General features: G+C 49.7%; 2 protein-coding genes across 2 annotated transcripts in view; both read left to right on the forward strand.

Moving 5' to 3' along the window:
- Positions 1 to 13,197: 13,197 nt before the first annotated feature.
- On the forward strand, positions 13,198 to 45,920 carry SARS1 (seryl-tRNA synthetase 1). Its single transcript, XM_068134481.2, has 11 exons — positions 13,198 to 13,410; positions 16,402 to 16,472; positions 18,513 to 18,593; positions 18,782 to 18,940; positions 24,598 to 24,741; positions 26,223 to 26,378; positions 26,530 to 26,751; positions 41,096 to 41,225; positions 41,983 to 42,140; positions 42,723 to 42,852; positions 44,837 to 45,920. Exons 1-11 carry the CDS (start codon positions 13,275 to 13,277, stop codon positions 44,974 to 44,976), a joined length of 1,527 nt encoding a protein of 508 aa, XP_067990582.2. The 5' UTR covers positions 13,198 to 13,274; the 3' UTR covers positions 44,977 to 45,920.
- A 25,118-nt stretch (positions 45,921 to 71,038) lies between these two features.
- OTUD5 (OTU deubiquitinase 5) overlaps positions 71,039 to 72,089 on the forward strand; it is an 84,651-nt gene continuing 83,600 nt past the window's right edge. Inside the window, exon 1 of the mRNA XM_068134493.2 lies at positions 71,039 to 71,590. Within this exon, the coding sequence (XP_067990594.2) occupies positions 71,198 to 71,590 (393 nt within the window). The 5' untranslated portion in view covers positions 71,039 to 71,197. The remainder of the gene's footprint in view (positions 71,591 to 72,089) is intronic.

A 72,089-nucleotide genomic window follows, 5' to 3' on the forward strand; every position in this document is an offset into this window, starting at 1 on the left:
TGAAATGTTTCACCCCGGTCTCCAGCACGTGGAAAGGCCCGTCGTACGGTGGCCGCAGTGGTGTCCGGTGGGCGTCGTGCCGGACGAAGACATACTCCGCGGTGCGAAGCTCTGGGGCGACGTGCGTAGGCGGGTGCCTGTGGTGCGCCGTCGGCACCGGGGCGAACCTCCGGGCTGTCTCCTGCAGCGCGGAGCGCTCCTGCGCCGTGGACCATGGTGCCGTGGGGTCGGGGAGGAACTCGCCCGGCACCCGCAGCGGTTGTCCGAAGACCAACTCCGCCGCGGATGCGCGCAGGTCGTCCTTGGGCGCCGTCCGGAGGCCCAGCAGGACCCAGGGGAGCCTGTCGACCCAGCCGCCGTCACGGAGGGTGGCCCGGAGCACGGCCTTCAACGAGCGGTAGAACCGCTCGCACAGGCCATTGGCCTGGGGGTGGTAGGCCGTGGTTCAGTGCAGCTGGACCCCGAGCCCCCGCGCGACCGCCCCCCAGAGCTCCGAGGTGAACTGGGGGCCGCGGTCGGACGAGATGTCCGAGGGGGCGCTGAACCGGGCGACCCAGGTGGCGATGAACGCTTGCGCGACGTCCGCCGCCGTCGTCGCCGCCAAAGGCACGGCCTCCGGCCACCGGGTGGTGTGGTCCACCATTGTCAGGACATGGGTGAAACCCCGCGAGGGGGGCAGAGGTCCCACCAGGTCCACGTGCACGTGGTCGAACCTACGTTCCGGCACCGTGAATGGGGTCAATGGGGCCTGGGTGTGCCGGTGCACCTTCGTGCGCTGGCACGCGAGGCACGTCCTGGTCCAGCCGCGGACGGCCTTCCGGAGGCCATGCCAGACAAACTTGTCGGCGACCAACCTCTGGGAGGCCTTCGTGCCCGGGTGGGACAGGCCGTGGATGGCGTCAAAAACCTAACGCTGCCAGCCCGCGGGCACGATGGGGCGAGGCCGCCCGAGGGAGACGTCGCACAAGAGGGCCATGCCCGCGCCGTCGAACGGCACCTCGGTGACGCGGAGGCCCGTGACGGCGGTCCGCAAGGCCTGGACGCCGGGGTCGGCGGCCTGGTCCGCCGCCATCCGGGCATAGTCGATGCCAAGGTGGACTGCGTGGGCGACGGACCAGGAAAGGCAATCCGCCACCGGGTTGTCCTTCCCCGCGACGTGCCGGATGTCCGTTGTATATTCAGACACGGCCGAGAGGTGACGCTGCTGCCGGGCCGACCATGGCTCGGCACCCTTGCCCATCGCGAAGACCAGTGGCTTGTGGTCGACGAAGGCCGTGAACGCACGGCCCTCGAGCAGATGGCGGAAGTGCCTGACCGCCAGGTGAAGCCCGAGCAACTCGCGGTCGAAGGTACTATTGCGGCGTTCGGGCGGGCGAAGCTGCCGGCTGAAGAACGCCAGCGGTTGCCAAGCACCACGCACCCATTGCTCGTGCACCGCGCCCACCGCGTAGTCCGAGGCGTCGGTGGTGAGGGCGATCGGTGCATCGGGCGCCGGGTGCGCAAGCATGGTGGCTTTAGCCAAGGCGAGCTTCGTGCCCACGAACGCTGCGTCCATCTGCTCGGTCCAGGTAACGTCACCTTTTCCCGGCTTGCCCCAGAGGGCCTCGTGCAAGGGGCGCAGGAGCTGGGCGCTGCAGGGCAGGAACCGATGGTAAAAGTTTACCATGCCCAGGAACTCCTGGAGCCCCTTGATCGTGCGGGGGCGCGGAAACCCCTTCACCGCCTCCACCTTGGCAGGTAGGGGGACGGCCCCGTGCCTGGTGACGCGGTGCCCCAAAAAGTCTATGTCGGCGACGCCGAACCGGCACTTGGCGGGGTTCACAATGAGGCCATGCTGGCCCAGACGTTCGAAGAGCGTGCGGAGATGGTGTAGGTGCTCTTCACGGGACGCGCTGGCGACGAGGATGTCGTCCAGGTAGACGTAGACGAAATCCAATTCGCGCAAGACGCTGTCCAGTAGTCGCTGGAACGTCTGAGCCCGCATTCTTCAAACCGAAGGGCATCCGAAGAAATTCGAAAAGTCCGAATGGCGTGATGACCGCCGTCTTCGGGATGTCCTCCGGCCTGACGGGGACCTGATGGTAGCCGCGTATGAGGTCCACCTTCGAAAAGAAGGACATGCCCGCCAACCGGGCGGAGAAGTCCTGAATGTGGGGGACGGGGTAGCGGTCGGGGGTGGTGGCGTCGTTGAGGCGCCAGTAGTCCCCGCACGGTTGCCATCCCCCGCCGGGCTTTGGCATGATGTGAAGCGGCGACGCCCAAGCACTCTCGGAGCGCCGCACGATGCCGAGCCGCTCCAGCGTAGCGAACTCCGCTTTAGCGACCGCGAGCTTCGTCGGCTCGAGGCGGCGTGCCCGGGCGTAGACCGGTAGCCCAGCGGTGGGGATGTGGTGTTCCACCCCATGCTTGACGGCCCCCGCTGAGAAGGTGGGCCGCGTGAGGGCCGGGAAACCAGCGAGGAGGCGGGTGAATTCGTTCGCTGCCGGAAGCGTACAGATGAACCTGGCCGGAACCGAACCGCTCAGCAAGCCGCTCGGCGAGCCGCTCGATGAGCCGCTCCGGGAGCTGCTCAACGAGGCGGGCAGCGCGCACGCGAGCGAGCTGACCGTCTCAGCCTGGACAAGCCTTCTGTGCTTTACGTCCACCAGCAGACCATTGGCACAGAGGAAGTCCGCGCCGAGCAGTGCCATAGGCACGTCGGCAGTGACGAACGACCACCGGAAAACCTGCCCTCCGAACCGCAGAGAAAGGCAGCATTTTCCGTACGTGCAAATGGACGTACCGTTGGCAGCAAGCAGCGCGGGGCCCAGGCCCGCGGACTGCTTGTCGGACGTACCAGTGGGAACGACACTCACCTGCGCTCCCGTGTCGCACAGGTAACGGCGCCCGGATAAGGTGTCCGTGATGAACAGTAGGCTGTTTGAACGGCCGGCGCTCAGTGCCACTAACGAGGGCCGGCCCGGGCGTTTCCCGACCTGCCGAATGAGCACGGCGGGCGACATTTCCGAGCCTTGTGGCCGAACTGGGCGTGGAAAAAACACCAGGTTTGCGTTGAAGGCGGCGGAGGCCGCGGTTTTCTCCGCGGCGGCGGTGGTGGGCGGGGCGTGGCGGCGGCCGCGAGGTGTGCATCAGCATCAGCCACGAGGTGTGGTGCATCAGCATCAGGGTCAGCCTCGGGCTGCGCGACGGCCGCGCCGAAACTCGCCTGCGTGTCCAAAGCCGCGAAGAACCTGTCGGCCTCGGCAGCGAGAGCTCGGGGTTCCGTCGTCGCAGAACCGGCCAACGCGAGGCGGACTCGTGCCGGCAGCTGGCGTTGAAATAACGCCCGGAATAGAGCGTTCGGGGTTTCGTCGCCCATCAACGGCAGCATATGGTCCATGCGGACCGACGGTCGCATGTCACCGAGCTCGGGGAGGTCCAGGAGGCGGTCGGCCCGGGCGTCCACCGTGAGGCCGAACGTGGCGAGGAGGAGACGCTTGATCGCCTCGTACCTGCCGTCGGCCGGTGGGTTCCTCAGGACCGACACGACGCGGGCGGCCGTGCCGGGCCCGAGGGAGGCGACCACATGGCAGTACATGGTCTCGTCCACCGTGATGCCTCGAAGTCGGAACTGGGCTTCTGCCTGCAGGAACCATACTTCAGCTTGCGCCTCCCAGAACTCGGGGAGTTTGATCGTAACCGCGTTGTTTGCCATTGCGATGGCGTATTCGGTCGGTCAGCGACGGCTGATCCAACGTCGGAGGGTCACCAATGAAGCGCGGTGCTACGCACGCTACTTGTATAACAAGGAAGAAGCGGACAACGCGGTAGGTTCAAGAGTCTTTATTATAAGAGCTCAACTGTAGCACTGGCGCGCTCCGGGCTGCGCGCCCGGTGTATATCCCGCGGCCACGCCTACCCCTCGGGCGTGGCCGCCGCCCACTTGGTGCGCTGAATGATGCCCTCACGCCAGTGAGCTTTCGTGTCCGCCACAACGTAATTAATAGACTCGTAATCACAACTTCACGGCTTCCTTGATAGACGGACGGCTTCCCGGACCGTGTTTTAAAGGTTATATATATCAGTGCTAATAGGGGGTTACGGCGTAGCGGAACTTTGTATGCACCCTATCAAGGGAGACCGCACCTCACTTTATATTAGGATCGTTTCTCTGTATGCAACTTGGGGACTGACAATACGTTTTTTAGCTTCTACTGGACGAAATTGGCTGCAAATTTCAGAAGTAAAGGCTTTGTACATCAAGGTAATGTGTTCCAAATTTCAGCAACGTTCGTTTCCGCATTCTTTAGTTTTATTTAGAAAACCCTCAAATTCACATTGGTGTCTGTCTGTCAGTCCGTCCGCCCAAAATGTGCCAATTTTATTCCTGCAGGTGCATGAAGAAGTAAATGTATTTTAACCAATATATGTAGGGTGTGCTCCTTCATATGAACTTTTCTAGAGCATTACTTGGTTCCTCCTAAGAACACAAGGGTAGTCCAGCATGCACATGAGATTTTTTAGGCCTCCACCCCCGAAGGTGGCCGGAGGCATTATGTTTTCGGGTTGTCTGTCTGTCCGTCTGTACGGGCTAAACCTCGTTTTTCTCAGCAACCACATGTCCAATTGAGACGAAATTTGAGGGTAGGATCGACACCCATGTAGAATGTTTTTATGACAATTGTGATGTCATAGGTCACGTTGAGTGACAGCCATTTTGGATCAAACTCAAACAGTTAAAAAACGATTTCTCAAAAACTGCTGATTGGGAAAAAATTGAAACTTGGCACATTGTCAAGTACTCCCAATGGGGAACAAAAGCATGATAATGATGGCATCATCAGTGATGTGGTATACCAGCCATAAATGTTTTCACCGAATGCCTTATCCCAAAAATCTGAAATTGCATGCACATGATCAATGACCCATTTGTATTGAAATATTAAATTTATGATATCATAGGTCACATGGTTTGGCAGCCATATTGGATTTAACCTAAAACCTTTTAAAAAAACATCTTCTCCCAAACCACCAAAGCGATCGATTTAAAATTTTAAGTGTCATCGACTAGACATGGCGATTAAAAGTTGATCACGAAAATGTCATCGGTCACATCGTGTGGCAGCGATATTGAATTGAAAGAAAATATAAAATAATTATATTTCAGAAGCCGCTTACTCTATTGATGCAAAACTTTACAAACGTCATCTAACACCATTGCTGCATATAGTTTGAAAATTATGACACAGTAGGTCACATGGTTTGGAAGCAATCTTGGATAGAAAAACTAACCTTATCCGATCAGCACGAAACTTCACAAACATGATCCCCAACCCATATGTATGTAGAGTTTAGATTTTTGTTGTCATATGTCACATGGTTTGGCGCCATATATAGCTTGAAAGACGATATTTTAAAAAGTCCCTTCTTCAAAACAGCTTCACTGATCGATATGAAACCTGTCCTGTCTGATAAAAATGTGAAACTTGAAAACAGCTGAAGGGATTTAAATCAACTTGTTTATTTATAGGACAGTGAACGAGGGCATCTACTTGTCACAGGCAGGGACTAACGTGGAGGCATATTGGTGACAGTCACATTGCTCTAGTTTTGAATGTCCCTTATTTTCTATTGTTTGGCATTTTCTACAAGCTATGGAATATCCTTCTTTTCTATACTTTGCCACTTTTACATATTATACAAAGGGGCCTTTTCTATGCCCCTGGCATTCTTCCCAAGAATACATTATATATATAGTTAGGCAGTTAAGAGGAAGCATCGTTCATTTTTTCAGGAAAGCACAAAATTTGGCACAGATGTAGTATGGACCAATACAATTGTTTTCCTGAGGGGTGCCCAAAAATGCGGTATCCCGCAAAGCCGTACGATTTGTAAAAATCCCATCTACAAACCGCAGACCGCAGAACCGTGCGGCGGCAGCATCATATGTGACTAAGGCATAAGTAATACCGGAAGGGTGCCCTAGGCCCTACAGGTAGCACACTGTAACATACTGTGATGTCATATCCTTTCCCGGGCTCCGCCACCTATTGGGCGCCCCGAGGGCTTTTTCCTATGTCGTCACTTCCGGGAATAAACCGCTATTGGGATGCTTGCTTTGTGTCTCTGAATCCCTCGATTTGCGATGCCATCAATCTCGTAAGGACTTTACATTGGCGACGAGGAGCTGGACTATGTGTTCGAGCTCACATGTGGTGTTTTATTTTCACGATGGCAGTCACCGGGATCAGGATTTTGAGTGAATTAAATCTGAGTTGAGATGACTGGGTTGATTTTTGCAAGAGACTGGACGAGTATTTCGTTGCCAACGGAATTGATGGCGCTGATGATGCACCTCAACGTTGTGCTATATTGCTGACTGTGTGCGATCCCAGAGCTACAGGTTGATGAAGGATCTCCTATCACCTGAAAAACCCCGCGACAAGTCATACGCTGCACTGGTTAAGTTGGTGCAGAGACATTACAAACCCAAGCCGGGGAAAATCGTGTCAAGGTACAAGTTTTATACACACCAAAGAAGTGAGGGCCAATCAGCGAGTGGGTTTGTAGCTGATCTCAGACGTCTGGCTGAACACTGTGAGTTTGTAGCTGATCTCAGACATCTGGCTGAACACTGTGAGTTTGGCGCAACACTGGACGAGATGCTGAGAGACTTTTTTTGATTGGAATTAACAGCCATTCCATCTTGCGTAAACTGCTCTCAGAGACAGATCCAGACCTCAAGAAGGTTTCTGACATTGCCACTGCGAGTATGCAAGCTGATGAGAATCTACGGGTCATCACAAGGTTAACACCGGATGTGTACAGAGTCGCAACTTACAAAGAGAAGTGTCGGATTTCTCCACCTCCACCTGTCCACGACGAGATGTACCGTCCCAAGAAGACTGGTGGCATGACCTGCTGGCGTTGCGGTGGTGGACATGGTGCGTTCCAATGTACAATTGACGTGCCACGACAGTGGGTGGAGGGGGAATCTGAAAGCCTGATATCCCAGACCCACCTCTTCCACTCACCATGTCGATGTCGACAATAACAACGCAGAGCCAACTGATCGCATGCTTCATGTAACCAACAGCACATCAGGCGCTACCACAGCCAAAGGTGAGAATGATTCAGTTTTCTCTGTGGACACCAGGAATACTGAACCTCCATTTGTTGTGACGGCGACAACAGATCATTCCCCTGTAGAAATGAGGATCGATACTGGCGCTTCGATATCTATCATGTGTGAAGGCATGTTCACCTCAATGTATCCACAGGGTGGGGTTCCAGAGATCACACCTGTGTTGACTAAACTGAAGACGTATACCAGCGAAATTGTGCCTGTGATCGGCTCAGCCGTTATGTCCGTCGAGTACGATGGTGTGTCCCACGCTTTACCATTGCTTGTCACAAAGGGCAAGGGTCCGGCTTTGTTTGGCAGAGACTGCTTAAAGGTCATCAGTCTCAACTAGCATAATGTGAACCGTGTGTCCACCAGTGCTGGATGCGCATCGATTGTCGACAAGTATCCTGATCTATTTCGTGATGGTGTGGGCACGTTTAAAGGCACCAAGGTTAAGATTCATGTGGATGCCGAGGCTAGGCCTATTTTCCATAGAGCAAGACCTGTACCGTACATGATGCGAGCAAAAATTGAGCAGGAGCTCAGTCGTCTTCTGGATGAAGGAATCATCGCCCCAGTTGAATACTCCGACTGGGCTGCTCCAATTGTACCCGTGCTGAAAGCTGATGGGAGCTTACGTATCTGTGGGGACGACAATACTACCATAAATCATCATTCAAAACTGGATGGATTTCCTCTGCCCAAGGCCGAGGACCTGTTCACGGCTCTCATGGGAGGTGAGACATTTACAAGGTTAGACCTGATTAATGCTTATGCACAAATGGAACTTTCAGAGGAATCTAAAACTTTCACCTATATCAATACACACCGTACACTGTTCGTGTACAATCGATGCCCTTTTGGCATTTGGTCCGCTGCACCCATTTTCCAGCGAAAAATGGAGAACTTATTAAGAACCGTACCCAGCACGGTTGTGTTTCAGGATGATGTATTGGTGACCGGTCGGTCAGCCCAGGAACACCTACAGAACCTGAATGAAGTGCTAAGCGGTCTCTCCGATGCAGGCCTTCGTCTCTGTCGTGAGAAATGTGCCTTCATGGCCCCTGAGGTTGAGTATACTTGGGTCATCGCATCACGCAGAAAGGCATTTTGCCCTCACCAGGTAAAGTGAAGCTATCAAGAACGCTCCCGCTCCCACCAATGTGTCTGAGCTTTGGGCTTTTCTCGGAATTTTAACCTACTTTGGTAATTTCCTACAAAACCTGAGTACTGTCTTGGAATCGTTGCACATTTTGTTGCACAAAGGCGTTCATTGGAAATGGGGTTCTTCTCAAGAGAAGACTTTCAGGGATGCAAAAACCCTGTTATGCACGTCACCATTGCTTGTACATTAGGACCCTATGAAAGAGCTCACGTTGAGCTGTGACAGTTCATATTACAGATTTGATTGTGCACTCTTTCAAACCAACGATGCTCGTCTTTTGCAACCTGTTGCATATGCATCGAGGAAACCGTCAAGTACGGAATGTCGGTACGGGCAGGTTGACCGCGAGGCACTTTCTTGCATTTTTGGAGTAGGTAAAATGCACCAGTACCTTTATGGCCGACATTTCACATTTGAAACTTACCACAAACCCCTCCTCGGTCTGTTGGGGGGGGGTGGGAGGGGATAAGGCAGTATCACCGACTTCATCCGGTCAGATGCAACGTTGGGCTTTAACCATTGCTGGTTATGACTACAAGCTTGTGTACAGGCCATGACGTGAAATGTATTGTATGGACGCATTGAGTCGTCTACCGCTTCCGAAAACCATTGAGGAACCACCACTACCTGGTAATGTTTGTTGTTCATCTCCTGTCTCAGGTTGTTCATGAGAAAACACCTGCCACTGCAAAGCGAATTGCAAGAGGCACGAGAGATGATCCTACATTTTCGCATGTCAGATGCTGTGTCCTGACGGGTGATTGGTCATCTTGTGCAAGTGAAGCTAAACCGTATCTAAACAAGAAGGACGAGTTGTCAGTTAACGTGGATTGCCTTCTTTGGGGGAGTCGTATCATCATCCCACCTAAACTACGTGAGACAATATTGTCAGAACTACATGATGCTCACCCTGGGATGGTCACTATGAAAACTATAGCCAGAGCTCACATCTGGTGGCCAAAGTTAGATGATGACATGGAAACCTGCGTATGTTATTGTCACACGTCAGGTTAATGCTAAGTCACCGCCGGAAGCACCACTTGAAATGTGGTCATGGCCAGTTAAACCTTGGTCAAGGTTACACATTGATCATGCTGGACCTTTCTTAGGTAAGTTGTTCCTTGTCGTCGTTGATGCCCACTCAAAGTGGATTGAGGCTGTTGTTGTACCCTCTACACTACAGGCTCGGGTATTACAATAATTGAAGCCCTATGCAGTATGTTCGCCATTCATGGTATTCCTGATTGCATTGTATCGGACAACAGCTCATCTTATACCAGTGCAGAGTTCCTGATCTTTTGGAAGCAAAATTGCATCAAGCATTATACCTCTGCTCCATACAAGCCTGCCAGCAACGGCCAGGCTGAGAGGGCCATTGAGACCATGAAGAGTGGACTAAAGCGCATTACGGAAGGGACCATACAAACGTGCTTGGTAATGTTGAGTATTGAGTTATCGCACACGACCGCATCATGCTACTGGTCGTTCTCCTGCATCAATGTTAATGGGCCCCGAGTTAAAGACAAGGTTGTCACTTGTGCACCCACATACAGTGCCCAATGTCAAATTGAAGAAATTCCAGCAGAAGCATTATCACGACCGTACGTCTGTGAATCGCGAAATTAATGTAAATGATCCTGTGTTTGTTCTCAATGCCGGCCTTGGTGAGAAGTGGTTGTCTGGGGTAATTATCGAGAGTGTTGGTAGTCAGATTTTCCTAGTAAAATTGTCTGATGGTAGACTTCAGTGGAAGCACCTTGACCAACTCAGGTTGCGTCATACCAAACCAGCAGAACCACCTGTATTTGTACAGCTGCCTGTTCAACCATCTGAGAGAGTGCCTTTATCGCCCCTCATAACCGCACCTGCACCTGTAGAACCTTTACCAGAAACGTCCCCGACCAATGGCTTTCCAGTAAAGGATGTTTCACCCACTGTGAGCGGTGTCATTACCGAACCACAGGTTGTTGTTAGGCGTTCGAGCCGCAAATGTCGTGCGCCGACGCGCCTAGATCTTTAAGAAGGGAATTGTAACATACTGTGATGTCTTCCTCTTCTTTTGGGTTTATGGCGTTTTCAGAGCCGTGAGGCTCTATACACGCCACGCGTCTGAACATCACTGTGTTGCAAAAAAAAAAAAAATTTTTGAAAGGGCTGCCTATGGGACATCCATATAACTATATAGGTCTCCCACACGCTTTCAAAAAGTTTAGGACCGCCTTGCACAAACGAGGATGCTTCTGGTTTAAATGACCAAAAATGACGGGCAGGTCGGACCCACCGACCCCCTCCTCTCTAACGATTTTAAATAGGAGCAACCAAGGTCCGTCGTATAGGCGGCATACCATAAATAAGTGGGATAAATCTTTGGCTTCCCTACAGGCATCGCAGGTCCTGGAGGGTGACACCCTATCACGTGGAGATACGCATTAAGGCGACAGTGCCCAGGTCTAAGCCTGGAGAGAGCCACCTGATCTCTGCGGGACAACTGGGGTAGCCGAAAAGGGTGGGGGGGGGGGGGGGAGGGTCACGTCTGGATTCACCCTGAAACAAAACCTACCCTTCGTGGTGGTATCCCAGTGGGAATGCCATTTTTTGACGATCATGTCCCTGACCACATTCACAATTTCAGACAGACCCAAAGGGATTTGGGTGACACATTCGGATGTGATCGCACACTTGGCTGCAAGATCACATTACTCCTTTCCTCCGATGCTCACATGAGCGGGGATCCAGCACAGATTGACCACAGAACCTTTCCAACGAGCAATGTTGATCAGCTGCAGTACTTCGAGCACCAGGTCAAATCTGCATCCCTCCTGTAGAGACTCTAGTTGTCTAGTACCTTAAGTGCAGAGAGGGAATCAGAAAAGATCACGGCACTGAGAGGGTTGAACTCGATTATCCATTCCAGTGCCAATACGATAGCAAAGAGTTCCGCTGCGAAGACGGAGAGATGATCAGATAACCTCTTAGCCTTTGTCACCTTAACATCAGGGATACATATTGCTGCCGCAGTTCTCCCAAGGAAAGGAACATTGGAACCATCCGTGTAACCGTGGAGAGATTGACTCCAAACCGAATGGATGAACTCGATCGCCTGGATGCAGGAAGCAGAGGGGTTATCCTTGTCAACTCTCCCCCATAGATCCAGGTGGATTTGATGCATAGTAAGAGTCCAGGAGGGCCATATTGGAACTTTATTGACGGACTCATTGGGCAAGGAGTCCAGACCCATTTCACCTGCTGCCCACCTACAGGCCATCCTGAAGGGAGCGGAATTTAGATTTTTGCCCCATGCCTCATACTCCCAACAGTCTGCAAAAAACGCTCGGACTGGGTGATTGGTCCCAGAGGATATAGATTTGGCCCAGAATTTTAGCCGGGATACCTCCCAGCGGAGGGATAGAGGCATCTCCCCGGCCTCCACCAAAAGGGCAGAGATAGGTGAACTCACTAAAGCGCCCAGACAGACACGCGGGGCTTTAGCCTGAATGGCTTAAAGTTTGCTGCGGTTGGTCTTTGACACGTCTGAAAAAACCTGGCTGCCATAGTCCAGATGAGGGCGGATAAGGGCTTTGTACAGGAGAAAAAGACTTTCCTGGCGGGCTCCCCAGGAAGTGCCAGTGAGGCATCGAATTCGATTTATGCCCTTGGCGCATTTAACTGCGACCTTCGACCTTCTTAACGTGGGAGCTCTGCGTAAGCCCCTTGTCGAAAACAACCCCCAGGAACGACACTTCAGAAGATGCTCTGAGGATGGTTCCACCAACTGATATCGATGTGTCCTTGACCATCCTCTTGCTGGAAAATATTACGAACTTGGATTTGGCCACAGAGTACTGGAACCCCATACTGTGATGTCATATCCTTTCCCGGGAAACGCCACCTGTTGGGCGTCCCGAGGGCTTTTTCCGCTGTCGTCACTTCCGGGAATAAACCGCTGTTTGGACGCTTGCTTTGTGTCTCTGAATCCCTCGATTTGCGATGCCATCAATCTCGTAAGGACTTCACACACACTCACCTCCAAGCTGTGTTGTCTGGCCCAGAATAACTAACTGTCGATGGATGAATCCCATCCCGACCTAGCTATAAACCGTCATCCTGGTGTCTCGCAGACAGGGCAAGGCCGGCGATGTGTGTGCCATCCCTCGGATGGATGTGAAACAGGTGGCCCGTCTGCGGCATTGCCATTAGTTGGTGGACGTTAAAGATCCCATTGTGTCCTTCGCGACGAGTAGGCGAGCAATCGCCGGCGCCATGAACAAATTCCGCCCTAACCTGCATAGAGCGTTTGTTGCAGCGGCACAGCGACGCCCTCAACCAATGATGCTACTCGCAGTTACGTGTTGCATACGAAGGAAGAAGAGTACATACTGTAATCAGTAATCACACAAATGTTACTGTTCAGCACAAGGAAACATGGCGGCCGGCTGGCTTCACAAACTACCTTTACTCAGTGCAAGTGCAACGCTCACGTTAATCGTGCTAAACAAATTGAAATAAGTCTGATGCAGACTGATTTTAAAAACTGCGCACAGATTTGTGAATTAAATGTTTTGAATACCAACTGTTGAATCCAGATTTTTAAAATGTTTAGTAATGTGCACATACACCGCACTGGTCTTCATTCCATGCAAGTGCTTCTTCATCAGGATAAAGTCTTCAAATAATAATTTTACTAATTAAGAATATCTTTTTCACTTAACTTTAAAAAGCGCTTGCACTTTCGTTTCCGCATATTTCTCTACTTTCCTCTCTTTCTTGCACCTCTTCTCGGTAATTGTCACACGTCACTCATGCGTTGGCATCGCTGCACTTCCGCTCTGTAACTCCACCCACCTCCCTCACGTCACTCACTCGTTGGCATTACTTCCACTTCCGCTCTGTAACTCCACCCACCTCCCTGACGTCGCTCCCTCATTGGCATCGCTGCGCTTCCGCTATGTAACTCCGCCCACCTCTTCTCAGTCGCGCATTGGCCTCCAGGTTGCATCAGACAGCATGGTGTTAGACCTGGACCTTTTTCGTGCGGACAAGGGCGGTGACCCCGAAGCGCTGCGATTGAACCAGCAGCGCAGGTTCAAAGACCCGGCGTTGGTGGACCGTCTGCTGGAGGCGGATACAGCCTGGAGGAAATGTAAGAGGGCTCCTGGTCTGGTTTGGTTAGAATGAATAACTAACTAGTCTTGCTCGTGGCGATCTAAGTAAGTAATACTAATACCTCAATGGACGTCATGCTCATTGCAGCCATACTTGTGATTACGGTGTGAATGATCAGACAAGCCAAGGTACTCTAAACCTGTGATGGAGTAGTGGTTAAAGACCTAGTGTATCTCATTTCGTACCTGGGAGACCCCTCCCCTTGTAGGTAGTTGGGTGTTGTGGCTGAGGAAGGGCAGGTGCTTCATTCTGAGCTTTATTAATCATTAATGTGTGTGCCGCATCTTGGAGCACGCCGTCCGGGTGGTCATCGAAAGTCTGCATCTCGTTCGTGGACTTTAACGATTGCATGTTGGAACTCAGACTGGATTTTATTCCTGGAGGTTATGAAAGAGACTGGTCTGCCAATGCTCCCATCTGAACCCTTGGTTCAAATCCTACATATCATGCGATTTTTGTCGACTAATGTCTTCTTCTCTCTCATGTACAACGACAAGCTGCAGCACATGGATGTGGGTAGCATAATTTGCTGGGGCCAATGCTGTGACATTAATGCAGCTCCTGCTGTAGGTTCGAGCAGGAATTTGTCATCTTTTCATGGTGCCGGAGATAGCTTGCCCACTCTTCGCAAAGGCCAACGTGGAGTCTTTAACGTCCACCAACTAATGCCAGCAGACAGGACACCCATTTAACATCAATCCGAAAGATGGCACACACATTGATTAATCACACTGCTTGTGAAACACCAGGATGACGGATTAGAGCTGAGTCGGGATTCAAACCCAGACTAGACAACTCAGAGTTGAGTGTGGGCACATCTAGGCTATCCCACCAACCGGTCTACTAATGTCGTGTAGTTCATACAAAATATACATCGATGTCTACTAATGCCTCTGTCCTTTATGCGACTTGTGTAAAATCTCATCTATGAGTTATATATAATTAATAGTTATACAAGTTGAGGGGTGACGTGTGGGTACATCATTGGCGGAATGATGGAGGTGGCAAATATAGTTGTACGTTGTGCTGGGATATAAAAGCTGTAACCTCAAAAGTTTGTATTTTTTGTTTGCGTTTTTATTTACTTCATTTTACCATAACCTGTCAGATTGGTGCTTCGTAGACGGGGCACTGCATCATAAAGTGCATCACCTCTGATCAACGTTATATTGGGAGTTACCATTCAACTTACCAACGTTACCATTTGTTACCATTCAACGTTACCATTATGCAATGAGATTTGATCATTTTGATGATGTTACCATTTGATGACTGCATTACATGGTGGACCTAAAATACCCCACAGTGTCTTTCCAGAAGAGGAGGCGAATTATCACCAGTGGGCTAGCGGCTAGGGTGCCGGCTTTAGGATCCAAGGATCCTGGGTTCGAATCCCGGTCGATCGCTGAATTAACGCCAGGGGGGTTGACTCAGCCTGTCATCCTTCCGAGGTCGGCTAATTGAGTACCAGTTCACTGGTAATTCCCTGTTTGTCGTTAAAGGCGGCAAAAAGGGTTGGCGTCAGGAAGGGCATCCGGCCGTAAAACATTGCTTCAAATAGGGGACCGAAAAACAACAACAACCACGGTTCCCGAAAAAGGCCAACCCCCGCTTTGCGGGGAAAAATGGCCTCTAAAGGTGGTTATTTTTTTATATACCCTAGCAAAATCCACTTTCCTGCCCAAATTGCTTTCTGTCAAATGATAGGCCTGGCTAGCTGGTTTGTGAAAAATTTGATCCGAAAACGTTCCCTTCCCTACCCCATAAATTGTAGTAGTAGTAGTAGTCGTAGTTGTAGTTGTAGTAGTGTATTGCGGCTGACAGGATGGCTTAAAGGTACACGTACCCACCTCTAAGCTGTCTAGCCTTGCTTTGAATCCTGACCTAGCTAGAAACTGTCATCCTGGTATTTCATAGGCAGGTTGATTTATCAGTGTGTGTAACATCACTCTGATGGACATTAAACGGGCGTCCCACCTGCTGTCATATGTTGGTGGACGTTAAAGATCCCATGGTGTCCTTGGTGACAAGCATTTGAGCTATCCTCAGCAGCATGAACAAATTACAAATTATTACCCTAACCAGCAGAGGGCACTGCATCAGCGGCAGAGTCGTGCCCTCAGCCAGTGATGCTACCCCGCTGCATTGTGCTGCATACAAATGAAGAAGTACTGTAGTATTGTAGTTATAGTAAATTATCAATGTTATTTCCATGCAAAAATGACATTTCATGTGAGAAAATTGGGCAGACAAAGAGACCTCCCCTCCTCCCTCCCTCCTGCAGTTCACCTTTTGTGCACAAAAATCATGCATTCTTCAATAATGGTTATATTGTTGTGCTTTGAAACAATACAAAACATATATATATATATATATATTGTTGACGCAGATTTAATGCATTCATGTTTTCATAATTCTGCTGTTGTGCTCGTAAATTAAAAATGGCTCAAGGCATAGACAATGGGAGTAATGTTTTTGTAAAATCAAAAAGTGTCAAATTATAAAACTTGCATATCCATAAGTAAATTATACATATATATATATATATATCACAATTATAATAATTTACATGGGAGACAGTCTAGAACAGGACTGAGCAACTAACAATGTAGAGCTTTGCTGGGGTATATAGATTATAGTAGATCTGAAAATTAATTATTTATATTGAAGTAGATTGTGTGTGGACTCACATGTACTCTTTCACTGATATACAGACACATTACAACAGCCTCTTCCATCCTATCAGGAAAAGGAGAGAGGCTAATTTGAACAAAAGGTGAATAAGAAGGTACAGCCAAATGTTAAACAACTGTCATCCTATCTAGCTGTGATCCAATACCAGTGTGTCACTGCTGGGAGACAGGTCTGCATATCCAAAATACTATTCAGAGCTGGGATATGTAGCCTGGATTGTGTAACCAAGTAATTGTTGATACATGCTATAGTTGCTATACTGGGTCTTTTGCAGGCAGATTCCGTGTGGACAACCTGAACCGCTTGAAAAACCTATGCAGCAAAACAATCGGCGAAAAAATGAAGGTATGACAATGTTGCATGAAGCCCAGATAATGGAGGAGCTTGTGCATATATTACAAACAGTATGAGGATTTTAGGGGAATATTATCATGCCATTCCATGATATACAAAGACATTTGTCAACTAGAGAGTTCATAGAACATGATACCCACGCAGTGTTCAATAATTATACTTCAAATCTAATGGAATAATGATTTTAAAGATTGTTTTTAAAGAAAATCCGGAAGTTTGGCATTACTGAAGCAGTCTTATACACCACCCTTATACGCTGTAATAAGATGACGTTGAGTCGCAGTTTTGGAGATGGAGGCTTTATTGATCACCATAGAATGCAGCGTCAATCAGCATCGTGCATAGTCATCTCACGGCCTCCTCTTCACCCCGAAACTGCACCGTCTCACTTACCACGCGCACTACCCAGGGGCTGTGCTTGGCTGCTCGTATTACATAAGATATACCATCCCATAGAACACATCCAAGTACTACAAAACTGGACGAAGTATTATTTTTGGAAGTATTAGGAAGGCAATTTGTGTTCTACAGTTTTCAAGTATATAATTCAATTTAAAGAGGTTTAAAGGTGTATAAATAAATTAATTCTGGGTTTTAACGCCGTTTCACCCAGTGCCTATTACACCACCTTATCTAACACGTTTATAAACTCATAAAGACAGACAGACAGACAAACCAATTGCTTAACACCGCTTTTCATGCATGCGTGGGGTAACTGTAAAAATCAAAACTATATTTGTGAACATTGGATCACAGCATCATGAGTTAAGTGCTATGATAGCAATGCCAAACAGGCCATCCTGTATTTAGATTTCAACAAGGTGTTTCATAGCATTCCACACCTTAGGTTACTGGATAAAGTGAGACCAAATGTTTGAGCAGACAGATTAACAGACAAAACTGGGTAATGGCTTGGGGAATACAAACTGAGTATGACTAATCATAGATGTAAAAGCATTAAATAATGGAGTACCACAGGGATAACTTTTAGGACCATTTATATCATGATCTGGATCCTAGGAGTGTTGAATGAGTTAACTATATGTGCAGATAATTTTAAGCTGGAAAGTAATGTAATTATTTCTGTCACAAGGGATTTTTAAGTGTCTAAGTCAGTGGACTTGACTAATCCATATGAAATATTCTACACTAGCAGCTCGACAAAAACTGCATTATCCAATATTTTGAATCGTTGTAGCAGAATTATTTGGTTACTTGAGGATAAGAAAGATGGCTGGCAGGATGGCCTGGACTAGAGGTATGCACACTCGCCTATAAGCTGTCCAGCCTGAGTTTGAATGTTCACCCAGCTATAAACTGTCGTCCTGGTGTTTCGCGGGGAGGGTGATTCATCAGCATGCATCAGTGTGTCCGTCCCTCGGATGGACGTTAAACTGGACATCCCATATGCCGACATGAGTTGGTGGACGTTAAAGACCCCACTGTGTCCTTCGCGAAGGCTAGGCGAGCTATCGCCGGCACCGTCAACAAATTCCAAATTCCTGCCCTAATCTTAGTCAAACGTCAGGCCTGTCCAGCCGGTTCATGAAAGACTTGGGCCATGTTTACCCCCAGCCAATCCCACAATAATGTGGGAATAATTGTGCCATTTTAGAAGAAGAAGAAGAAGACTAGGAAAGATATGGATATAAGATTGATGAGTGAAGATGAGATTATTTCTGTAGTTTTGCAAATGTAGGATTCAAGTACAACCAAATGGTTCAGAGGTAGCACACTTGCTTTTGAGCTGCCTCATCTGGGTTTGATTTATCAACCCAACCATAAATTGTTGGACAGGTGTTTTGTTGCAACAATGACAACAAATTCCTTGGAGGGAACTGTTTCTGCAGCATAGCCTTGCCCCTAGTAATGATGCAAGCCTGCAGTCAGGTGTTGCATAATGCATGAATCAAACAAACGGTGGTGCAATTCTGTGCCGGCGTATTGTAGAAATCAATGTTGAGACTCAAACTGGGTTCCAATCATTAATGATCTGGATGTGTAGTTGTGATCTTCTGTGCACTTCCACAGAGGAAAGAAGCTCCTGGAGATAACAACCAACTTCCTGATGACCTTCCCATGCTAGAGGATGTTGTAGCAGAGAATATAACTGTGAGTACTGTTTCTCAAAGTGCAACTTCATTGAAACATGATGCACCTCCTTTGCCTATTGTTGGATTTATGGTGTGTGTGTGTGTGTGTGTGTGTGTGTGTGTGTGTGTGTGTGTGTGTGTGTGTGTGTGTGTGTGTGTGTGTGTGTGTGTGTGTGTGTGTGTGTGTGTGTGTGTTTATGGTGGTAGGTCCTCACGGTGGCTCAGATTAAGAAAGTGCGCGCATTGATTGATGATGCAATGGAACGCTGTGGAGAAGAGTGCATCCAGCTTGAAGCCATGCGACTGGAAAACCTCAGGGAGATTGGAAACATCCTTGATGAATCTGTTCCCATCAGCAATGATGAGGTATCTGTGACCCTTCACACATAATTCAAAGCTACACTAGCTTTTGGTGGTTATGTGCACCTCCACCTCAGGCCATCTACATATTACATACACAAAGCAGGGTGTGGAAAAAAGAGAATTTGGACAGGAAAATAAGAAGGTAAGGAATGGATGGCATCAAGGTGAGCAAAGAGAGTATGTTGGAGGGAATGGAAAGGTGCAAGATATAATTTTAATGGGGGAGTTTTAAAATAAATACCACCATTTTCTGTATTATGCAACGAGCCATGATGGTCACATTCCCAATATTGGACGAATAGAATAAGTTTACCAACTGAAGGTTGACACGTATTATTGACACTAATAACCGCCTCACGCAGTAACCAGTACCAAACGAAACTAGGTGAAGTACCAACCGAAAATGAAGGTGTGGAGGTTGAAAGAGGTGACGGTGAGGGAGGCATTAAAAGAGAAGCTGAGTATGGCAGAGGATGATGTGGTTGAGCTTGAAAGTGGTTCGATGTCAATGAAAGATAGTCTATTGGGAGCCGTTGGTGAGGTATGTGGATGGACTAAAGGACCACCGAGGCACTCGTAAACATGGTGGTGGGATGATGAAGTTGGAAAGAGGATTGACAAGAAGAGGAAGAAGTTCAAGGAGTGGCAGAAGGCGAAGGGTACGGGGGCAGAAAAGGCAGAAGATGAAAGATAAGGCAGCCAAGAAGGCTGCAAAGAAAGAGGTAGCAAAGGCGCAGGAGGCATGTAGGAAAATGTTCGGAGAACGCTTGGATTCGGAAGAGGGTCAGAGAGCGGTATTCAGGATTGCAAAGCAGACAGCGAAAGAGAGGTGTGATGTGATGGGGGGTGAGTTGCTTGAAGGATGAAGTGGGACAAATTGTTGTGGACCCAGATGGAATTAAAGGAAGATGGAAGAGATATATGGAAATGCTGTTGAATACAGAGAATGAATGGGATGGCAACATAGAGAGTAACCCAGTTTTAGGAATGGCAGAGAAGATAACTGAGAAGGAAGTTGAGGAAGCGATAAAAGCAATGAAGAGTAGAAAAGCGGGAGGGCCGACGGGGGTTGTGGGAGATATGTTGAAGGCAGCAGGAAGTTGGGGTGTGAAGAGAATGACAAATATCTGTAATCTGGTGGTGAAAGAAGGCCGCATTCCAGTGGATTGGGAACTGAGTACCCTCGTCCCTCTATACAAGAGGAAAGGTGACCCTCTGGACTGTGGCTCGCATCGAGCGGTAAAGTTATTGGAGCATGGAATGAAGGTATTGGAAAGGGTGTTGGAGAGGAGGATAAGGAAGAAGGTGAAGATCGACGAAATGGAGTTTGGATTTATGCCAGGAAGAGGAACGACAGACGCGCTTTTTATTGTAAGGCAGTTGCAGGAGAAGTACATGGAGAAGAGGAAGAAGTTGTTTCTTGGGTTTGTTGATCTGGAGAAGTAGTGATATGGGCATCGAGGAAGGTAGGAATGTAGGAGTGGAGGAATGGTTGATCAGAGTAGTGATGGCAATGTACGAGAGAGCGAGCACAGCTGTAAGGACGAAGGACGGGAACAGTGGTGCGTTTGAGGTGAAGGTGGGAGTGCATCAGGGGTCGGTACTAAGTCCACTACTATTTGTAGCTGTGTTGGAGGTGCTGGCTCGGAATGTAAAGGAGGGTTTACCGTGGGAGTTGTTGTATGCAGATGATCTGGTGTTGATTGATTGCGGAAAGTATGGATGGACTGAAGGAGAAGATGAAGAAGTGGAAGGAATGTATGGAGACAAAAGGTCTGAAGGTGAATATCGAAAAAACCAAGGTGATGGCAAGTGGTAAAGCATGTGGTGAGGTGGAAAGAACTGGGAAGTGGCCCTGTGCTGTGTGTCGGAAGGGTGTCGGAGTGAACTCCATTCAATGTATAATGTGTGCTGAGTGGGTTTATCAAAAATGTAGTGGTTCTGAGAGGGTAATTAACTAATGTGGCAGCTACATTCAAGTGTAATGTGCACAGAGGGAGCTGCAGATGGAGGAAATGTTGAGTTGGATCTTGGAGACGGCGTGAAGCTGTAAGGTGTGAAAACATTTTCCTACCTAGGAGACATGCTGAATGGAGAAGGTGGATCAGACTCGGCAACGGTTGCTCGAGTGAAATGTGCATGGAAGAAGTTTTGGGAACTGAGTGGCGTGCTGACGAGGAGGGGAGTGTCGTTGAAGTTGAAGGGAAAGGTGTATGCTGCATGTGTGAGAAGTGTTGTGATTTATGGGAGCGAGACATGGGTAATGAATGTAGAGCAGCAACGAAGACTGGAAAGGGTGGAAATGCGAATGGTTCGGTGGATGTGCGGAGTATCGTTGAGAGAGAGGAAGACAAATGATGAATTGTGAAAGATTATGGGAATAGAGCCTGTGATGGATGCTGTGAAGAGAAACAGGTTGAGATGGTTTGGTCATGTGTTGAGGAAGGATGAAAGTGACTGGTTGAGAAGAGTGATGGAAATGAATGTAGAAGGAAGTAGAGGACGGGGAAGACCGAGAAAGACTTGGCTAAAGGTGGTGGAAGAAGAAATGTGGGCAAGGGGGTTAACAAGGAGAGATGCAGAAAATAGGGCAAAAAGGAGAAGATTGTCATGGGGCCCGCAAGGCTAACCCCGCTCTTGCAGGGAAAATGGCCTTAAAATGCCTGTTGTGTGTTGTTGCAGTAACCACTGTGGGAACCAAAGTAAAGCTGATGTTTCGAGCATTAACCCTTAATGTAAACATAAGACAGATGTGCGATTAGAGAAAGGATTTCATATATTTTGACGGGGGGGGGGGGGGGGGGATGTTAAAGTTAGAAGTAGTTGACGCAGATGAAGATTTGATAAAGGGATGAAGGCCAAATTGATTGATGAAGATGAAGGACATTGATTGATGAAGGGATGAAGGCCAAATATCAAACAAATATCATTATATGGTCGTACCAAACTATGCAGGTGTTTCAGGTTTCTGACATTCCATAACTTTCGGTTTGACAACAATTATTTTCCACCCCCCCCCCCCCCCCCTTCCCTTCGACGCCACAAAGGTGCCTACTATATATATACCCACATTACTTATTTGACAAATCGTTTTTGTAACAGTGTTGCATTAAATGTCTTGGTGGAAAAAATGCTGTCTAAAATTTTGCTTGCACAGTGCATTACTTCAAAGTTTGGGAAATGGCATGATAAAAAGTGGGAATGTGGGGGGAAAATAATGGAGTAGAGAATGCTGTCCACTTGTGAAAATTTATGATTGTTAAAACTTTTCACTTTAGCCAGAATTGCTCCAAACATGGCTTAACAAGTTAAAGGACCGAACACTAAGAAGCTTCTGCACGACAAGAGTAAGTTTTAAAATGAGGGAGTGTATGGGGGTCAGGAGAGTCTGGGAAAAGTGGGTCACATCATTATTAAGATAAGTTTTTTTTCATGTTGAAGGCTCCAGTCATGGACTATATATATAGTCTTCAACGAGGCCCAGGCCTTAAATAAAAGAGCGGCATTGATAAAGGTGAGGAGTGAAAATGAGTAAGAAAAGTGTATGACCAAAAGTGTATGATTAAAGGGGGGGGGGGGGGTTGGTTGTTTGCAAGAAAGAGAGATTGAAGCTAGGTAGCTACAATTTGAGTGAGACAGAACGTAAGACCAGCAATCCTGACACGGAGAGTGTAAGATGGTTCCGGGCGCCACTTTAATGCTCCTAAGTCCGAACGGTAGCACTGTTTTGGGTGATTGCTGTCTACAACCAAATACCTATGAAGAGTTTATTTATGAAAGGTTCTGGATAGAACCAATGTTTTTACTTCACCTGGAACGAAGTTCAGGGGAGCTTATGCGATGGTGCGTCGTCAGTGCGTCCGTCTTTCCATCCGTCCGTAAACACTTGAAACTTCTTCTCCAAAACCGCTGATGGGATTGTGACCAAATTTGGCACAATTGATATTTGTTGTGTTGTGACTAAAGTTTGTTCATGGCAATTAAAAAAATCGGCGTCTAAGGGGGAATACCAGGGGTCAAAGTGCATCCAGGTTTAACCCTCCCCCACCCCACCCCCCAAAATAGGAATTTGCTTTTTTCTCTGAAACTACACAATATTTCGATGAAACTTGACCACAACCTTCATCACCCGTGATGTTCCGAAGGTTGTTCACGGCACGAAGAAAATCGAAGTTTAATGTGGTCTATGGGGGTCAAAGTGGGTCTAGGTTTGACCCCCACCCCCAAATAGAGATTTGCTTTCTTCTCTGAAACTACACACACAATTTCAATGAAACTTGACCACAACCTTCATCACCTGTGATGTACCAATGTTTGTTCAATGCATTAGAAAAATTTGGGGAAGGGGGGTGGGGGGGGATGGAGGGTGGGCTAGGGGTTGCCCCCAAAATAGGTATTTTTTTGTTTGTTTGTTTAAAGTCTTATGATTACCTATGTTAGTATGATTCTACATGCTGCCCTGTCTTCTAGAAACCATTCAAATTGGTTTAAAATACCTTTAGTCAGTGTAGTATGCTCTTTATTCTACCAGGTGAGTGCCAGGGGTGTTGCCGCTATGTTTTTAAGTACGTACTTTGTAAAAATAATAATAATAATAATTATCCACTTTGACATTATGGGGTGTTTTGACTCGTATTATGTGTTGATTAGTGACAAAAATTGTCTCGATTTAATCCTTTTAAGTCAAGGCTGCAACACAACAAAATGTGAAAAGCTTAAGGTATGTGAATACTTTCTGAAGGTGCTGTATATGTTGTTAGTGCAGCTTGTTTTATGCTTATGCTCTTTCAGATCGGCTTGAATCTATTTAAATGAGTTGAGCTGGTTGATGTCTGTCCATTCCTCAGCAGGTCCAATTAAATAATGCATTCCTAATAACATGTTCATCTTTTGGTTGGGTTAACCATTGATATGGTTTGCAAGATTATTATGGCGTTGCCCATAGGGCAAAGCCATCTAGAACAGTGTTTGTCCATCTGTATGTATGTATGTATGTCCCCTCAAACGTATACCAATCACAGCTGAGGATCTGGTCACATGACAGGGTGATGTGAATACATCTGATGTACAGCGTCTGACTCTCCACACTCCGGCATTTTGATTCCAATTCGTTCAAGCCGTACATATCGTCGAACCTGTTATATATCACAATCGCCATGCTCTACCTTTACGTTTTTCAATCAGTGTGGAGCACAAACAAAGCGATTGTTAAAATGACCATCAAATATCAAAAGCATCGGTGTTACATCTCTTGCAACAATGCGGTATGTATAGGCCGTAGGCTTTATGCCTACACTTCGGACAAATTAAGCCCAGGTTTCTTAATACAGTAGTGTATCGTTTCAGGCTGAGTCATCGACTTGGTGTTTATGTAATGGCTCAACAAGGGCTTGAACTCAAGACCCTGACATCCTAAGGCAGCCACCTTAACTGTTAAGCCAAGACCAGGCTCGTTTGCAAGATGAATCCAATTAATACAGTTTTGTTAAATGGAATTTACTGCTGAATCCAAATTTGATGTAAATGTTTTATTATATGCATTAGTTCATATAAACCTTGTACCACCTACATGTACAAATTAAGATATACAAGGCCTCATTTTCTACTACTTCTTCAATATTTTGGTAATTCCAATGACTTTTATCTGCTCCTGCTTGCAGGACAATGATAACAGGATTGAACGGACATCGGGCGACTGCAAGGTCAAAAAGCGCTACTCCCACGTGGACCTTGTCGTAATGGTGGACGGTTTTGAGGGGGAGAAGGGTGCGATCGTGGCCGGAAGTCGCGGGTATTTTCTCAAGGTGGGGATTTTGCTTGAAGCGCTAGCAAAACGAGCATCATGATTTTGTTTTCAGAGGCATCCAATTTTTTTTGTAAATAGAATACAATAAGAAACAAGAAAGAGCAATCAGAGATTGCAGACCCTTGCCAGGATGTGTTTTCAGTGGTTTTTAAGGCTTTTGTGTTAAAACAAATATATGGCGGCCAAACCACGTGACCGATGAAGTCATTATTATTTTTTCCTACACCAATTTATGCCTACATGACACCCAAGAAATTCCATCTTGATCGGATGAAGTTTTGTACTTGTCGAATTATGACGTCATAATTGAGGCACTTATGACATCATCATTAATATATTTTATTCCCCATGGAGAGTTCTTTACAATGAGCCATGTGTCAATTTTTTCGATTCAGCGCTTTCCGAGATATGGAGGTGCAAAGTTTTTCGGTTTTTCCAAAATGGTGGCCAAACCACGTGACCGATGACGTCATCTTTTTTTTTTCTCCACCAATTTATGCCTACATGACACTCAAGAAATTCCATCTTGATCGGATGAAGTTTTGTACTTGTCGAATTATGACGTCATAATGGAAGCACCTATGACATCATCATTAACATATTTTATTCCCCATGGAGAGTTCTTTACAATGAGCCATTTCTCAATTTTTTTCTTGTCAGCACTTTCCAAGATAGAGGTGCAAAGTTTTTCGGTTTTTCCAAGATGGCGGCCAAACCACATGACATATGACGTCATAATAATCATTAAAAAATTATACAGGTGGAGTTGCACCTATGGTGAAAATTTCCTGTTAATCGGAACAACGGTTACAGAGAAAATCATATTTATTCTGTGCAGACAAACAAACAGACTCAAATGCAATACCCTCTCCTCTGGCGAGGGTAAAAATTATAGAACAGCTATTATTCTTGTCAAAAAGTTTCATCATGGAGGTTTGCTTTGTTTTACTGACATTCTTAAGGATATCTCTTTTGTCACTTAAAATGGTTTTTACAGGTTGTTTTAAGTGAAATATGCACATTTTCACTCATGTATGTATATTACAGAAAAAAAAATTCCCCCTAAACTGTGAAAGGTACTTTGATTTTCAACCAAGTTCCTTTGAAAATTGACAATTGCAACTATTTTTCGACACACTGACTATTGGTAATAGTATTCTGATGTCCCCCCCCCCCTACATGTTTAAGTTAAGAATCTTAGCAGAATGGTGCAGAGGTATCTACAAGCTTGGTTCCATTTTTGGCTTGACTATTATATTTTGGATTGCTGCTTCACAGACAGGGCATTTAATCACAAAGTTGGATGGACATTAAGCTGGGGACCCCTTCTGGTAGTAATAAATAGTACAAGTAAAATAACAATCAGTTGTAGTAGTTCTCTGTTTATGAGATTTGACTTTGGTTTCGCTTTCCTCAAGACGCCTGCATCTAGGAGGTGTACAATGGGATACACTGGAGATCCTCTTTCTTTTTCCACAGGGACCACTGGTTTTCCTGGAACAAGCATTGATTCAGTATGCATTACGGCAGCTGTTCTCGCAAGGATACACCCCGGTGTACACTCCCTTTTTCATGCGTAAAGAGGTTATGCAGGAAGTAGCACAGCTCAGCCAGTTTGACGAGGAGCTCTATAAGGTATCAACATCCAAGCTGTCCTTTTGTTCAAAATGTCATGTATTGTATTGTTTTCTATGATCTTCCAATTTAGTCATGTTTACAATAATTACATTGTGTGGCACGTACTTTGTGCATGAAATCCTATGTGCTTAGTGTAAAAAATTTTTAGGTCATTGGGAAAGGTTCAGAAAATGCAGAAGACTGCAGTGTTGATGAGAAATATCTGATCGCCACATCAGAGCAGCCCATTGCAGCACTGCACCGGGGTGAGTGGCTTGAGCCCAGACATCTACCATTGCGCTACGCTGGGATATCTACCTGCTTTCGTCAGGAGGTCGGCTCTCACGGCCGGGACACTCGCGGCATCTTTCGTGTTCATCAATTTGAGAAGGTCAGCTTTCTCTTTCTCTCTCTCTCTGTCTTATTTGTTTTATTCCAATTTTACCAACCACTTCATAATTTTATAAATCCCCTGGGGGGGGGGGGGGGCTATTTATTTATATTCGTACATAAGGTTGGAGGTGGGTGTTGGAGATGTCCAACTTTTTCCATAATTCATAGCTTTTCTTTTCTTCATTCAAAAATTTGTAGCTCCATTAAATTTTTCCCCCCAAAGTGCATCACTCAGATTTGTCAAATTCATTCACAGAACCATCGTTTTCCATGTGACCTATGGAGTTGCACTGGTTTTCAAGTCTGTTAAGTCAGGATTTCAGATTTCAAGGTTTTCTTCATATACATCGAAATGTTATCCATGTGCAGTGACTTGTAAATTATTTTACCTTTGGATTGATTCTGTTACGTGGTCCTCCCGGTAACTACCTGGTCTCGGTGACCCCCGGACCGTGAGAGGAACTCCGCCAGAAAGATCAATGATTTATACGCTTTCGTAACGCAATCAATATGAATTCCAGTCAATAAGAAACCCCACACCAAGGATCCGGAATAACCAATAATATTTTCCCCGAGCAATCAACAATCAACAACCATCAACAACCATCAACAATCAATCACCAATATTATTAAGATGACCATCTTATATATGTGTGTCCCCTTTCCCCACTCCCGACCCCTTGGGTACTCACGACCCCTTTTGTCTCTGTCCCTCACAATGTCTCTGGGCCCCTCCTGACCAAGATGAAGGTCGGCTTCTCCGCACACGGGCGGTTGAACGAACCCCTGGCTGACGTGCTCCCAAACGTGCACGTCACGTACCGGGAACAACGGTTGCAGCGCACACCTCCTTGCCAAGCAAAGCGGGCAAAGCAACGCGCGGCTTGTCCAGCACGCGAGGCCCAAGGTGCGACCCGTACGCGTCCTTGTAGACGGTGAGGCGAACTGTGCCGGACGCTTGGTTCCGTGCACGAACCCACGGCAACTTGATGTGTCAAGGGGTAATTACCCCGCGAAGGTAACTCCTTTCGCCAGACGGGCTTTCCAACGCAGCGTCAGACGCTGCTCAATATCGATACCCTCGCCTCGGAGCTCGGCGAGGAAGAGGAAGAAGATCGTCGCTTCTCCAGGACCTCGTGTCTTCTTCCTTCCGTTTCCGGTCTCCTTTTTCCCAGAAGGGCTCCTGACCCTTTAATCACAACAACCTTTAATCGACTACACATTGATAAGCAAAGACCTGAATAGTAATTCACATGAATTCGTAACAATAGATATTCTCACTCATTTTGAGACCATTTATGTATAACGTACATTTGTCAAGGTGTTATTCGAGGTTTGATGTATACTGTTGTAGCGGTTCCCGCTGAATGTACACAATCGCCTTGCACCTGCCAGGACGCGGTCAGGGTGCGATCGCCATGCCGGGCTCGTCCGGACGGGCCCAGACGCGCCTCTCCTGGGCATGCCCGGACTTGCTGTTCCCGGGCACGCCCGAACCTCCCGGGCACGCCCGGTCTCGTCTTTCCCGGGCATGCCCGCTCTCGCCTTTCCAGGGCTCGCCCAGAGCGCTCGGGCACGCCCAGCCTCGACTTGCCAGGCCGCGTCCAGGACGCCCGGGCATGTCCAGACTCGCCTTTCCAGGGCTCGCCCAGAGCGTCCGGGCATGCCCGCTCTCGCCTTTCCAGGGCTCGCCCAGAGCGCTCGGGCACGCCCAGCCTCGACTTGCCAGGCCGCGTCCAGGACGCCCGGGCATGTCCAGACTCGCCTTTCCAGGACTCGCCCTTGACACCCGGGCATGCCCGGTCTCGGTTTTCCCGGGCAAACGCCCCGGCATAAATGTGTATATATATTGCTGCCCGATAAACGGGCTTGTCAGAATACCTGAGCTGTTTTGTTTCAAAAAAGCAACTCGGACGAATTCCGTCTTTGGTCGCGTCAATTCTTTCGACTCGTGTTGGAGCGCAGCTCCTTCACTGGTGACCTACCGACATGGACACGGCAGTGACTCTTAAACTGCCTACCTTCTGGGAGGCTCATGCGGCTGTTTGGTTCGCCCAGACGGACTCCCAGTTCGCCCTGCGAGGCATCACCGCGGATGACACCCGCTTCCACCATGTCGTGGCAGCGCTCGGTTCCGCCACTGCGGCCCGCGCCCTGAGCCTCCACGAGCACCCGCCGGCTGCCGACAAGTATGACGCGCTGAAGACGCTCCTCCTCGACGCTTTCGCCCTCTCACCGGCGACACGCGCACGGCGCCTGCTCGACCTGCCCGAGCTCGGCGACACGCGCCCGTCCGAGCGCATGGACTATATGCTCTCGTTGCTCGGTGAGCACTCTCCGGATTTTCTGTTCCGCGAGCTGTTCCTTCGCCAGCTGCCTCACCCGGTACGCCTCGCCCTGGCTGGCACGTCGATCACCGATCCCCGCGCCCTCGCCAGGGAAGCCGATAAGATCTCCTCGGCGGGCCAACACATCGGTGCGGCTACCTGGAGCCTGCCGCCGTCCGAGGCGACGCCCGAGCGCCCTGCCCGGTTAGAGGCCGAACTGCCGGTGCAACTGGCGGCCGCAACGCCACGCCGACCGCTTCCGACACGACGGCCGGGGCCTCCACCTGACCAGGCGTGGTGTTATTACCACGCCAGGTTCGGACACAAGGCTCGGACGTGCCGACCCCCGTGCACTTTCGGCAAGTCGGGAAACGGCCGGGCCGGCGTTCATTCCCAGCCATGAGCGCCGGCCACTCGGGCAACTTGCTTTTTATTCGGGACAAAGCGTCCAGGCGGCGTTTCCTTTGTGACGCCGGCGGCCAACTGAGCGTCATACCCGCCTCCGAGCAGGACAGGCGGGACGCCGTTTGCGGCCCCTCTTTGGTCGCTGCTAATGGCTCGGCCATACGCACTTTCGGCCCGCACGACGTCACCCTCTGCTTCGGCAGTCAGCGCTTTCAGTGGACCTTTGTGACCGCCTGCGGCCCCATGGCTTTGCTTGGCGCCGACTTCCTCTGCGCGCACGGGCTGCTGGTCGATGTCAAACGTCGTCGCCTTGTCAACGCCGAGACCTTCAGCTCCCTGGCGTGCACGATGAGCAGCTCCGCGCCGACCGAACTGGCGTGCGCTCTCCCGACGGCGAACGAGTTCGCTCGCCTGCTCGCGGAATTCCCGGCCCTCACGCGGCCGACGTTTTCGGCCGTCGCAGTGCGGCATGGGATCGAGCACCACATACCCACTACGGGCCCGCCGGTCTACGCCAGGGCCCGCCGCCTCGACCCGGCCAAGCTCGCCATGGCAAAGACCGAGTTCGACGCGTTGGAGCACCTCAGCATCGTGCGGCGCTCCAATAGCGCGTGGGCCTCACCACTGCACATCGTGCCAAAGCCGGGGGTCGGATGGCGCCCGTGTGGCGACTACCGCCGCCTCAACGACGCTACCACCCCCGACAGGTACCCGATCCCGCACATCCAGGATTTTTCCGCCCGTTTGGCGGGACGGGTCATATTTTGCAAAATTGACCTGATACGGGGATACCACCAGGTACCTGTCCGGGCGGCCGACGTCCCGAAGACGGCCGTCATCACGCCGTTCGGCCTGTTCGAATTTTTGAGGATGCCGTTTGGCCTCAAGAACGCGGCCCAGGCGTTCCAGCGCTTAATGGACGGCGTGCTGCGCGACCTGCCATTTCTTTTCGTCTATCTGGACGACATCCTCGTCGCCAGCACGTCCCGCGCCGAGCACCTCCTCCACCTCCGAACACTGTTCGGTCGCCTCAGCGAGCACGGCTTAATTGTCAACCCGGCCAAATGCCACTTCGGCACGACGACCGTTGACTTTTTGGGCCACCGCATCACCAAGACCGGGGCCGTGCCGCTGCCGACCAAGGTCGAGGCCATCACCACGTTCCCGCGTCCCCGTTCCATCAAGGCCCTACAAGAGTTCCTCGGCAGGGTGAATTTTTATCACCGATTCGTGCCCCGCGCTGCTCAGCTCATGCGGCCCCTTTACGAGGCCCTCCGGGGCAAGCCGGCCAAGCATGACATCGGTTGGTCCGCGGCTATGGACGCGGCCTTCGCGAGCGCAAAACGGGCCCTCGCCGACGCAACGCTGCTGGCTCACCCGGTGCTCAACGCGCCCATCGCCCTCACTACGGACGCCTCCAACTACGCGGTGGGCGCCGTCCATGAATAATGGGTGGACGGGGTTTGGCAGCCACTCGCTTTTTTCAGCCGGCAACTCCGGCCGAACGACTAAAAATACAGCACGTTCGACTGCGAGCTGCTCGGTCTATTCCTGGCCGTTCGCCATTTCCGACACCTCCTGGAGGGCCGCCCGTTCACGGCTTTCGTCGACCACAAGCCGTTGGTCTATGCAATGGCCAAAGTCACGGAGCCGTGGTCGGCCCGCCAGCAGCGCCACCTCTCCGCCGTGTCGGAATTCACCACGGACGTCCGGCACGTCGCTGGCAAAGACAACGCTGTGGCCGACTGTCTTTCTCGGGCCAGCGCGAACGCGGTCCACCTCGGCGTGGACTTCGCGCTCATGGCGGCCGACCAGACCACCGACACCTCGGTGCAGGCCCTCCGGGCGGCGGACACGGGCCTCCGCCTGGCCGACATCCCCTTCGCGGGCACCGTCCTGCTCTGCGACGTCTCCCAGGGCCAGCCTCGCCCCATCGTGCCCGTTTCCTGGCAGCGCCGCATCTTCGCCTCCATCCACGGCCTTCTCACCCGGGCCGGAAAGCTTCTCAGAAGCTGGTGTCGGCGCGTTTCGTCTGGCACGGCCTTCGACGGAACGTCCGCGACTGGGCCAATGCCTGCACGGCCTGCCAGCGGGCCAAGGTCCACCGCCACACCCAGGCCCCGCTAGCGCCTTTCACCGTGCCTGCACGGCGTTTCGACCACGTCCACGTGGACCTGGTGGGTCCCCTGCCCCCATCACGGGGGTTCACCCACCTGCTCACCATGGTGGACAGGACCACCAGGTGGCCGGAGGCCGTGCCCCTCACCTCCACCACCACCGCTGACATGGCGCAGGCGTTCATCGCCACCTGGGTCGCGCGCTTCGGCGCACCGGCGGACATCTCGTCCGACCGCGGCCCACAGTTCACGTCCGAACTTTGGGGTGCGGTCGCCCGCTCGTTGGGGGTCACGCTGCACCGCACCACGGCCTACCACCCCCAAGCCAACGGGTTGTGCGAGCGGTTTCACCGCTCCATGAAGGCCGCACTCATGGCCGGCCTTCAGGACGACGGTTGGACCGACCGGCTGCCGTGGGTCCTTTTGGGCCTCCGCACGGCCCCCAAGGAGGACCTCCGGGCGTCCGCCGCCGAGCTCGTCTACGGCCAGCCGCTCCGCGTCCCGGGCGAGTTCGTGCCCGACGCTACCAGTCCCTGGTCCGCCGCACACCAGCGCTCGGACCTCCAGGAGGCCGCCCGACGATTTGCCCCCGTGCCAAAGTCCCGCCACGGTGGCCCCCAGTCCTACGTCCCCCCAGCGCTTTGCACAGCGGAGTACGTCTTTGTGCGTCATGACGCGCACCGGGGGCCACTCCGGCCGCCGTACGACGGGCCCTTCCGGGTCCTGCGACGGGGCGACAAGTCCTTCGTCGTCGACGTCGGCGGCCGGTCGGACCGGGTCTCTGTGGACCGCCTCAAACCGGCGCACGTGGACGTCGACCGACCACCATGGTTGGCCCTTCCTCCGCGGCGAGGCCGCCCCCCGTCTACAGTTCCCCCCGCTCGACCACCCACGACCGGATTGGACCCCCCCCCCCCCCCCCCCACGACCCTCCAGGGGTCGCTTCGGCCGGGTCATCCGGACCCCCCTTAAATTGACCCTGCCGGTGCAGGTCGATTCTGGAGGGGCGTGTGTAGCGGTTCCCGCTGAATGTACACAATCGCCTTGCACCTGCCAGGACGCAGTCAGGGCGCGATCGCCATGCCGGGCTCGTCCGGACGGGCCCAGACGCGCCTCTCCTGGGCATGCCCGGACTCGCTGTTCCCGGGCACGCCCGAACCTCCCGGGCACGCCCGGTCTCGTCTTTCCCGGGCATGCCCGCTCTCGCCTTTCCAGGGCTCGCCCAGAGCGCTCGGGCACGCCCAGCCTCTACTTGCCAGGCCGCGTCCAGGACGCCCGGGCATGTCCAGACTCGCCTTTCCAGGACTCGCCCTTGACACCCGGGCATGCCCGGTCTCGGTTTTCCCGGGCAAACGCCCCGGCATAAATGTGTATATATATTGCTGCCCGATAAACGGGCTTGTCAGAATACCTGAGCTGTTTTGTTTCAATAAAGCAACTCGGACGAATTCCGTCTTTGGTCGCGTCAATTCTTTCGACTCGCGTTGGAGCGCAGCTCCTTCACTGTACTGTATATGATCCTTCAATTCATTACAATTAAGGGCTACTTGATGCCATCTTGGATGCTATGTGACTTTGGATTTGGATGAAAAGTTCTGAATGGATTTGGATGAAAGTTGGTGGGATGATTGCCCTTGGGAAAAGGAAGAATTGATTAGTTTTTGGTGAAGCTCAGGATATTATTCCGGATCCAGGAATTTTTTTGGGGAATTCTTTTGGGGAAATTTTTTTCTGTTCTCCTTCAAAAACCATTTTCTCTGCAATAATTGGACCGATTGAGAGCAAATTTTCACCATCGGAGGGACTTGGTCTGTAGAATATTTTAATGGTAATTATGACGTCACATATCACGTGGTTCGGCCGCCATATTGTTTTGAGTGAAAAACACTAAAATCCAATTTTCTCCAAAACGCCTGAACAGATCAAGGCCAAACTTTGCAGGCAGAATCGCATACCCATGACGAACAAAAAAGTCAGCGAGCATGACGTCATGCATCACATGGTTTCAGAGTTATGATGTTTTTAAGCACAAACCTTTAAAACCTAGCTCCTCCCTCATTTGTGATACAATCGAGGGGAAACTTAACAGATCTGTTCAGCATATCAGTCTACTAAAATGTCCTTTTTGAATTTGCGATAGGTCACGTGGTTTGGCAGATATCGTTAATTAAACGCAAATAATAAAAACATTTATATCTCTTGAACCACTTCATTGATCGACGTGAAACTTCATACTGTAGTAGAAGTCATGAAGAGTAACAAGTGTGCAAAATTTGAAGATGATTGCATGTGTGGTCTGGAAGCTAGAAGTTGTTATTGCGTGAAAAATAAGTCTTCGACTGCGGACGATTAATTAATTATTTATCACATGTACAGACTTGCAGGCATCGTTTGACACAATCTCCCGGGTTAATTTTAACCTCAAATAAAATTATAATTCCAGATTTGTCAATGGCAAACCCGGTGTGTGCCCCGGTTTAGAAAAGGTACACCGTATCCCTGCATGTTGTAAGAGGTGACTGAAAAGGTTGGCGTCAGGAAGGGCATCCGGCCAGAAAAACATTGCCTCAAAAAGAGAACCATGACAATTACAACTACATATGGGCAGGGTACAGCCCAAAGTACCCCGTGGGGGACCCCACTCCCTCTCGTCAAAACTCAAGGTGGGGAACCCGATCAAAGCAAGGGTGGAAATCACTCCATTTATGACGACGAAACGTCTGATGCCCGAAGTGGAGATCGGTTTCTGGGGTTTGGGACATGGAATGTAGGGACAATGACAGGGAGATAAGGAGAAGTGGTGGAAGTATTGGTCAGAAGAAGAGTGGACATACAGTCACGTGCAAAAGTAAGTACACCCCATGTAAAGTTTTGACTTTTTCAACATATTTCAACATACAGCTATTTGATCTTCATTTCAACAATATTGACAGATAAAGGTGATACAATATAACAAATATCATTAAACATTTACATTTTGTAGTCCATTGTATAATTTAAATAAACATAAATGCAAATTTCGCATGTGGAAAAAGTAAGTACACCCCTACATTTATCACGACTTCAAATACCTAAAATTAGAATCAGGTGCACCAGCTCAGGTGCAAATGTGAAGAACATCCTCAGAGAGGATCTTGGAGGAACCTGTCTTATTTAAACCTCAGACATTTAGTTTGGTTTGCTCTTTGTTGTTGAAGTGTGTGGCGTCACCATGCCTAGATCAAAAGAGCTCTCTGAGGCCTTCAGAAAGAAGGTTATAGATGCCTACGAGTCTGGGAAGGGATTTAAAAAGATCTCCAAACAATTTGAAATCAATCACTCGACTGTCCGGAAGATCATCTACAAGTGGAGAAGATTCCAAACAACTGCCAACTTGTTCAGGCCAGGCCGCCCCAGCAAGCTCAGCCTGAGAACAGACCGCAAGATGCTGAAAGAAGTCTCTCAGAACCCCAGAATGTCATCAGGGGACCTACAGGTAGCTCTTGCCACTGTTGATGTCAAAGTGCACAAGTCTGCCATTGGAAAGAGGCTGCACAAATTTGATCTACATAGGAGGTGTGCCAGGAGGAAACCTTTGCTGTCCAGAAAGAACATCAGGGCAAGACTAAAGTTTGCCAATGAACACCTCGGCAAAGACCAGCACTTCTGGAACAATGTGCTCTGGACAGATGAGTCAAAGGTAGAGCTATTTAGCCACAGTACCATAAGACATGTTTGGTGAAAACCAAAGACAGCATTTGACCACAAGAACCTGACACCAACTGTAAAGCATAGTGGTGGAAATATTATGGTTTGGGGCACTTTGTTGCATCAGGGACTGGGCAGCTCACCATCATTTCATCCACTATGAATTCTTCATTGTACCAGAGGGTGCTTGAGGATAATGTGAGGCCATCTGTCGAGAAGTTGAAGCTCAACCTAAGGCGGACCTTGCAACATGACAATGACCCCACACATACCAGTAAATCCACCAAGGAATGGCTGAAAAGAAAGAAATGGAGGGTTCTGGAATGGCCAAGTCAAAGCCCGGATCTAAATCCCATCGAGATGTTGTGGGGGGATTTGAAACGAGCTGTGCATGCAAGAAACCCCCTCAAACATCGCACAGCTGAAAGAATTCTGCATGGAGGAGTGGGCAAAAATTTCTCCCAGTCGATGTCAGAGACTGGTAGACAGTTATAAGAAACGCCTACTTGAGGTTGTTTCTGCCAAAGGGAGTAAGACCACCTCTTAGAGCCCAGGGTGTACTTACTTTTTCCACATGCAAAATTTGCATTTATGTTTATTTAAATGATACAATGGACTACAAAATGTAAATGTTTCATGATATTTGTTATATTATATCACCTTTATCTTTCAATATTGTTGAAATGAAGATCAAATAGCTGTATGTTGAAATATGTTGAAAAAGTCAAAACTTTACATGGGGTGTACTTACTTTTTCACGTGACTGTATGTTGTGTGCAAGAGACGAGATGGAAGTGAAGTGGTGTGAGAATGGTGAAGGGTAGACAGGGACAGAATACAAGTTTGTCTGGCAAGGGTGCCCAGGGGGCGTGCATGGCGTTGGTGTCCTGTTTTCTGAGGAGTTTGTCGACAGTGTGGTGAGTGTGACGAGAGTGAGTGACAGGTTGATGATGGTGAAAATGATGATTGGAAAGCTCTTGGTGAACGTCATCTTGGGATATGCTCTGCAGGTTGGTCGGAGCGATGAAGAGAAGGGCAAGTTCTGGTGTGCAATGGAGAAGCTGATGGAAAACGTGAAAGATGAGGAAGTTGTTGTGGTAGGAGGAGACCTAAATGGACATGTGGGAAGGAGTATGGACGGTTTTGAGGGAGTTCATGGGGGTTACGGATATGGTGTGAGAAATGGAGAAGGTGAAAGGATTCTGGAGTTTGCTGATGGAGCTGATTTGTTGATTTGTAACACTCAGTTCCAGAAAGGGGATAATAAGCTTGTTACATACACGTCAGGTGGGTCGACGACAACCGTTGACTACCTGATGGTGCGTAGGCGAGATAGGGGGCACCTCCGGGACACAAAGGTGATCCCGGGGGAGGAGGCTGTTTCACAGCACCACTTGGCTGTCTGCGACATAAGGGTGAAAGGTGCGAGGAGAGCTTGGCGGGTGAAGTACCAACCGAGAATGAAGGTGTGGAGGTTGAAAGAGGTGACAGTAAGGGAGGCATTAAAAGAGAGGCTGAGTAGAGTAGAGGATGATGTGGTTGAGCTTGAAAGTGGTTGGATGTCAATGAAAGATAGTCTGTTGGGAGCCGTTGGTGAGGTATGTGGATGGACAAAAGGTCCACCGAGGCACTCGGATACATGGTGGTGGGATGATGAAGTTGGAAAGAGGATTGACGAGAAGAGGAAGAAGTTCAAGGAGTGGCAGAAGGCGAAGGGTTCGGGGGCAGAAAAAGCAGAGCATTAAAGTTATAAGGCAGCCAAAAAGGCTGCAAAGAAAGAGGTAGCGAAGGCGCAGGAGGCATGGAGGAAAATGTTTGCAGAACGCTTGGATTCGGAAGAGGGTCAGAGAGCGGTATTCAGGATTGCAAAGCAGATAGCGAAAGAGAGGTGTGATGTGATGGGGGTGAATTGCTTGAAGGATGAAGTGGGACAAATCGTTGTGGGCCCAGATGGAATTAAAGGAAGATGGAAGACATATATGGAAATGCTGTTGAATGCAAAGAATGAATGGGATGGCAACATAGAGAGTAACCCAGTTTTAGGACCGGCAGAGAAGATAACTGAGAAGGAAGTTGAGGAAGCGATAAAAGCAATGAAGAGTAGAAAAGCGGGAGGGCCGACGGGAGTTGTGGGAGATATGTTGAAGGCAGCTGGAAGTTGGGGTGTGAAGAGAATGACAGAGATCTGTTTTCTGGTGGTGAAAGAAGGCCGCATTCTAGTGGATTGGGAACTGAGTACCCTCGTCCCTTTATACAAGGGGAAAGGTGACCCTCTGGACTGTGGCTCATATCGAGCGATAAAGTTATTGGAGCATGGAATGAAGGTATTGGAAAGGGTATTGGAGAGGAAGATAAGGAAGAAAGTGACGATCGACGAAATGCAGTTTGGATTTATGCCAGGAAGGGGAACGACAGACGCGCTTGTTATAGAACGGCAGTTGCAGGAGAAGAACATGGAGAAGAGGAAGAAGTTGTTTCTTGGGTTTGTTGATCTGGAGAAAGCATTCGATAGGGTTCCACGCGAAGTAGTGACATGGGCATTGAGGAAGTTAGGAGTGGAGGAATCGTTGATCAGAGTAGTGATGGCAATGTACAAAAGGGCGCGCACAGCTGTAAGGACGAAGGACAGGAACAGTGGTGAGTTTGAGGTGAAGGTGGGAGTGCATCAGGGATCGGTACTAGGTCCACTACTATTTGTAGCTGTGATGGAGGTGCTGGCTCAGAACGTAAAGGAGGGTTTACCGTGGGAGTTGTTGTATGCAGATGATTTGGTGTTCATTGCAGAAAGTATGGATGGACTGAAGGAAAAGATGAACAACTGGAAGGAATGTATGGAGACAAAAGGTCTGAAGGTGAATATCGGAAAGACGAAGGTGATGGCAAATGGTAAAGCATGTGGTGAGGTGGAAAGAACTGGGAAGTGGCCGTGTGCTGTGTGCAGGAAGGGTGTCGGAGTGAACTCCATTCAATGTACAATGTGCGCTGAGTGGGTTCATCAAAAATGTAGTGGTCTGAGGGGGTCATTAACCAGTGTGGCAGCTGCATTCAAATGTAAGGTGTGCACAGAGGGAGCTGCAGATGGAGGAAATGTTGAGTTGGATCTTGGAGACTGCGTGAAGCTGGAAGGTGTGAAAACATTTTGCTAGCTCGGAGACATGATGAATGGAGAAGGTGGATCAGACTCGGCAACGGATGCCAGTGTGAGATGTGCATGGAAGAAGTTTCGGGAACTGAGTGGCGTGCTGATGAGGAGGGGAGTGTCGTTGAAGCTGAAGGGAAAGGTGTATGCTGCATGTGTGAGAAGTGTTATGATTTATGGGAGCGAGACATGGGTAATGAATGTAGAGCAGCAACGAAGGCTGGAAAGGGTGGAAATGCGAATGGTTCGGTGGATGTGTGGAGTATCGTTGAGAGAGAGGAAGACAAATGATGAATTGCGAAAGATGATGGGAATAGAGCCTGTGATTGATGCTGTGAAAAGAAACAGGTTGAGATGGTTTGGTCATGTGTTGAGGAAGGATGAAAGTGACTGGTTGAGAAGAGTGATGGAAATGAATGTAGACCCTTGTAGAAGGAAGTAGAGGACGGGGAAGACCGAGAAAGACTTGGCTATAGATGGTGGAAGAAGAAATGCGGGCAAGGGGGTTAACAAGGGGAGATGCAGAAAATATGGCAAAATGGGGAAGATTGTCATGGGGACCGCAAGGCTAACCCCCGCTCTCGCAGGGAAAATGGCCTTAAAATGCATGTTGTTGTTGTTGTTTTTGTTGTTGTTGTCAATGGCTGAGGTATATTAACAAATGACTAAAACAGATTTGGCAAAATTCCAACTTTTTAAAAAAAGATCGCATATTCACCCAGCGTTGTGAGAGGCTGAAGAAGAAGAAACCTCACATGGGCTTCCCAAACCAAATAAATAATTCTGGTTCTGGCTCTGCGATTTTCAGGTTTATTACTCCTGCCAGGGGGTAATGCATTCAAGTGTGTGTGTGTGTGTGTGTGTGTGTGTGTGTGTGTGTGTGTGTGTGTGTGTGTGTGTGTGTGTGTGTGTGTGTGTGTGTGTGTGTGTGTGTGTGTGTGTGTGTGTATGTGTATGTTCGTGAACAAGATATCTGGAAAAGTTCTGAACGGATTTGGATGAAAGTTGGTGGGATGACTGCCCTTGGGATAAGGAAGAATTGATTAGTTTTTGGTGAAGCTCAGGATATTATTCCGGATCCAGGAATTTTTTTGGGGAATTTTTTTGGGAAAGATTTTTTCTGTTTTACTGCATTAAAGCTTTTAATCTCATTCTTAAATGATGTTTTTCTCCTCTAATTCCGAGCTATATCAAAATAAATTATCTGACAGTTAGAGCCTACTTTCTTTTTCATTTATTGTTTTGGGGAGAGGGGATGTTAAACAAAACGTATTATTCCAACTAAACCCACGGCGGGAGTATGCGCTCTACTGAGTGGCGTTCTAGTTCTTTATGTAGCACACAGTCGACTCGTTCATGCCATAGTGCTTGTCCACAATGGCCACACTCTCACCTTTTCTTGATAGTCAATCAAGCAGCTCCACTGTCTGGCTCAAGCTCATGACTTTTTCTGCCTCTTGGGAGCAGACACATCTCCTGCACTACTCGTACGCTTAGGACCCATGATCAAACAATGTGTTCAAAAAGTGCATGAGCGCCAGGAAACACAGCAGGTCAAGGTAGTGGGACGAGAAGAAAGAATGAGACCCAGGACACGCTGCACATTAGTCGTACTGGGGGTTGAGGGTCGATGGAGGAGGGGTGGGTGGTGTGACCAATGGTGGTGGGGGATGGTTTAAGCACATGTACAGCTAGCTGCTTTGTGCACATTAGTGGGGGATGGTTTTTTAACTCTTGTATGCGTGTGGCTGGTGGGAGATTGTTTATGCGTGGCTGGAGGTGGTTTATGTGCGGCTGGTGGGAGATTGTTTTTGTGCCCACAAAAACTGTGAATACACGAAGACCAAGACCACGAATGTAGACGCATGTCACGTTTTATAAACCGCGAATAAGCGAGGTCCGCAAATGTTTAATCCGCGAATGTCGAGGTTTCATAGTACATATAAAGATATCAAGTGAATCAGATGAAAATTGATGATTTGTGACCTTGACCTTTTTGACCTATCGACCTCAAAAAAAAAAGCACAGGTTTACAGCTTGTCACGACCTAAACCTGGTGGTTAAGGTTCTTCAAGATCACAGTAAAAATGTGACCTGTGATTGATTGACATACAAACAGACAGACAGCATAACAACCCAGACCAACCAATATGCTTGAGAATCTTTGATTTTGCAACAAACAGACAGACTAACAGTAATGAAAACATATCCTCCATCCACCTTCGGTGGCAGAGGTAATTATCGTATCTGGATCCAGATCTTGACCAAAATCTAATCAATTCGTCCTTGTTACACATCCATTCTGTCCACCAAATTTTGTCTGAATCCGTCCATAACGTTTCGAGATATCCCGCTCACAGACGAACAGACAGGGGTGAAAACATATCCCCTGTCCACCCTCAGTGGCAGAGGTAATATATAGTTGGCCTCTTTGTACATTGGCCCCCTCAACTGTTTTAAACAGAAATTAGATCAATATGTTTTGAGTCCCACGGAGAACAACATGAGAAAGCACCCTGTGACTAGGGAGATACCTGCATTGACTAGAGATATTCACAATCTGTGCTGGTTTGTTCAGCATGCATTGTGAAAATGCTTATAAGGAAGTCTCAACCAACTGTGTTAAAATGTATACTAAGTGATGGCTATTTGTCCTTGATTCATCAGGTTGAGCAGTTTGTGTACACATCTCCTCATGAAAGAAAGTCCTGGGAGATGTTTGATGAGATGATCAAGACGTCGGAGACTTTTTACCAGACCCTGGGCATCCCTTACCGTATAGTGAACATTGTGTCAGGTAATGGACAATATTAGCATTTACATAGCATATGTGCTGAAGTGTCCCAGAAATTATCGTTTACATGGATGTTTGTTTGTGCTGGCATTAGTTATGCACCATGACAGGCTTGCTGAAACAATGCTTTGGAGCAATTACTGTAGATGACATTATATGACTTTTTAAATGAAACTTTGTGTATGCATTCAACTTTGGGGGACGCATGAAATAAGAGATGTAACGATTTTTTGGATTTGACCCCCAGGGGGTGAGGACTTAGGATCACAGATATCAAAATGGGGAAAAAAAAATTAACTCAAAATTTGACATTGGCCCAATCCTGGTGGAACTTTTTCCCTTCTTTCAACTTTACTTCTGGTGGGAAGCTTTGCGATGGCACACCACCGACTACGCTCTAGTTTTGTTATTATGAAGGGAAAGACTTGTGAAAGAGCAAGTAGGTTATCTCGTACAATATCATTTATAATTTGGCGTGTGTGTTGTGTGTTCATTAAAAGGTTTCAGATACTCGAAGTATGAAGAACAGCTGCAACCTGTCGGTCACAATAATTGATTGTCAAGTTTGTTTTGGGATTATCGGTTTATCAAAGCAGTGATTTTGAAACTCACTGCTTGGAAGCTTCATTAATGATCCTCAAACAGGAGAACAGAAGATAGGCTATAGCTTTTTGTTGCAAAATCCTCCTCATCAAATTATATCAGTCGTGTTTTATCTAATGAGAGAGATGTGTGTCGAAATGTGTGTACCCTGATACAGGTTCACTCAACCATGCTGCGGCAAAGAAGCTTGACCTGGAGGCATGGTTTCCTGGCTCAGGGGCATTTCGCGAGCTTGTCTCTTGTTCCAATTGCACAGATTACCAGGCACGCCGGCTACGCATTCGCTATGGACAAACCAAGAAGATGATGGACAAGGTGATTCATTGTAATTGGTCAACCTGGAAGTTACACGTTTCTTTTTTGAATGCTGTAGTTAGAAAATAATCAATTTGTTAACAGATTTATTTAATTGTTATAAGACCTTGAACTGGAAGCAGTGCATAATGGTAGGATGCTTGCTGATGAGCTACCCAGGTTATGATCGAGTTCTTGGAAAGAAAACAGGTCCGATTAAAATTGTGCTCAAACCATGTGAAAACAGTAGACACTTTATAATGACGTACGCCATTCTTCAGGAAGGACAGGTAGCTTGTCTCATTGACACTATTAGGATTTTAACTATTCAATTGTATATTTGGGAAAGATAAGACTTTAATGCCAGCACCCTTGCCAAATTGTTTGAGTGCAAGGCTGGCAATCTTAATTCCTGATCAAGAAACACTGCAATATCCCCATGAGGCTTCATTAGTGATCCTCCAGCAAGAAATTAAATCAGCAGATGTGGCTTTTTGTTGTAAAATGCTCTTTAACAAACAGTATCACAGAGAGGCCAGAATTATGAAAGCATGTAAAAGGCTGTTGTGATATTTGTACTGTGCATGTTTCATTGTCATACAGACTGAATATGTACACATGTTGAATGCCACAATGTGTGCAACCACACGCGCCATCTGTGCCATCCTGGAAAATTATCAGACCGAGGAGGGTGTGCGGGTTCCTGAGGTTCTGCGCCCTTTCATGCCTCCAGGTAACCCTGAAAATGGTTTGAAGGATCTATTGTGTATCTTTCGTCAAATTGCCATATTCAGGTTGTGTGTATCATAAGTTGTGGTACATTTTAAAAGTCTGTATTTACCTGTTTGGTGTTCCCTGTTGGACCTTACAGCTCAACAACAACAACAACATGCATTTTAAGGCCATTTTCCCTGCTAGAGCGGGGGTTAGGGTTAGCGGGGGTTATGACCTTACAGCTCATAATGCTTAAATCCCATCTTAAAATCTCATACACTTTGCATATTTGTCAGTGGGATCTTGGGTGCCACTTCCTTTTCATGGGAACCATTTTTTGCACCCATAACAGCTGTTACTGAATGCAAGTCAGACTCGCGGAAATATAACAAATACGAGAAATATCTGAAGATGCAAGGTGTGGAGGTTGTACTTAGCCTTTTCATATCAATAGTACAATTATAGAGCAGCAGCAGTGGATATAACCTACATACACACATACATGGACGTGTGCTTATACTTTTACCAATAGATGCAAAAATCTAGTATAATTTCTCTTGTGGCCCCAGAACCAAACAAAAATATTTATTTATGGTGGCCCTCTCCTCCCAAGCAGGATTAATCGTAAATATCATCATTTAAAACTTACCCTATGCATTGACTAGCTCCAGATACGACTTTCCCATTAGTGTTAAGAGGCACCCAAACCAGATATGGTGTCTCCCTCTGGGAAGTCTGCCTGAATGTTGGTAATGACGGCATCGTCTTTCAATAGCAGATGTACATTAAATAAATCACCAAGCCTGTAATGTTCACATGAGTTAATCCCGCAAGATTCAAGGTCCATTCACTGGCAGCAATGGTTGAAGGTTTTGGTTGAACACACTCACCTACGAACCTTCGGGCCTTGCACCGGTCCACATCCTCAGAGGTTTGCACTACAGGGAGCTCGAGCTATCAGCTTTTTGGGCACGTTCAGAAAGTTCTCCAACTCTTTTGGTATTCAGAGGCACACTCCTTTCTCGCAGGTACCTTCCCAAGTATTTCTGGCTTTGGGAGCCATTTTAGGTAAACAATCCTTATCTGGCATGCATGATATGTGCTCGGCTGCTCTGATGAACCTTGATGATAGGGGCTTCTGTGCATGTCTGTCGTGCATTGTGGGGCGGATTGCTCCATTTCAAAACTCGTGTATTGTGTATGCATAATTTGTCAGAATGTGATATATACTGATTACATAGTAGTTGCCTTCATTTTAGGTGGTGTGGAGCTATCACTTTCCAATGACTACACTTACTTAAAATAACAATAAACCAAATATTTGACACACCAACTAAAAAGGTTCCACAATGTTATGGAATATTATAAATTTCAATATTTCTTGTGCAGTGAAGCACATGGCAAATGCCATTGTGTTTCAGAGTGGTATAATTACTGACAGAGGCCAGACTTTGCTAGTGTCCAATGCCAACAGACTTTACTAGTGTCCAATACCATTGAGCTGACCTTCAGTACATTATCCAACCTGCAGTGAAGCACCAAGCATCCAAGCAAAAATACTCATCCATAAATATGCAATACATTGGAATCATAGTTTCACTGGATGAAAATTTCCCAAAAAGGGATCTATTGAAAGATCTTCATGCTCTATTGTCCGGTAGGTTTCCATTGATGCAACAAATTCAACCCATCATACACAAGGAGACAGCATTATCAAAAGCGAATGGACCCGATAATCGCAAAGGAAATGTATCGAGAGGCAAAGCGTGTGATATCGCATATTTTCTTTGACGTGTCATACTATATATAATAATTGTTTGTTGCAACAAACTCACAAATAATGTAAAAAATGTGACATCATATCAAACGACAAGCTTAGAATGCTCTAGAATGATGAAACATTACATTTTGAATGATTTAATTTAATTTATAATAAAGTATGCAAACTTTCAGCATGTTATAATTGCCTTCCTTTCTTCGATATTTGTTTCCTACACCAACAGAGCTGAGTGAATTGCTGAAGTTTGTGAAACCGGCTCCAATTGACCAAGAAACAATAAAAAAACAGAAAAAACACCAAGATGCAGGGAAGAAAAATGCTATGCCAGAAGAAGGTGTTAAAAACATATCCTTGAGTGAATGAATTCCAAAGCTAATTATCTTGCAATGGTAATGGGCACACTGCAAATAATGGTTTTGAATATCTAACAGGTTTGAATTATGCCTTATTGTCTGAACTTATGGTTTCTGCTCATCTGGTTGGTTGCTGCCGAATCTATTGGTTTCTGCTGTCGAAATTATATTGAGCTCCAGTTTTAAATGGGGACATTGGTGTGTGCTTTGTTATTGTATTGGTGTGTGCTTATTACCACTGCTGCTCTAGGTGGACGGAGGTTATGTTTTCACCCCTATTTGTCTGGCTGTGAGCAGGATATCTCAAAAACTTATGGACAGTCTGTCTCTGAGCACAATGTTTCAAAAAATTATGGATTGATTCGGACGAAACTTGTTGGACAGATTAGGAGTATGACAAGGGCGACAAATTGGTTCAATTTTGGTAAAGATAACTTTAATTGTTTTAAGTGATTCTTTACCATTGAGAGATAGGGCCAAAAATGATATATAGCATGATGTTTCAAAACGCTGTGGATGATCGATGACAAAACTTGATGGCTGAGTTGGTTAGGTGACAAGAACAAGCTGATTAGATATTGGTTGAAGTTCAGATGCAGATCTGGCCTTACAGTGGGATGTAAAACATAAACTGGTCAGGCTGGCAGAGGTATGTGCTCTACTGAGTGCTGTTTTAGTTTTGCTCTATGATTATGGGTCGTAGGCTAGTTCATGTCATTGTATTCTGGATTAGATTATTGGTAATGACAAATCCAAAATAGTTTGTTCTGGTCCTTTGCCACCATGAAACATGAAAGGGAGTGACATTGCTTGGATTTGGATATATCAAACTGGCTATTCTATAAATGGAATGTAGTCTGAAAGTAGATTAGGGTTATCTTCAAGGTGCTTACTTTTGAATGTCAATGGGGTTTTCTCCATGTGCTACTAAAAACATCAGTTATTTGTTCTTCATTTGTGACATTAATGGGGTTTTTTTCCACTCGCACCTAAAAAGGAAACATTTTTAAGGTTATTTCTCCAAGATAATCTCAGAGATTGGGTCCCGGTGTCCGGCCGAACGTACGTACATATGTCCGTCCGTTAACGTTTGACTCAAACATCTTCTCACAAACTACTCGACCGATTTATTGACGAAGTTTGGTACATTGCATCAGGACAGCAAGGTCTCATGTGGTTGTGCTCCCCATCCAGATGCGCCCCTTATAGAGTGAGTTTAAGGGGGGTTTTGCCCCAAATATTGGTATTTCATTCAAAATCTTAGAAACTGCCAGACAGATCCAGACCAAAGTTGCCACGAGGCATCAGGAACATGCCCTAACTTTAAGTTGTGCTCCTCATGGTCGTATCTCTCCTGGAAAGGGGGCCACAGGCTCTCTCTCCTAATCCCTCATTTTCACCAAAACATATTTTCCTCACAAACTACATGACCAATATGAACCAAATTTGGTATGATACATCAGAACAATAAGGGCTCATGGGGTTGTGCTCCTGTGTCCACCCTTTATTAAAGGCTGAAAAAGGGGGTTTTTGCCTAAAATTCTGGTAATTCATTTTTTAAATCTTCTCATAAACCGTGGGGAAATAGCTATCAATCCCCCATGGGTCTATTTTTAGGAATACATGCAGAAAACATAAAGCACGAATGCTACAGTAGTGCAACCTCAGGTAAGTGTCTTTGCACCAGTCAATTTTTCGTGCATTTTACCGGTTGAATACATTGAATGACAGTGAGCTGTCACATACAATGTAATATTATATTCCCTTAGGCTGTTGGTCATTTGGCATCGTGAGAGTGCCACGAGGGCCACCTTTAGAAAGCGACCAGCGTAAGCCTTCCTGACGAGTTTGGGCAGGAATTTGGAATTTGCCTGAGTGTCTGCACACTGGCCTCCTATTTCTTTGATGTCCAGCAGAAAATACTGGCAGACAGTCCCCAGACATCCCATCCGACGGACGGCTTACCCATTGTTGCAATGCCCTGCCTGCGAAACACCAGACTGTCAATTTAAAGTCGGGTAGAGAATCAAACCCAGACTTAGCAATTCAAAGAAACGTATGCTCCCTCTCAGTTATTCTGTCAGCCCCAACCTGTCACTTGAAGGGTAAAACTACTGAGAGCATGATCAAAATTTAGTTCCAGTGTATGTGATCACTTGTAGTGTGTGCTACTCACTTTTGATATGCACCATATTATGTATACCCTGCTTTTTGGGGGGGAAGGAGGGAGGGGAGAGGGGGTTTATTGTCCCCGGTCGCACCGCGGAGCGAAAGGGGGACTATGGTTTTCCCGTCCGTCCGTGCATGCGTGCGTACGTGCGTGCATGCGTCAGCGAAGGACCGCATTCGAATTTGGTGTGTGGGTCCAACCCACGTCAAAACACAAGATGGCCGCCGCCATGTATGTCTGATGCCATGTATGTCTGAACCTTGTGAGCGGAATATCTTGAAAAATAAGCGAAGTACCAACTTCTAATCTGGTGTGTGGGTGTATCTAGGCACAAGGAAGAAAGCTATTGAAAATTGGGTCGCCACGTCAAAATCCAAGATGGCCACCACCATATATATGTCTGAACCTTGTGAGCAAAATATCTTGAAAAATAAGCGAAGCACCAACTTCTAATCTGGTGTGTGGGTGTACTTAGGCATAAGGAAGAACCCTATTGAAAATTGGGTCGCCACGTCAAAATCCAAGATGGCCGCCGCCATGTATGTCTGAACGGCGGTGGTGGCGGTTTGCCGCCGTGATCTTGATTAGCGGCGGCGGTCGTTTGCCGCTGCATTTGCCGCTTTGCCTCCTCAACCTTGGCCTCGTGCTCGTCTCTTCGCTCCTGTCTGCCCTCTGCATGGTCCCGGCTCTGCTCCTGGCTTCACCTGCTCGGCTCCTTCGCTGTTTCCTCGGGCCCACTCCCGTGGGTTGTGACGATTGTTTCGCCTCCTCACCCTTGGCCTCGTGCTCGTCCCTTCGCTCCTGCTGGCATGGCTCTGCGGTACTCCGCCGCAAGGCTTCTCCTGCTTAAAACCCGCTCCACCCCATCATGCATCTCTGCAATCAAATCGAATGGACTCCTGCGTCGACCCAGGTACATTCACCGTGGCTCCGGTCGTAAGTTTGTTTATTTACAATCAGGTCACTCCATCCCCATCCTCTGGTCGGCTCAGCGCACTCCCACTCATCGTCCCAACACACCTGGTCACAACAACGCACAAAATCGCACCTCCTGTCTGCGAACCCTGGCCAAATCACCTGGATTCATACCCGCCGTACAAAACAACATCAAGCTCACCCTGTTCAATACCCGGTCCCTCAACAACAAATGCCTCATCCTGAACGACTACATCCTGGAAAATAAACTGGACTTTCTCTGTCTCACTAAGACCTGGCAACAACCACTGGACTACTACACGCTCAACCTCACCACACCCAATGGATATTCTTACATCAATAAACCACACTCGGAGGGCCGAGGTGGTGGAATTGCCGTTATTCACCGACAAGACATCAAGACCAACCTCATCTCCATCTCATCTGCTCCATCATTTGAACACCTGGCTTTTAAACTCTCTGGTCACACACAGTCAGTCATGGCTGTTGTCTACCGCCCTCCCAAACCACACCCATCATTCCTGTCTGACTTCTCCTACTTTCTGACCCAGCTATGTTCCCTCTCCCCCTCAATCCTCCTCCTTGGTGATTTCAATATCCACATGGACTCCACTGACTCCACGCTAACCACTAACTTCACTGATTTACTCACCTGCTTTAACCTCACTCAACATGTCAACTTTCCTACCCATAACCGTGGTCACATTTTGGACCTTGTCTGCTCTACTGGACTAATTTTGCACCATCTCTCTGGCTCCGACCTCACTCTCTCTGACCACCTAGCCATCACTCTGACCATCAACATCCCCACCCCAGCACCAAGGCATTATCGCACTATCAACTTCCGTAAGCTAAACGCTCTTTCACCTACCTCATTCTCATCGACCCTCTCTGAAAAAATGTCCACTTCTCCCTTCGTTGACCTCCACACCCCTTCTGACCTCACTGACTACTACAACCACACTCTCTCCTCCTGCCTTGACCAACTTGCGCCTATAAAAACCAAAACAGTTTCTTTCACCCATTCTGCTCCCTGGTTTACCCCTGAACTCCGCCTGATGAAAACTCGTGCTCGCCAACTTGAAAGACTCCGCAATAAAACAGGTCTCACAGTTCACTCCCAGGCCTACAAGGACCACATACAACACTATAAAGATGCCCTCTCCCGCGCCCGCTCCGCCTACTACTCTCAAATTATCCACTCTGGCTCCGGAAACCCAAAAGCACTCTTCTCTACAATAAACAAACTCCTCAGGCCCCTGAACACCACCACCCAGTCATTCACAATAGACAACTGCATCTCCTTCCTTTCATTCTTCCAACGCAAAATTGAAAACATCTACAACAGCTTGACCACCGCCGCACCCGCTCCCCCTCAAACCACCTGCCCCCCCTTATCCTGCCATCCCCTGTCTCAATTCTCCCCAGTCTCCCCTACTGACCTCTCTGAACTCCTCATCGGAATGAAAACTGCCACCTGCACTCTTGACCCCATCCCCTCCAGCTTTGTCAAGGCCTCCCTTCCTGCTCTCTCTCCACTTATCATTGCAACAATAAACTCATCCCTGTCTACAGGCATCGTCCCACCATCCCTCAAAATTGCTGCTGTTACCCCCATTCTGAAAAAACCTGGACTAAACCCTGACACCCTAAATAACTTCAGACCCATCTCCAACCTACCCTTTCTGTCAAAGGTTTTGGAATGCGCTGTAGCCACTCTACTCAAACATCACCTCTCTGCCAATAACCTGTATGAAACATTCCAATCCGGATTCCGCTCCAACCACAGTACTGAAACTGCTCTCCTCAAAATCACCAACGACCTTCTCCTCTCCTCTGACGCTGGCAACCTCAACATTCTCATCCTCCTCGACCTCAGCGCCGCCTTTGACACCATCGATCACACCATCCTCCTCACCCGACTTGAAACCACCTTTAACATTACCGGCACTGCCCTCTCTTGGATTAAATCATACCTCTCTGACAGACGTCAGTTCATCTCCATCAATAACTGCAAATCCCCCACTGCTCCCCTCCCCCAAGGTTCAGTTCTTGGCCCCCTCCTCTTCATCCTTTACCTGTCCCCCCTCGGTCACTTAATCCGCCGTCATGGTCTCAAATTCCACTGCTTCGCCGATGACATCCAGCTTTTCATCTCCACCAAGTCCATCTCCACCGCCACCCACTCTATCCTGACAAACTGCATCACTGAAATAAAATCCTCGCTTCAAATCAACTTCCTCAAACTTAACTGTGATAAATCTGAAATAATCATCATTGGCCCAAAAACGCTCACCAAGTCCACCCATAACTTTGCCCTCAACATCGACGGTTTCCCAGTATCCACCTCCCCTCACATCCGGAATCTTGGCATCATCTTTGACCAAACCCTCTCCTTCGACAAATACACTAAACAGATCACAAAGACAGCCTTCTTTCACCTGAAAAACATCGCCCGTCTCCGTCCATCCCTCTCCTCCGTGGCTGCAGAAACCCTCATCCACGCCTTCATCACTTCCCGTCTGGACTACTGCAATAGCCTCCTTTATGGTTCACCCTCAACAATCACCAATAAACTCCAATACATTCAGAACTCCGCTGCCCGTCTACTCACCCATTCCCGGACCCGTGACCACATCACCCCCGTCCTTTACAAGCTTCACTGGCTCCCCATCTCCCAGAGAATCCAGTACAAAATCCTCCTCTTGACCTACAAAGCCCTCCATAACCTGGCCCCATCCTACCTGGCTGACCTCCTCTCCAGACACACTCCCACCCGCAACCTCCGCTCTGCTGGTACCAACCTCCTGACACCCCCCCCCCCCCCCCCATCCGGACCAAATTTAGATCCTGGGGGGACAGGGCCTTCTCCATCGCTGCTCCCACCCTCTGGAACTCGCTACCTCACACCATCAGAGACTCCTCCTCACTCACCACATTCAAAACATCACTCAAGACCCACCTGTTCAACACTGCATTCAACATTTAACCCACAGCATCTAACCCCTGACTATCTCCTCTCCTTCTCCCTCCTTTGTGCTTTGAATATTTCCCTATTGATTCTTCTTTTTTTGCAATTGTTTTTATGTTTTGCTATGCATTATGTTTTGCACTCTGTCAAAGCGTCTTTGGGCTTCCTGAAAAGCGCTATATAAAATAAATGCATTATTATTATTATTATTATTAACATTGTGAGCTGAATATCTTGAAAAATAAGCGACGTACCAACTTCTAATCTGGTGTGTGGGTGTATCTAGGCATAAGGAAGAACGCTATTGAAAATTGGGTCCCCACGTCAAAATCCAAGATGGCCGCCACCATATATATGTCTGAACCTTGTGAGCGAAATATCTTGAAAAATAAACGAACTACTAACTTCTAATCTGGTGTGTGGGTGTATCTACGCATAAGGAAGAAAGCTATTGAAAATTGGGTCGCCACGTCAAAATCCAAGATGGCCGCCGCCATGTATGTCTAAACCTTGTGAGCGAAATATCATAGCATGTTTTCTGCGTCTTCCACTTTGTCAACTCACATCACTTCCCCGACGGGGGACCTAGGCGTAACGCTTGTCACAAATAATATTAATATATAGCTTCTCAGCATGCAAAGATAGAAATTTCAGTTGGGATTTCATTATGGACTTGTTTATTTTTTTGAACTCTACATAATGATTTACAGTTTTAGGACCTGCAGCCGAATAGTTACAAAAATAATTCCTGATCTGTCAACCCATTTGTGCTATAAGTAGCATTTTTGGGGGATAGAATAGTTGGTGGTCTTGTATCAAAAGCATTGTTATATTTGAGGTGTATAAAATAAATAAACTTGTTTAATCAGGCCTTCAACACTGAGGCAAATTGTTGGTAAATGCCACGTTGAGGTTCTGTATCAGATTTTTTTTTTTTTCTTCCTAAATTTAAATTCGTTCTTCAATCAGTCATGTAAATGCTTTAATGTATATTTTTCCATTGTCGTATAACACTTTCTTCAGGAAGTGAAAGCACTGCTATATATGGTATATAAACTGAGAAACCTCTGGAAAAAAGGGTTAATATGTGCATCAATATGGCATGAAAATTACCTTAGTTAATCGTTCTAAAATTGTGAGTGGGAGGGGGGCAGGGGTGCTAATATCCTAATGACTGAAGCATTGGAATCTTTAGGAAATTATTTGTCATCCTCATCTATTTATTACGAAGAGGAGACGCGTCCGTCCATGTGTCATGCTTCATTCTTAAGGGTTCCTTCAGTTGTATAATGATAGAAAATGGTACCGTTAGAAAGCTAATGATCGATTTGCTTGGAACAAAAAATTGTCCCTTTAAGTGGAAAGATGCCCATTTTAAAAACCTTCTTTCAGAGGTTGAAGAAGAGGAAGAGGGAATTTGGGTTTAAAACAGCGGTTCCATTGGTAGCATTTATTATTCTATGACAGCAGCAACCATTTAGGATTTGGAAGGAGCACATCAAATTATATCTAGTAATATTTCTCGAAGCAATAGAAAAAAATATAAAAGAATGCGGAACAAGCACACAAACATCAGCAGCAACACCACTAACTACGTGTTATAAAAGTTCCCTTTTTTGTGTGTGGTTCACTTCATTTTACAGTCATTGAAATTCACAGATAGACATGTTTGCAAAAGAAAACATGCTGTCTTTTGATTAAACTAGGGCGTGCCCGTACGTGGGTGCAAAAAAACATGCGTGCAAACAACAACAACAAAAAAAAACTTTGAAACCACGTGGCAGTAACGACCACAGAACCCCCCCCTCTATTTACATGAAATGGTTTGGTCCATTCGCAAAGCCAAAGCGAACGGCTTGCGAGTACGGTAGAACCCCCCCCTCTATTTACATGAAATGGTTTGGTCCATTCGCAAAGCCAAAGCGAACGGCTTGCGAGTACGGTGACCATACCTTGGGAACCACTTGTCCGATTAATTTCAAACCTTGAAAAGGCACATCCTCGGGTCCCCAGCAATATACCTGGCAAGTTTCAAGTATATCGGACCCGTGGTTGTCGAGAAACAGCGGTCACAGACAAACACACAGACACACAGAGATTACTGGAATTATAGATAGACTAGGGCATGCCCGTACTATATATATATCTAAAATTATATCCCCCCCCTCTATTTACATGGAATGGTTTGGTCCATTCGCAAAGCCAAAGGCAAAGCGAACGGCTTGCGAGTACGGTGACAATCCCCCCCCTCTATTTACATCAAATGGTTTGGTCCATTCGCAACGACCACAGAACCCCCCCCCCCTCTATTTACATGAAATGGTTTGGTCCATTCGCAACGCCAAAGCGAACGGCGAACGGCTAAATCGCCATAGCTCGGTAACTACTTGTCCGATTAATTTCAAACCTTGAAAAGGCACATCCTCGGGTCCCCAGCAATATACCTGGCAAGTTTAAAGTATATCGGACCCGTGGTTGTCGAGAAACAGCGGTCACAGACAAACATACAAACAAACATACACACAGAGATTAGTGGAATTATAGATAGACTAGGGCATGCCCGTACTATATATAAGCTAGGACGTGCCCGTACGTGGGTGCCCGTTCCTTGCCAAAAAAAAAAAAAAAAAAAAAATTTGTGTAGGGGTGTGTGTGTGTAAACATCCTAGGGCGTGCCCGTACGTGGGTGCAAAAAAACATGCGTGCAAACAACAACAAAAAAAAACTTTGAAACCACGTGGCAGTAACGACCACAGAACCCCCCCTCTATTTACATGAATGGTTTGGTCCATTCGCAACGACCACAGAACCCCCCCCCTCTATTTAAATGAAATGGTTTGGTCCAAAGCGAACGGCTTGCGGTGTTTGGTAAAGAAATCGCCATAGCTCGGTAAGTACTTGTCCGATTAATATGAAACCTTGAAAAGGCACATCCTCGGGTCCCCAGCAATATACCTGGCAAGTTTAAAGTATATCGGACCCGTGGTTGTCGAGAAACAGCGGTCACAGACAAACATACAAACACACATACACACATACACACATACACACATACACACATACACACAGAGATTAATGGAATTATAGATAGACTAGGGCATGCCCGTACTATATATAAGCTAGGACGTGCCCGTACGTGGGTGCCCGTTCCTTGCCAAAAAAAAAAAAAAAAAAAAATTTGTGTAGGGGTGTGTGTGTGTAAACATCCTAGGGCGTGCCCGTACGTGGGTGCAAAAAAACATGCGTGCAAACAACAACAACAAAAAAAAACTTTGAAACCACGTGGCAGTAACGATCACAGAACCCCCCCCCCCCCCCTCTATTTACATGAATGGTTTGGTCCATTCGCAACGACCACAGAACCCCCCCCCCCCCTCTATTTACATGCAATGGTTTGGTCCATTCGCAACGCCAAAGCGAACGGCGAACGGCTAAATCGCCATAGCTCGGTAAGTACTTGTCCGATTAATTTCAAACCTTGAAAAGGCACATCCTCGGGTCCCCAGCAATATACCTGGCAAGTTTAAAGTATATCGGACCCGTGGTTGTCGAGAAACAGCGGTCACAGACAAACATACAAACACACATACACACATACACACATACACACATACACACAGAGATTAATGGAATTATAGATAGATGTCACTGAAGTGATGGGTCGGCATGCCAAGCCACACCTAAACGATTCCACCATGATGCTCCTTGAGTTAGCAGAGGAGATGTCAATCACATGGTTACATATCTGGGGTGGGGGAGAGGGATGTGATTAAGCACTTGCCGTTCAAACTGTCTTCTGCTCAAACAAGCTACTGTACTACACGACTACCCACGGTATTAGTGAGCCAACACAGGCTTTAGATTTAGGATCTTGGATAAGACAAGACCTCTTGGGAAGAGAGAATCAATCCATGGATACATTCAAACACACACACACACACCAATACCCAATCATGACTCTCACCTGAAATTGGAGGGAGTAGCCAATCAGCTATCACCTGATCAATTACCCCAGGTGGCTAGGATTATAAATATGTTGACTCCTCTCATGGTCTTCTCGCCAAAGAAAGCTGCAGAAAGCAACCAATAAAAGCTACAAATGGCTTTGCTGTTCTTTGCTGTTTTGGGTTGTATGGCCCAACAAAAAGCTCTTTGCTGTTTCAAACCTTACCTGGATTATTCTACAGCTGCAGACATTTCCAAGTAGTACATACATGAGAATCCCAATGCTACACACCGCCTCAGCCGTCGGACCGGTTTCATCACTTGTTGGCGAGTCATCAGCGACAGCTGAGACAGAAACGTGCGCCACAGAGGCTCCCAAGCAAGTACCATGTGCACTGCCAATAGTAGTCAACATATAAATAACTAGACCCAATTACATCTCTCATCTGCAATTGGATGGTGATGAACCCGTAATTGGAGGTTGAGAAAACGATAGTTTTCTTGGGTGCATTCATGAGACGTACGACCAACAATGTGAATAGAGGCTCCAGAACAACAGGTACTGCTTCAAATGAATGACCCCACTCAAAAACAAAAGGAAAGTAATGGCAGGATAGAGGATGTACCCCAACCAAAAATATTTACAAATTCACAAAAAGAGGGATGTGGAGAAGATCATTGACAGGTGTAAGCGTGAAAAGAGGAGCAGACATCTTTAGTGACCATTAACTAGAACTGAAAATTGAAGAGCGAGGGGCTCCCACCGAAAGGTGGAGGAGATTTCATGTGGATAAGCTCAGAGAAGCTCAGATTCAGTATACAAAAAAAAAAAAGTTCACCACCATCTCTTATCCTACCCCATCCAAAACCTTGATCTTTTCTACCCCCACTAATTTCGGTCCCCTTGTGTTTTATACCTCTCCCCCCCCCCCCCCTCCCCTTCCCACGCCTCCTGCCCCCAAGCCCTCTACCTCCCACACTTCTCCCTGCTCTCAAATGTTGTGGTTGTGTGCTTCCCCTTCTCTCCCCATCTTGTCTTCCGCTGCCTCTTTTTGGATATTTTGTTTGTCTGGTTGATTTGTTTGTGAAACAAGTGAATCCTCTTGGATTGCGCTGAGGTTCGGGCATGGAATTTCGAGCCTCGATCATGGTTCGAGCCTCGATCTTGTATACAAAAATAATAATAATAATAATAAGAACCTTGGGCCGAATCTCGCGCTTCACCAGTGCGCGTGCGCGAATTTACGTCACGTCGGCAGCGAGAAGGGGTTCCCCAACACGAACCAATCAGGAACTGCCACGTCACACTTATATGATCTCAGAATTCCTGTGACAGGAATTCGCGTTACACTGGCTGGAAGTCATTCGCTAGAGGCGCTTCCTCAGCGCTAATAAATGTTAGCTCTTTCACGAGCCTCGATTCAGTATACAAAAAAAAAAAAAAAGAGTTGGGGGATTGCGGGAGAAATACAACATCAAAGTACAGAGCGGATTTGCAGCGTAAGAAGGGAATGGCATTGACTTTGAAGCAATAGATGAAGCTCGTAAATTGATTAATGATTTATACAGAGAAGCTGCAGAGAAAGTGACTGGATTGAGGAAGATTCCAAATAAACCATGGATTTTCACTCAAACATGGAATCTAATTGATAAGGAGAAGCTGAAACAGAAACTAGAAGATTGTAAAACAGAGGAAGGAATGCAAAATAGATATGTTAATCAAGACAAAGCTGTGAATAAATCTGCATGAAAGGATAGAGAACACGGACGAAGAAGCAGGCACAGCAGCTGAGAAGAGAGACATGGCAACGTCGGTGGTGGTCTGTCTTCTACTGAAGGGAGAGATCGGTGGTCTTTCTGTCTTCGACCGACTCTTCTCTGGCCTTGCACCCTGGAACAAACTCCCACACTCTTCCTCTTCAATCCCACTCCTCCCTTCAGGTCTTCAAAAAGGCTGTTCACCACCATCTCATATCGTGTCTCATCGAAAACCTTGATCTTTGCTACCCCCGTTAATCCAACTGAAAATATACCTTCAAATCCCGATTTCTTTCCTGAAAGTCCATGTAGTGTCCATCTTGTTTATCCCGTGTACCCCGCCCAGCCCTCTCCCTTCCACAGATCTCCTGATATACCTGTTTTCCACTGTTGTTGTGTCTCTCTCTCTCTCTCTCTCTCTCTCTCTCTCTCTCTCTCTCTCTCTCTCTCTCTCTCTCTCTCTCTCTCTCTCTCTCTCGTATTAGCTCCTATACGAGCCTCGGTCAAAGCAGTTTATAAGATATCCAGATGGCTATAACCACAGACAGAACACTCGTTTCAGAGAGGGAGCAGATGGAAAGATGGACAGAACACTTCAAGGGGATTTTGAATAGAATGAACAATGACATATAAAATGAGATGGAAGAACTGATAGGAATGGATCTACCAACCAAACAGTCTGAAGTACAAGATGATATCAAAAGTCTGAAGAACCGGAAGGTACCGGGGGCAATAAATGCAGAGCTTGTGATATTAGCTGTTAGATAACAGGGCCACGCCCATGTTCTCTGATTGGCTAGTGTAAATGAGAGCTGAAGGAGACACAGGAGAAGCATGGTAAAAGCGGTTGCTTTCCAACTCCTGTGTAGTTTGCAATAAAGAGGAACCCTTGGTGGTATACTCATAATGTGTAACAGTTTGGTCAATGTATGATGTGTTATACACCGCTCCTTTCCTTTTCCATCTCCAGGTGCTGCATGATGTCATTACTGGGCACCGAAAGGGGCACAGCGATGACGCGCACCGAATGGAAGTACTCAGTTTTCACTCTCTTTGGTTGTTTGTTTTCTTTCGTGTTGTGCACCGCTCCTTTCCTATTCCATTTACAGGCACTGCATGACGTCATCACCGCGCACTGAAGGGGGCTCGGCGATGATGCGCGCTGAAATGGAGTACTCTGTTTACTTGCAAAATCGAAGATTTTTCAAATACAGTATATTGGTTGGTCTTGTGCGTTATTCTGTCTGTCTGTCTGTGTATCTATTTGTTTGTCGTCACTTCACCATATGGTAGAGTTGGTCATAAAGAAGAAGCCTGTTTCTTTTGAGGTCAAAGGTCATCTTGAGGCTGAATTTCTAAAATTGTCATTTTTCATCCGATTTACTTGAAAATTGAACAGCATTTGCATATTGAGTCACTAAATTGGGAAACCAACTATTTTTGAGGTGAAAAGGTCAAAGGTCAACTCAAGGTTAAACTTCCAAAATCATATATTTTCATCAGAAAAATAATCAATCTTCATCCGATTGACTTCAAAATTAAACAGCAATTACATAGTGCATCACTGATTTGGGGAACTAACTATTTTTGAGGTCAAAGGTCAACTCAAGGTCAAACTAATATCAATTTTCATCTTAAAAGTCATCAATTTTAATCCGATTGACCCGAGCATTGATCAAGATCATCAATTTTAATCTTAATGAAATGGAAAATTTGATGTATTCATGGCAACTTTTTTTTTGGGAGGGGTGGATTTTACAAGTATCATGCTCTGCACGACATCTTTCTTGTTTGTTACATGGCAAACATTTTTTTTTTTTTTTTACAAGTATGCTGATCACTCCGGTTTGTGTGTGTGTGTTTGTTTGTCTGTCCGCTCACTTATACTTGAAGCAGGCACAGCAGCTGAGAAGAGAGATCCGATCTTCACCGATCTTCTCGATTAAACCGATCTTCACGAAACTTCACCAAATGCTAGAGTTGGTGGTCCGACAGAATTATATTTATTTGTTAGGTCAAAAGGTCAACATAGGCCAAGGGTTAATCACTTTTGTTCAAATTTCTAACTTCTTCAATTATCATCTGATTGACTTGAAATTTGAATAGGATTTGCATATCAGCTAACTGAATTCAACCACCAGCTATTTTGAGGTCAACTTAGGTCACAAGGTCAACATAGGCCAAAGATGAACCACTTTTTGCAAATCTCTAAAATCGTCAATTTTCATCTGTTTCAAAATCCTCAATTTTCAAGTGTCGCTCTATGAGTGACTTTTCATTTGTTTGTCTGTGTTTTCTTGTGCTGGGAAGCTGAAATCCTTTGAGCTAGGAAGATTAAAATTTGGCCACAATAGTGAGCACAAGCTTTTGGCAAAAATGGTATTTTTTATTTTTGATTGATCAATTAATTCATTAATTACTTAATTATCGATTTATTTAGTTCTTATTTATTTTATTTCTCATTTGGGCAATATCTCAGGCACCTTTTGGGCTAGGAAGCTGATATTTGGACATGGCAATAACCAAGTGATTTGTCTGGTGGATATCAAATATCACTAGACAAATGGGCAGTGTATAGCAGGATGCCATGGAATGGACAATCATCACGAACATTTGAAGAACAAATCAAACACGTACCTGGCTGCGCAACCTCGAGTAATCTTTACCTCTCGCCGTTTGTTCACGTCAGTCAACTATGAACTAGGATGTGCTGCCCACCTCTCAAACCAGCAATGGTAGCTATATATGAGTTTAAGTGCCGATGTGAAGCTCTGTACGTGGGCCGTACAACCCAAAGGTTGGCTGATCGTATCAAACAGCATGTACCCCTGGTGATTTGAGGAAGAACTTGGGTGTGTGAACCCAACCGGTACGAACATGCAAGAACGTTCAAGGACCGGCAGCCATTCTTCTTCTTCGTCTTATGCCATTGCGCGGCACTTGCATGCCAACCCCGATTGTGCAGAACAGTACAATGCGGATATGTTCAAGATATTGAGCCGAGGTCAGAGTGTAGCGGTTCCCGCTGAATGTACACAATCGCCTTGCACCTGCCAGGACGCGGCCAGGGCGCGATCGCCATGCCGGGCTCGTCCGGACTGGCCCAGACGCGCCTCTCCTGGGTATGCCCGGACTCGCTGTTCCCGGGCACGCCCGGTCGCGTCTTTCCCGGGCATGCCCGCTCTCGCCTTTCCCGGGCTCGCCCAGAGCGCCCGGGCACGCCCAGCCTCGACTTGCCAGGCCGCGTCCAGGACGCCCGGGCATGTCCACACTCGCCTTTCCAGGGCTCGCCCAGAGCGCTCGGGCACGCCCAGCCTCGACTTGCCAGGCCGCGTCCAGGACGCCCGGGCATGTCCAGACTCGCCTTTCCAGGACTCGCCCTTGACACCCGGGCATGCCCGGTCTCGGTTTTCCCGGGCAAACGCCCCGGCATAAATGTGTATATATATTGCTGCCCGATAAACGGGCTTTTGAGAATACCTGAGCTGTTTTGTTTCAATAAAGTAACTCGGATGAATTCCGTCTTTGGTCGCGTCAATTCTTTTGACTCGCGTTGGAGCGCAGCTCCTTCACCGGTGACCTACCGACATGGACACGGCAGTGACTCTTAAACTGCCTACCTTCTGGGAGGCTCACGCGGCTGTTTGGTTCGCCCAGACGGACTCCCAGTTCGCCCTGCGAGGCATCACCGCGGACGACACCCGCTTCCACCAAGTCGTGGCAGCGCTCGGTTCCGCCACCGCGGCCCGCGCCCTGAGCCTCCTCGAGCACCCGCCGGCTGCCGACAAGTATGACGCGCTGAAGACGCTCCTCCTCGACGCTTTCACCCTCTCACCGGTGGCACGCGCATGGCGCCTGCTCGACCTGCCCGAGCTCGGCGACACGCGCCCGTCCGAACGCATGGAATATATGCTCTCGTTGCTCGGTGAGCACTCTCCGGATTTTCTGTTCCGCGAGCTGTTCCTTCACCAGCTGCCTCACCCGGTACGCCTCGCCCTGGCTGGAACGTCGATCACCGATCCCCGCGCCCTCGCCAGGGAAGCCGATAAGATCTCCTCGGCGGGCCAACACATCGGCGCGGCTACCTGGAGCCTGCCGCCGTCTGAGGCGATGCCCAAGCGCCCTGCGCGGTTGGAGGCCGAACTGCCGGTGCAACTGGTGGCCGCCACGCCGCGCCGACAGCTTCCGACACGACGGCCGGGGCCTCCACCTGACCAGGCGTGGTGTTATTACCACGCCAGGTTCGGACACAAGGCTCGGACGTGCCGACCCCCGTGCACTTTCGGCAAGTCGGGAAACGGCTGGGCCGGCGTTCATTCCCAGCCATGAGCGCCGGCCACTCGGGCAACTTGCTTTTTATTCGCGACAAAGCGTGCAGGCGGCGTTTCCTTTGTGACACTGGCGCCAAACTGAGCGTCATACCCGCCTCCGAGCAGGACAGGCGGGACGCCGTTTGCGGCCCCTCTTTGGTCGCTGCTAATGGCTCGGCCATACGCACTTTCGGCCCGCGCGACGTCACCCTCTGCTTCGGCAGCCAGCGCTTTCAGTGGACCTTTGTGACCGCCTGCATCCCCATGGCTTTGCTGGGCGCCGACTTCCTCTGCGCGCACGGGCTGCTGGACGACGTCAAACGTCGTCGCCTTGTCAACGCCAAGACCTTCAGCTCCCTGGCGTGCACGATGAGCAGCTCCGCGCCGACCGAACTGGCGTGCGCCCTCCCGACGGCGAACGAGTTCGCTCGCCTGCTCGCGGAATTCCCGGCCCTCACGCGGCCGACGTTTTCGGCCGTCGCAGTGCGGCATGGGATCGAGCACCACATACCCACGACGGGCCCGCCGGTCTACGCCAGGGCCCGCCGCCTCGACCCGGCCAAGCTCGCCGTGGCAAAGGCCGAGTTCGACGCGTTGGAGCACCTCGGCATCGTGCGGCGCTCGAATAGCGCGTGGGCCTCACCACTGCACATCGTGCCAAAGCCGGGGGGGGGGGGCGGCGGATGGCGCCCGTGTGGCGACTACCGCCGCCTCAACGACGCTACCACCCCCGACAGGTACCCGATCCCGCACATCCAGGACTTTTCCGCCCGTTTGGCGGGACGGGTCATATTTTCCAAAATTGACCTGATACGCGGATACCACCAGGTACTTGTCCGGGCGGCCGACGTCCCGAAGACGGCCGTCATCACGCCGTTCGGCCTGTTCGAATTTTTGAGGATGCCGTTTGGCCTCAAGAATGCGGCCCAGGCGTTCCAGCGCTTAATGGACGGCGTGATGCGCGACCTGCCATTTCTTTTCGTCTATCTGGACGACATCCTCGTCGCCAGCACGTCCCGCGCCGAGCACCTCCTCCACCTCCGAACACTGTTCGGTCGCCTCAGCGAGCACGGCTTAATTGTCAACCCGGCCAAATGCCACTTCGGCAAGACGACCATTGACTTTTTGGGCCACCGCATCACCAAGACCGGGGCCGTGCCGCTGCCGACCAAGGTCGAGGCCATCACCACGTTCCCGCATCCCCGTTCCATCAAGGCCCTACAAGAGTTCCTCGGCATGGTGAATTTTTATCACCGATTCGTGCCCCGCGCTGCTCAGCTCATGCGGCCCCTTTACGAGGCCCTCCGGGGCAAGCCGGCCAAGCATGACATCGTTTGGTCCGCGGCCATGGATGCGGCCTTCGCGAGTGCAAAATGGGCCCTCGCCGATGCAACGCTGCTGGCTCACCCGGTGCTCAACGCGCCCATCGCCCTCACTACGGACACCTCCAACTACGCGGTGGGCGCCGTCCATGAACAATGGGTGGACGGGGTTTGGCAGCCACTCACTTTTTTCAGCCGGCAGCTCCGGCCGAACGAGTTAAAATACAGCACGTTCGACCGCGAGCTGCTCAGTCTATTCCTGGCCGTTCGCCATTTCCGACACCTCCTGGAGGGCCACCCGTTCAAGGCGTTCGTCGACCACAAGCCGTTGGTCTACGCAATGGCCAAAGTCACGGAGCCGTGGTCGGCCAGCCAGCAGCGCCACCTCTCCGCCGTGTCGGAATTCACCACGGACATCCGGCACGTCGCCGGCAAAGACAACGCCGTGGCCGACTGTCTTTCTCGGGCCAGCGCGAACGCGGTCCACCTCGGCGTGGACTTCGCGCTAATGGCGGCCGACCAGACCACCGACACCTCAGTGCAGGCCCTCTGGGCGGCGGACACGGGCCTCCGCCTGGCCGACATCCCCTTCGCGGGCACCGTCCTGCTCTGCGACGTCTCACAGGGCCAGCCTCGCCCCATCGTGCCCGTTTCCTGGCACCGCCGCATCTTCGCCTCCATCCACGGCCTTTCTCACCCGGGCCGGAAAGCTTCTCAGAAGCTGGTGTCGGCGCGTTTCGTCTGGCACGGCCTTCGACGGAACGTCCGCGACTGGGCCAACGCCTGCACGGCCTGCCAGCGGGCCAAGGTCCACCGCCACACCCAGGCCCCGCTAGCACCTTTCACCGTGCCTGCACGGCGTTTCGACCACGTCCACGTGGACCTGGTGGGTCCCCTTCCCCCATCACGGGGGTTCACCCACCTGCTCACCATGGTGGACAGGACCATCAGGTGGCCGGAGGCCGTGCCCCTCACCTCCACCACCACCGCCGACGTGGCGCAGGCGTTCATCGCCACCTGGGTCGCGCGCTTCGGCGCACCGGCGGACATCTCGTCCGACCGCGGCCCACAGTTCACGTCCGAACTTTGGGGCGCGGTCGCCCACTCGTTGGGGGTCACGCTGCACTGCACCACGGCCTACCACCCCCAAGCCAACGGGTTGTGCGAGCGGTTTCACCGTTCCATGAAGGCCGCACTCATGGCCGGCCTTCAGGACGACGGTTGGACCGACCGGCTGCCGTGGGTCCTTTTGGGCCACCGCACGGCCCCCAAGGAGGACCTCCGGGCATCCGCCGCCGAGCTCGTCTACGGCCAGCCGCTCCACGTCCTGGGCGAGTTCGTGCCCGACGCTACCAGTCCCTGGTCCGCCGCACACCAGCGCTCGGACCTCCAGGAGGCCGCCCGACGATTTGCCCTCGTGCCAACGTCCCGCCACGGTGGCCCCCAGTCCTACGTCCCCCTGGCGCTTTGCACAGCGGAGTACGTCTTTGTGCGTCATGACGCGCACCGTGGGCCACTCCGGCCGCCGTACGATGGGCCCTTCCGGGTCCTGCGACGAGGCGACAAGTCCTTCGTCGTCGACGTCGGCGGCCGGTCGGACCGGATCTCTGTGGACCGCCTCAAACCGGCGCACGTGGACGTCGACCGACCACCACGGTTGGCCCTTCCTCAGCGGCGAGGCCGCCCCCCGTCTACAGTTCCCCCCGCTCGACCACCCACCACCGGATCGGACCCCCCCCCCCCACGACCCTCCAGGGGTCGCTTCGGCCGGGTCATCCGGACCCCCCTTAAATTGACCCTGCCGGTGCAGGTCGATTCTGGAGGGGCGTGTGTAGCGGTTCCCGCTGAATGTACACAATCGCCTTGCACCTGCCAGGACGCGGCCAGGGCGCGATCGCCATGCCGGGCTCGTCCGGACGGGCCCAGACGCGCCTCTCCTGGGCATGCCCGGACTCGCTGTTCCCGGGCACGCCCGAACCTCCCGGGCACGCCCGGTCTCGTCTTTCCAGGGCTCGCCCAGAGCGCCCGGGCACGCCCAGCCTCGACTTGCCAGGCCGCGTCCAGGACGCCCGGGCATGTCCAGACTCGCCTTTCCAGGGCTCGCCCAGAGCGTCCGGGCATGCCCGCTCTCGCCTTTCCAGGGCTCGCCCAGAGCGCTCGGGCACGCCCAGCCTCGACTTGCCAGGCCGCGTCCAGGACGCCCGGGCATGTCCAGACTCGCCTTTCCAGTACTCGCCCTTGACACCCGGGCATGCCCGGTCTCGGTTTTCCCGGGCAAACGCCCCGGCATAAATGTGTATATATATTGCTGCCCGATAAACGGGCTTTTGAGAATACCTGAGCTGTTTTGTTTCAATAAAGCAACTTGGACGAATTCCGTCTTTGGTCGCGTCAATTCTTTCGACTCGCGTTAGAGCGCAGCTCCTTCAAGAGTACGTTACATCTACATCGATTGGAAGCAACCTTCATCCATTCCACTGGCCCTATATTGTGTCGTCAAAAGGAATTTGTACATTCTATCATTCTCTTTCAACATGGAAAGATTAAAGGTGTTGCCCCGACCCCTGTCCATGGTGTGTCTGCAAATGGTGAATCCTTGGCTTTGGGGTAACCCCATTCCCCCTTCCTCCAAAGTATTTGTGCTGGTGAGTCATCCCTCTCAATCCCGCTTCAGCCAATCAGATTCAGAGATAGTGGTGACTGAGTCAACCAATGGGTGTTCAGATTACCAATTGCATCATGACTGATGAACCAATCGGTGTTGCTGTTACATAGACATGCTTATATATATATATATGCACGATCTTTCACCTATTTCATTTCTCTTGCTGTGATTTACCTTAAGTAGTATGGCAAGAAAAGCTTCGGATAATCTTATCATATCGTGTTTGTTTTCTTGTATTTTAAACTTTACTATTACAATTATTAGTTCATATCCTGTAATATTTTTACTGGTCAACTTTGGAAAGATTGTAGTCAGTCGTGATGTTGGAATGCCCAATTGGTTATTAATAGCTATAATGAAGGAGCTGGGGCTCCCACGTCGATCGGAAGAATGGACGCGACAAAAAGCTAGAATTCATCCGAGTTGCTTTAATGAAATCAAACACTCAGGCACTCTGAAAAACCCGTTTATCTGTCAGCAATATATATCTATTCTCCCAGGGGGTTTGCCCAGGCCCGGCGCCAGGGGGCGTGGCCCAGCGTCCTGGCTGCGGCCTGGCAAGTTGAGGGCGAGCCTGCCCGGGCATGCCCGGGCATGCCCGGGCGTCCCGACCGAGGCCTGGCAAGTTGAGCGCGGGCCTGCCCGGGCGTCCTGGACGAGCCCGGCATGGTGATCGCTCCGCGTCCTTGATAGGTGCAAGGCGATTGTGAAAACCCAGCGGCAGCCGCTACACACGTCCCCCCAGAATCGACTTGCACCGGCAGGGTCAATTTGAGGGGGGTCCTGATGACCCGGCCGAAGCGACCCCTGGCGGGTCGTGGGAGGGGGTCCGGTGAGGTGGTGGGCGGTCGAGTGGGGGGCACCGTGGACGGGGGGCGGCCTCGCCGTGGCGGAAGGGCCACCCGTGGTGGGTGGTCGACGTCCACGTGCGCCGGCTTGAGGCGGTCCACTGCAATCCGGTCCGACCTGCCGCCGATGTCGATGACGAACGACTTGTCGTCCCGTCGCAGCACCCGGAAGGGCCCGTCGTACGGCGGCTGGAGTGGCCACCGATGTGCGTCGTGACGCACAAAAATATACTCCGCTGTGCGGAGTGCTGGGGGGACGTAGGACTGGGGGTCACCGTGGTGGGATGTTGGCACGGGGGCAAACCGTCGGGCGGCCTCCTGGAGGTCCGAGCGCTGGTGAGCTGCGGACCAGGGACTGGTAGCGTCGGGCACGAATTCGCCCGGGACGCGTAGCACCTGGCCATAGACAAGCTCGGCGGTGGATGCCTGGAGGTCCTCCTTGGGGGCCGTGCGAAGGCCCAAAAGGACCCACGGCAGCCGGTCGGCCCAACCGCCGTCTTGAAGGCCGGCCATGAGCGCGGCCTTCATGGAGCGGTGGAATCGCTCGCACAACCCGTTTGCTTGGGGGTGGTAGGCCGTAGTACGGTGGAGCTTGACCCCCAGGTTGCGGGCGACCGCGCCCCACAGCTCGGAGGTGAACTGTGGTCCGCGGTCTGACGAGATGTCCACCGGTGCGCCGAAGCGGGCGACCCAGGTGGCGATGAAAGCCTGCGCCACGTCAGCGGTGGTGGTGGAGACGAGGGGAACGGCCTCCGGCCACCTGGTGGTCCTGTCCACCATGGTGAGCAGGTGTGTGAACCCCCGTGACGGGGGGAGGGGGCCCACCAGATCCACGTTGACGTGGTCGAAACGTCGTTCGGGCACGGTGAAAGGTGCCAGCGGGGCCTGGGTGTGTCGGTGGACCTTGGCCCGTTGGCAGGCCGTGCAGGTGCCGGTCCAATCGCGGACGTCCCGACGAAGGCCGTGCCAGACGAAACGCGCCGACACCAGCTTCTGGGAAGCTTTCCGGCCCGGGTGGGAAAGGCCGTGGAGGGAGGCGAAGATGCGGCGTTGCCAGGTGACGGGCACGATGGGGCGAGGCTGGCCTTGGGAGACGTCGCAGAGCAGGACAGTGTCCGCGCAGGGGATGTCGGCCAGGCGGAGGCCCGTGTCCGCCGCCCGGAGGGCTTGCACCGTGGTGTCGGTGGTTTGGTCCGCCGCCATAAGCGCAAAATCCACGCCCAGGTGGACCGCGTTCGCGCTGGCCCGGGAAAGACAGTCGGCCACGGCGTTGTTTTTGCCGGCGACGTGCCGGATGTCCGTGGTAAACTCCGACACGGCGGAGAGGTGGCGCTGTTGGCGGGCCGACCATGGCTCCGTGACCTTGGCCATGGCGTAAACCAACGGCTTGTGGTCGACGAACGCCGTGAAAGGTCGGCCCTCCAGGAGGTGGCGGAAATGGCGGACGGCCAGGTGTAGACCGAGGAGCTCCCGGTCAAACGTGCTGTATTTGAGCTCGTTCGGCCGGAGCTGCCGGCTGAAAAAAGCGAGTGGCTGCCAAACCCCGTTCACCCATTGCTCATGTACGGCGCCCACCGCGTAGTCGGAGGCATCCGTGGTGAGGGCGATGGGAGCGTTGAGCACCGGGTGAGCGAGCAGTGTTGCGTCGGCGAGGGCCCGCTTTGAGCGTTGGAAGGCCGCATCCATTGCTGCGGACCAGGCGATGTCGTGCTTGGCTGGCTTGCCCCGGAGGGCTTCGTAGAGGGGCCGCATGAGTTGAGCCGTGCGGGGCACGAAGCGGTGATAAAAATTCACCATTCCCAGGAATTCCTGCAAGGCCTTTATGGTGCGGGGACGCGGGAACGTGGTGATGGCCTCGACCTTGGTTGGCAGCGGCACGGCCCCGTTCTTGGTGATGTGGTGGCCCAAAAAATCAACGGCCGTCGTGCCGAAGTGGCATTTGGCCGGGTTGACGATGAGGCCGTGCTCGCTGAGGCGCCCGAACAGTGTTCGGAGGTGGAGGAGGTGCTCGGCCCGGGACGTGCTGGCGACGAGGATGTCGTCCAGGTAAACGAAAAGGAACGGCAGGTCACGCAGCACGCCGTCCATCAAGCGCTGGAACGCCTGAGCCGCGTTCTTGAGACCAAACGGCATCCGCAAGAATTCGAATAAGCCGAACGGCGTGATGACTGCCGTTTTAGGGACGTCGGCCGCCCTGACAGGTACCTGGTGATATCCCCGTATGAGATCAATTTTCGAAAAAATGACCCGTCCCGCCAGACGGGCGGAGAAGTCTTGGATATGCGGGATCGGGTACCTGTCGGGGGTGGTAGCATCATTGAGACGGCGGTAGTCGCCACACGGGCGCCATCCACCCCCCGGCTTTGGCACGATGTGCAGTGGCGAGGCCCACGCGCTATCGGAGCGCCGCACGATGCCGAGGTGCTCCAATGCATCGAATTCGGCCTTCGCTACGGCGAGCTTGGCTGGGTCGAGGCGGCGGGCCCTGGCGTAGACCGGCGGGCCCGTGGTTGGTATGTGGTGCTCGATCCCATGCCGTACTGCGACGGCCGAAAACGTCGGCCGCGTGAGGGCCGGGAACTCCGTGAGCAGGCGAGCAAACTCGTTCGCCGCCGGGACGGTGCATGCCAGCTCGGTCGGCGCGGAGCTGCTCAATGTGCATACCAGGGAGTTGAAGGTTTCAGCGTTGATTAAACGACGCCGTTGGACGTCCACCAGCAGTCCGTGTGCGCAGAGGAAGTCGGCGGCTAGCAGAGCCATGGGCACGTTGGCGGTTACAAACGTCCAAGCAAAGCGTTGGCCGCCGAAGCAGAGGGTGACGTTGCGCGGGCCGAAGGTGCGGATAGTCGATCCGTTGGCCGCAACCAAGGAGGGGCCGCAAACCACGGATTGCCTGTCCTGGTCAGAGGCGGGTATGACGCTCAGTTGGGCGCCGGTGTCGCACAGGAAGCGCCGTCCGGACGCTTTATCCATGATGAACAGTAAGTTGCCCGTGTGGCCGGCGCTCATGGCTGGTAATGAACGCTGGCCCGGCCGTTTCCCGGCCTGCCGAAGGTGCACGGGGGTCGGCATGTTCGGGCCTTCTGTCCGAACCTGGCATGATAGTAACACCACGCTTGGTCAGGTGGAGGCCTCGGTCGTCGTGCTGGAGGTGGTCGGCTCGGTAGAGCGGCCGCCAATTGCGTCGGCAGTTCGGCCGTCGACCGTGCCGGGTGCTCGGGCGCCATGGGTGTTGCGTCGGACGGCGGTGGGTCCCATGTCGCCGCTGCGATGCGCTGTCCTACGGCGGAGATCTTGTCGGCTTCTCTGGCAAGGGCCCGGGGATCTGTGATCGTCGTGCTTGCCAGGGCGAGGCGTACCGGGTTAGGCAGCTGACGGAAGAACAGCTCCCGGAACAGGAATGCCGGAGAGTGCTCGCCGAGCAGTGAAAGCATGTAGTCCATTCGCTCGGAAGGGCGCGTGTCGCCGAGCTCAGGCAGTTCGAGCAGGCGCTGTGCGCGTTCCGCCGATGGGAGGGCGAAAGCATCGAGGAGCAGCTTCTTAATCGCGCCGTATTTGTCAGCGGCTGGCGGGCTTTCGAGGAGGCTCAGGGCGCGGGCCGCGGTAGCCGACCCGAGCGCAGCTACCACATGGTGGAAGCGGGTGTCGTCGGCCGTGATGCCTCGCAGGGCGAACAGGGACTCCGCCTGTGCGAACCAAACCGCCGCGTGAGCCTCCCAGAAGGTAGGCAGTTTAAGGGCGACTGCCGTGTCCATGTCGATAGGTCACCAATGAAGGAGCTGGGGCTCCCACGTCGATCGGAAGAATGGACGCGACAAAAAGCTAGAATTCATCCGAGTTGCTTTAATGAAATCAAACACTCAGGCACTCTGAAAAACCCGTTTATCTGTCAGCAATATATATCTATTCTCCCAGTGGGTTTGCCCAGGCCCGGCGCCAGGGGGCGTGGCCCAGCGTCCTGGCTGCGGCCTGGCAAGTTGAGGGCGAGCCTGCCCGGGCATGCCCGGGCATGCCCGGGCGTCCCGACCGAGGCCTGGCAAGTTGAGCGCGGGCCTGCCCGGGCGTCCTGGACGAGCCCGGCATGGTGATCGCTCCGCGTCCTTGATAGGTGCAAGGCGATTGTGAAAACCCAGCGGCAGCCGCTACAATAACGTCTTTAATGGTTAACAATAATATTTTTATTGGTTAACAAAGGAATTAATAACAGAGGATTGTTGATCGGAATTGTTCAATAATTGCTTGTTGATTGCATTAGTAATATCAACTTTAGTAAATGTACCAATAATGGTAACAGTCTATCATTGAATACGGTACATTATAGTATTGCCCAGACCATACCAGTGCTCTGCCATATGAGCTATCCCAGATAGTTCCTACCTGTCCAATTTCCTATGGGATTTGGCCTATTGTTTTTCTATGGGATTTTCGACCTGAAGTTTGTAACCTAAATTTTCAATGATTGCATCCTGACAGAGTTTTCATTGTATCTTTTAAGGTTTTTCCTCCATCTCCATCTGCAATGCTCAAATAAACTGATGAAGCAAGACAAGTCGTTCCTTTCTCGCTTTCGAAACTAGCTCGACATCACATCATGGGTTCCACACTTCCACTACTCCCTCTCGGCTACCTGAGTTGCCACAAACCGGTCCATTTCGCATGGGTGTTTTTTTTTAAAGAAACGCCGTCTCCTTTACTGGGCATGGCCTTTGGCTCCCGAAGGGAGCTTAACCGCCTTTGTCGGGTGTTGCTTTTAGTCTTGGCAGGTTGTTGAAAATTCCTGACCCGTACAACACCATTGCGGAGGTTTATATGTGGATTATTTAGCAATTGAGCCCAGAATAGACATCTGAAAGGCGAGTACGCCATCTCTTACAAGCAGATGTTTGAATGAACATTGTTGAAAAAAAAAATGAAAGGCCATTAAGTTTGTTCGCTGCAGCCAACATGGTGGTGTAGTTAGCCATAGTGATCCTACGTACGGATTCCCACAGCGGATTAATATATATGCTTTTTTTTTAGTCTTCTCTTCTCTTGAGCATGTTGGGTACAATAGAGATGGTGTTGTAAAAAATATACATGTGGATTATAAGTATTTTCAATATATCTTCGAAAATCGTTAAATTCTTCCACATGAAGATAGTAAATAAAATCTAAAGAACGTCATGACGCAAATCGTTATTGCGCATGCGTGGGGGCCATGTCGCAGGGCGTCTGAAGTGATTTAAGGCCTTGTTCTGTTGCTTAGGTCTTAGCGACAGCCATAATAACAAGGACACCACAACAACCACCATAAAAGGAACAATAACATGACGATTCTACCAAAGAAGAAGGTCGAGCAAAAGGAGGAAGGTGAACGAGAATCCTCGGATCACCAACACTCCCATGGCGGCGTCTCTCACGGACATCGGTTGTCCGGCGGTGCAGAGGCCCGGGGAGCTAGGCCGCGTGGTCCGGTCGCCCCAACGGGCGAAACCGAACCGTCGGATTGCGGCCCAAGCCTCAGCAAGCGACGGCACCGGGCCTCACCCCACCGCTCCTGCAGGAAAAGCCACCGGGCGAGTCACGGAGCCGGCGCGACCGCGGCCGCAGCCTCTCCTCGGTCGGACGAGGCCGAAGGTTATAACAGTGATGACGAACATGGCAGAGACGAACATGACAGGGCAGAGCCACCGTTACCCGAACCGGGGTTCTGCGAGCAGGCAAGTGTGCGATGGGTTGGGTATAAAACAGTACTCGGACCCCGCTAACACTGGTTATGCTCCAACCAAGAAGCACTCACAATGGAGGGTTCGGCTGCTAAGAGAGTTGCTCAAGTTAAAGCACAAGTACTCCATAAGGTCGAGCCCTTTGGGTGCATGTCCCGACGGTCACACCCCGGGACTCCGACACGAATCCGACTCTGTTTATTATTTATTATCCGAGTCATGGCGGCGGTGAGCATGACGCCGTACATCGGTCGGCCGTGTACTTCTGTGCTGCGTTTGATTCTATTTTCCATCGATCTTTACCTCTAGACTATCTTTACGTCCGTCGTGTGTAAAAGGTTATCGTGTTCGGAGTTTCCAGGGTTCAGATGCTTGAAGGTTGTTTATCTTGGTTGTTGCCTCGTTTGGGCCACCTGGCGGCAGAGCTCGGATCATGGCGAAGATTGTGCTCACATGGCTCTGCATGTTGACACCTCTGTACTCACAAATGGCG

This window comes from Myxine glutinosa, chromosome 1, assembly GCF_964187855.1.
Source record: "Myxine glutinosa chromosome 1, kmMyxGlut1.1, whole genome shotgun sequence".
In the NCBI taxonomy this organism is placed as follows: Eukaryota; Metazoa; Chordata; class Myxini; order Myxiniformes; family Myxinidae; genus Myxine; species Myxine glutinosa.

Excerpts from the sequence above, each read along its gene's own strand:
- SARS1 (XM_068134481.2), top strand. The coding sequence starts at position 13,275 with ATGGTGTTAGACCTGGACCTTTTTCGTGCGGACAAGGGCGGTGACCCC. Across the intron at positions 13,411-16,401 it reads GGATACAGCCTGGAGGAAAT|GCAGATTCCGTGTGGACAAC; the intron begins GTAAGAGGGCTC and ends GGTCTTTTGCAG. Across the intron at positions 26,379-26,529 it reads TTGACGAGGAGCTCTATAAG|GTCATTGGGAAAGGTTCAGA; the intron begins GTATCAACATCC and ends AAAAATTTTTAG.